General features: G+C 46.1%; 3 protein-coding genes, 1 long non-coding RNA gene and 1 pseudogene across 13 annotated transcripts; 2 read left to right on the forward strand and 3 right to left on the reverse strand.

Annotated features, from left to right (window-relative positions):
• Window positions 1-27485: 27485 nt before the first annotated feature.
• On the reverse strand, window positions 27486-30363 carry LOC109745400 (uncharacterized). Its single transcript, XM_020304521.3, has 2 exons — window positions 30177-30363; window positions 27486-29027 (listed from the first exon to the last, which is right to left on the reverse strand). The coding sequence occupies exons 1-2, from the start codon at window positions 30269-30271 to the stop codon at window positions 27809-27811; spliced, it is 1314 nt and encodes a 437-aa protein (XP_020160110.1). The 5' UTR covers window positions 30272-30363; the 3' UTR covers window positions 27486-27808.
• A 226-nt stretch (window positions 30364-30589) lies between these two features.
• Window positions 30590-30704, forward strand: LOC120965511 (U2 spliceosomal RNA; annotated as a pseudogene).
• A 2844-nt stretch (window positions 30705-33548) lies between these two features.
• On the reverse strand, window positions 33549-47869 carry LOC109745383 (uncharacterized). Of its 9 annotated transcripts, XR_012183435.1 has the most exons (19): window positions 47630-47858; window positions 47408-47522; window positions 46394-46554; window positions 46078-46290; window positions 44770-45223; window positions 43957-44126; window positions 43604-43849; window positions 42748-42802; window positions 41809-41931; window positions 41628-41699; window positions 38984-39101; window positions 37962-38125; window positions 37544-37865; window positions 36312-36460; window positions 36108-36172; window positions 35847-35960; window positions 35600-35683; window positions 35015-35143; window positions 33549-34182 (listed from the first exon to the last, which is right to left on the reverse strand). It is a non-coding gene; the product is annotated as an uncharacterized lncRNA (long non-coding RNA). The 9 variants fall into 9 exon arrangements; XR_012183433.1 differs by having other exon boundaries at window positions 39242-41931; window positions 47630-47869; XR_012183436.1 differs by having other exon boundaries at window positions 36312-36465; window positions 41628-41931; window positions 47630-47860.
• A 926-nt stretch (window positions 47870-48795) lies between these two features.
• Window positions 48796-52334, reverse strand: LOC109745390 (uncharacterized). 2 transcript variants are annotated; one of them, XM_020304506.4, is made up of 2 exons: window positions 51557-52334; window positions 48796-50447 (listed from the first exon to the last, which is right to left on the reverse strand). In XM_020304506.4, exons 1-2 carry the CDS (start codon window positions 51655-51657, stop codon window positions 49271-49273), a joined length of 1278 nt encoding a protein of 425 aa, XP_020160095.1. In that variant the 5' UTR covers window positions 51658-52334; the 3' UTR covers window positions 48796-49270. The 2 variants fall into 2 exon arrangements, with proteins under 2 accessions (XP_020160095.1, XP_040247156.1); XM_040391222.2 differs by having other exon boundaries at window positions 48796-50442; window positions 51557-51686.
• A 9671-nt stretch (window positions 52335-62005) lies between these two features.
• On the forward strand, window positions 62006-63607 carry LOC109745395 (uncharacterized). Its single transcript, XM_020304512.4, has one exon. It carries the CDS (start codon window positions 62110-62112, stop codon window positions 63403-63405), a length of 1296 nt encoding a protein of 431 aa, XP_020160101.1. The 5' UTR covers window positions 62006-62109; the 3' UTR covers window positions 63406-63607.
• The last annotated feature ends 8205 nt before the right edge of the window (window positions 63608-71812 follow it).

The raw sequence follows: 71812 nt of genomic DNA on the forward strand, positions 1-71812 counted from the left end.
CCAGCTAGCCCCCCCCCCCTGTCGTCTTCCTCGCGACAGAAGGACGCCGGGCGTGTGGCCACCGTGCGCCGGCACGCGCCCGTGCCACCTCCACCTTGCCTGTGTGCCCCCTCGGCGGCCTGGACGACCCTGGAGTCGCCACGCAGCCCCCGACCGCCCTCTCACTCTCCCCGTGCCCCTCCCCTCCTCTGTTCTCTCTCTCGCACGGTTCGAGTGCCACCGTCGCCGCCGACAAGCACCACCGCGGCCACTGCCTCCCCCTCACCCCCTGGACATGCCCAGGAGCTCCACTTCCATTCTCCGCGCCTCTCCGTCAACTCGCGCGACGCCGAACCCTCTGCATCACCCTCTGCTCCGCCATCTTCGCCGCCTCTGCCCCGAGATCGCCGATGACCTCCCGTCGTCGTCAGCCCCTCCCCGAGCTCCCCGAGGCCACCGTCGCAACCGCCGTGAGCTCCTCTCTCTTTAACCCCTAGACACGCTGTCCAAGTCGCTCTCTAACCCCGCCTGCCACCACGGCCGAGAGCTTGGCTCCGCTGGCCAAATCGCCGCCATGGCCACGTCCACCCGAGCTCAAAACGGAGCTCATCATCTCGCTCAGTGCATCACCAGCTGCCCGTAGCACCCATCCATGCCTCTTTCATGCAGCATAACGCCGACTCGAGCACACCCGCACGCCGGCCGCCGCCGCGAGCTTGATTCCGGCGAGCCCGGTCGACCGCAGCTCCTCCCGCTTGCTTAGCTGGATGCGGCTGAGCGCCAGCTACGCGTAGTTGATCGCCGCCGCTGTTTTGGTCGCCGGAGGGCGTTTCCCGAGCCCCTCCGCCGCGTCCGTCGCCGCCGGCGTCAAGCCGCCGGCGCGTTTGACCTTTTGACCAGGGGTTTGACTTCCCCTAGGTCACTGACAAGTGGGCCAGGCCCTATTTAACCTAGGTTAGTTTCTTTAATTAGTGACTAATTAAAAGTGTTAATTAGTTATGACACTGACGTGGGGGACCCACAGGCCAGGTTTGACCTGGAGGGGTCAGTTGACCTGCTGACGTCAGCATGATGTCATGCTGACGCAGTATTGGTTTTCTGGATTTATAATAATTCAGAAAATTCCAGAAAATAGTATAAACTTCTAAAAATCATATAAAATCAACCGTAGCTCAGAATGAAATAATTTATATATGAAAAATTATCAGAAAAATCCAATCTATCCATCTGTACCATTTTCATGCATGTTAGAACAACTTATGGCTGCTGTTTAGGACAAATCATATAAATGGCATTTAAACCCTCACATATGGAGTTTGAATTTGAACCTAGGGTTCAAACCAACTCCATGTAACATGTTGCTAGCTGCATTAGCTCAATTCACAGCATATTGCCATGTCACATTCATGCATCATATTGTTGCATTGCATTGATTGTGTTTCCTCTCTGTTGCCAGTAGTTGTCCCCTCTCGGTAGACGATGTTCCGGCGTTGTGATCGTTGACACTAATGAAGACTCAATGCTATCTTCAGAAGTGCCAGGCAAGCAAAACCCCCTTGCTCATTTCGATACAATCCCACTCTCTCGCTCCTGCTCTCTTTTACTGCATTAGGACAACAACGATTCATCTGTTACTTGCTGCGGTAGCTGAACCCCTTTATCCTCTGCATGACCTGTCATTGCCACAGTAAATAGATGAAACCCACTAGCATGAGTAGGAGTTGCTTGAGCCCTGATGTGCCTACTCATTCATGCTTGTTTGTCATGCCTGCTATTGCTTAGAGTTGTGTCAGGTCTGATTCATCGGGAATGAATTGGAAGTGGTGAACATGTCCTACTGTTGAGAGCTAAGTGTGTGAACACGATTTGGTAAAGGTAGCGGTGAGAGGCCATGTAGGAGTACATGGTGGGTTGTCTCATTGAAACCGTCATCAGGAACTGAGTTCTGTGTTTGTGATCCATGAACAGTTACTACCACACATTGGAATGCTTAAGTGCCCCTCTCGACTTATTAACCGCCTCGATCTCTGTCCAGGAGTTGCAACTAGTTTCTGGTGTTTGTAGGTAGTGTTAGTAGTCTACCAAGTGGCACCCGGTACAGGTGGGCTTGGGACAGACTAGGCACACGTGGCCTGGTGTACCGAGTGGCACCCGGATGGTGGGCTCGGGAACCCTGCACACATCGTTTGGGGCCGTGAGCGACACCCCGGCCGGATCTCCTTGCGGATGGAACCCGAATAGGCGATAAACCTGGACTAGAGACTTGTCTGGTTAGTCAGGTCGTGGCCGACTCCCTCGCCAGGCTTCCGCTTGAAGGTTGCCGAGGTACACGATGTGTACATGGTGGTAAGTGGCGAGAGCGTGTGTGACGAAGTACACCCCTGCAGGGTTAATATGATCTATTCGAATAGCCGTGTCCGCGGTAATGGACTTCTGGGTTGCCTATAACAGTTCATAGACAAGTGAAAGTGGATACTCTAAAATGCGCAAGATAAGCGTGAGTGCTATGGATGGCGTTCTCGTAGGGAGACGGGAGCGGATCCATAGTGGTGTATTGATATGGTGAATATGTGGACTCGTGTGCGCCACCTCAAAAGAGTTACTTGCAGTCATAGTTCAGGATAGCCACCGAGTCAAAGCTGGCTTGCTGCAGTTAAACTCCACCACCCCCTTTGTTGATACCGATGCATATATAGATAGTCCTGATGTAAGTCTTGTTGGGTACATTTGTACTCACGTTTGCTTATTTTATGTTTTGCAGAGAGACGTCAGTCTCGCTAGTAGTTCCGTGTGGACTTCGACGTTTAGCTTGTTACCTCAGCTACGATCTTGTGCCCTCGGCAGGATCTGGTAGATAGTCAGGCTTCTCAGCCTTTTTCATTTGTAGATGTCTGTACTCAGACATGTTAAGCTTCCGCATGTGTTTGACTTGTATGCTTTGATTGTTGGGTCATGAGACCCATGTTTGTAATATCTGGCTCTTCAGAGCCTAATGAATAAATACTCTGAGTCGTAGAGTCTTGTTGTGATGCCATGTTGTATTTGCACATATCGAGCATATTGTGTGTATGATTGAAATGCTTGGTATGTGCGGGATCCGACAATCTAGTTGTCTATCCTTAGCAGCCTCTCTTATGGGGAAATGTAGTCTAGTGCCTCCTTGAGCCATAGTAGTCCGCTACAGCCCGGATCACCGGAGTCCTGCTAGCCCAGCACTACTGCTCTGGACTCTTGACTGGCCGGCATGTGTTTCATATCGTTCCTGTGTCTGTCCCTTCGGGGAAATGTCACGCGGTGACATCCGGAGTCCTGCCTAGCCTGCTACAGCCCGGGTTCCCGGAGTCCTGTTAGCCCAGTGCTACAGCCCGGATTCGCACGCTACTGACCGACACGTTCGATGTTGATTCATGTATGTCTGTCCCCATACGTTAGTGCCGCTTTGGGTTCACGACTAGCCATGTCGGCCCGGGTTCTCTGTCATATGGATGCTAGCGACATTGTCATATACGCGAGCCAAAAGGCGCAAACGGTCCCGGGCCATGGTAAGGCGACACTCGTGGGAGTACCGTGCGTGAGGCCGCAAAGTGATATGAGGTGTTACAGGCTAGATCGGTGTGACTTGGAATCGGGGTCCCGACACAACGCAACCGTGGAATCAAGTCAGTGGGGGGAAGATATGCGGGACTTGAACTTAGGGGTCCACAAACTCGGTCCCGGCGGTTACAGAGTGGCGGAACCTATATGGGACAAGGAGGACGCGGAGCGTGCCGAGCAAGGCCTACCGCCCCTCTTCGATAAATATTGTGACAAGAAGACCAGGAACTATGTCAGGGCCCGGTACAAGATTGACCCGGTAACAAAGGAGCTTACCACGGATCCAAAGACCAAGGCGATTGAGCTTGTTCTGGTATGGAATACACCCCCGCGTAATTAGCTCCATATGGTTGCATTCTAATTAATGAAGCCAAATTTCTAAATGGTCCATGTTCCTTCCGCAGGACACTGAAAGCAGTAGCGCGGGGTCGTCTAAGAGCTCCCCTTGGGACACCACTTTAAATATGGCGTTGAACGTAATGAAAAACAAGGATAAGCTTAGTAAGCCGTCGTCAGCTGGTCGTGTGGCCGGCAAAGGCTTGTCCACGAAATGGTCGGAATACTATACTGCTGGGCGAAAGGAGAGAAAGACCAGCTCGGAAAGCCAGGAGTGCGAGGTTCAAGAACTCAAGGCACAAGTGGCGCGGATTCCGGAGATAGTCGAAGAGCAAGTGCGAGACCAACTGGGAGCGACGATCACCGCCATTGTGCCTACCTTGATTGAGGGGCTGCAGGCGTGGATTGCGGGCGGCCAACAGGGGCCGCCCCCGATTCCCAGCTTCACGGGCAGCAACTCCCACAACGCGCCGGCGGCGCCATTGGTGTCTCCGGCGGAGGCGGCATTGGTGTCTCCGACGTCGGCGCCGGCATTGGAGCTTAATGCACCCAGGTGTGGGAAGAATACACCGGCCGGCACCTCGGCAGCAAGCGGCCCCTCCGTCACTTGCACGCCCGCCGTTGGCGGTGCCACGACATTAGCCGAGCTCGACGCCATCACGGTAACTAAGCCTCTCGGCCGATGACTTCATCTCCTTGCCTTTGACTGGGCATCCCTGACGCCCTACATGTTTTCGTAGGGTGCCGCCGACGTTCCATGCACTCTCATCCACTTCGTGGATGGCAAGTTGATCGATGTCGCCAAGGCCAGAATCGTTCAACCGGGCAGCCGCGTGTTCCACGGTAATCCGATGCCACCCACCGTGTATAGGGTTCAACTGGTTCGGGTGCTGCGGGGCTTCGACGACTTGTTACCTCCGTATCGACCCCCTGGGGCCGACGAAGATGATGTGATGACCCTCAGCGCCTGCATAAGCTGGCCCATGCTTTGGCCGAAGAGCCAGATTCCTTTGGGGGCGGGGGACACCACCCCACAGACAACACCGCCAGTCGTGCCGGCGCCAAGCCATGGCAAGACCTCCGCAACACTATCGCCGTCAGCTGATCCGGACATGCATATGGCACAGGATCCAGACGACGACGACGGTACATTTACCAACGTCGATAAGTACTTCAACGAACATGGGTACAATGACGAATTCTTGGGGCCTCCTTCTCAAGAACCCAACCCTGCAAAAGACGATCGCGATCTAGCTGGTACAGCGGAGAAACCCAATTGCAACAGGCGTCGTCTGGCGTTCAGTTCTCAGGAGATGCCTCCAGCTGCCGCCTTCACCAAGCCTCAGATAGCCGAGGTGCGAAATATTATCAGCCCCAACACACTCAAGAAGGTGGTCTCTGAGCCGAACTCGATCCCATTACAGCAGAAGAAGCAGAAGGGACGGAAAATAAAGAATAACAAGGGTGCGAGCCAGCCGGCACCGAGTACGATCCGTGCTCAGGACCGGCCACCTTCACCTAAGGATATCTCGAGGAGGGTGCATGTGGCGGGTAGGCCGATGCTACCGACTAATCTGCTCAATGCTGCAACGGGTGCTATGCGGAGTCTGCATGACAGTGTTCTTTCTTTGGAGAAGCGGCGTGTCTCCGAGAATGATGTGGTATACCCGGTTTTCGTGGCCAAGGTGCCAGAGGGCAAGGGCTTTGTGGATAGCGCCATCGGGGGTATGATCGTCCTACGGTTTGATGACATCTTCGCTATGTTTAACCTTCATCCGCTGCACTACACCTTCGTTCGGCTATTTTCGCTGAGTATGGAGATGCGGATCATTAGAGACAAGACCCCGGACATCGTGATAGTCGACTCCTTCTACATGCGTGCCAAGATCTTGGGCAGCGCTGGGGTCCGGCAAGTCGCGAGTTCATACCTCGAAGGCGTCATTCTGGCGAACCCAGATAAGGATAACTTCCTCGTGCCTTACTTTCCCGAGTAAGTCATCCCCTCACCGCCCCGTAACATATGATTTCTTAGATTTCGATCATTCTTTTTTCTAACATTCCGTGTTTTGTGCAGTGACACACATTGCACACTCATCCTCTTAAGCCCGAACTATTCCATGGCCACGTATTTCGACTCAGACCGTCAGTCGAAGAAAGACTACACAAATATCAAGAAAGTTCTTGATGATGTTCTCCCTGGCTACGCCAAATCTAGAGGCACCTTCAGGAGGCCAATTTTTAGGTACGGCAAGCACGTGTTCACCCACGTAACGACGTTCCCCTGCGTCAAGCAGCTGCCTGGCGGTCAGAAGGATGCCTACTACGCCCTCCATCACATGCGGGCGATCGTACGGGACCATAATCACCTTCTGCTACCAAATAGTCTCAAAGATTGGGCTACACGCTTGTCGGCAATCTGGGACGCGGACCTCAGACAAGAATTCTTTCGCATCCAGTCCGAGTTTGCGGAAATCATCCATCAAGATGTCCTTCGTACCTCAGGGCAGTTCTACCTCAAATATCAACCGTCCAACAGTAAAATAGAAACAACGCTACAAATGCAGGCTGACAACGACCGCACATTCATGACCATCACGAAAGACGGCGGCTTCATCCACGCTCCGGTCCCTGAGTCGAGTCGAAAGTAGTGATGCTATGTAGTTCTGAAATATCGATTAGCTCATGTTGTAATTAAACTTTCTAATGAACTTGTATGTCTCTTTGGTTTGGACAGTCGTTCAACTTATATGTAATCGATGCTATTTATTAGTAGGACCATGAATCGTGCTATTAATGTGTTGCTTTTCTCTTCCGATCCTTTTGTTGCATACTTATATATTGCTTATGCATTGTCTGTGAATTGCTACTAACGTTTTGTTTGTCTAGTGCATAGAGATGCCGACGTATGTCGTGTACAAGGGTAAGGTTCCCGGAGTCTACGACGACTTGGAGGAGTGTCGGAGACAGGTTCACCATTTCAGCGGTAACAGTTACAAAGGGTACACCACTAGGGCGGAGGCGGAAGCTAGATACGCGCGCTATCTAGCGGGAGAGAGGAGGGAGCGGAGGAGGAACCGGATGAAGACCAGTTTCATCGCGATGATGCTCATCGTGACCGCAGCTCTCTTCTATGTGATGGTAGTTTAGATATCGACTTGTAATGTGAAGACAAACTCGCTACACGCGGTCTCGAGACTTGTAATGTTCTAACTTTGTTCGGTATTTTGAATTCGGAGACCAATATGATGAATTGTATTCGGAGACCAATATGATGAATTGTATTCGATAAATCTGCTATTTATATGTTGTGCTGTTTATATTCTGTGCTGTAATGTATTTGTAACCTATGCAAATATCGGAAAAGCAAAAAAAATCCTAATATTCATAGTAGTGGCGCACCTTGTTGAGCATTAGTGGCGCACTAGGGCTAAATACCAGTGGCGCATTATGGGGCATAGTAATGGCGCACTTGGGGGCATACGTGAACGTAAATATGGCCCCCTAGGAGGCATAGTAATGGCGCACCGTTTGACATAGTAATGGCGCACTGCCAGGTGCGCCACTATTGTCTGGTATACTAATGGCGCACCCCGGCATAGTAATGGCGCACCGTTTGACATAGTAATGGCGCACTGCCAGGTGCGCCACTATTGTCTGGTGTACTAATGGCGCACCAGGGGTGCGCCATTAGTACTTGTTACTAGTGGGGTGATGATAGTGGCGCACCTATAGTGCGCCATTAATGGCCAAAACAGGTGCGCCACTAACAGGCCTTTTCCTAGTAGTGAGCACACAGTGGGTAAACAAATTACTGTTGGGCAATTGATAGAAAAGCGAATAATCATGACGATATCCAAGACAATGATCATGTATATAGGCATCACGTCCAAGATTAGTAGACCGACTCCTGCCTGCATCTACTACTATTACTCCACACATCGACCGTTATCCAGCATGCATCTAGTGTATTAAGTTCATAGAGAAACGGACTAACGCAATAAGAACGATGACATGATGTAGACAAGATCTATTCATATAGGAAAAGACCCATCTTTTTATCCTTAATAGCAACAATACATGCATGCCTTGCTGCCCGTTCTGTCACTGGGAAAGGACACCGCAAGATCGAACCCATCACAAAGCACCTCTTGCTATTGCAAGATAAATAGATCAAGTTGGCCGAACAAAACTCAAATATCGGAGAAGAAATACGAGGCTATAATAATCAAGTATGGATATTGAAGCAAAAAAAATCTGATCATAAACTCACAATTCATCGGATCCTAACAAACACACCGCAAAAAGTCATTACATCAAATAGATCTCCAAGAGAACTTGGTATTGAAGAACAAAGAGAGAGGAAGCCATCTAGCTACTGCCTACGGACCCATAGGTCTGAGGTGAACTACTCACGCATCATCGAAGGAGTAGCGTGAGGATGATGACCCCTCTATGATCGTGTTCCCCTCTGGCAGGGTACTAAAAAAGGGCTCTAGATTGGATCTCGTGGCTCTGGAACTTGCAGCGGCTGAAACAATTTTTCGTTGACTCCTTTAGCGTTTCTGAAATATTTGGGTATTTATAGAGCTGAGAGGCGGTGCAGGAGACCTCGATGGGCCCCACAACCCATTAGGACGCGCCAGGGGTCTCTGACAACCTGGTGTCTTGTGGGCCCCATGGGCCTCCCCCTGGTTGCTTCCTTGACTCCCAAGCTTCCTTTTGGTCCAAAAAAATCTTCAAAAAGTTTCGTGGCATTTGGACTCTGTTTGATAAGGATTTTCCGCGAAGGGAAAAAACAAGCAAAAACAACAACCGGCATTGGGCACCATGTCAATAGGTTAGTCCCAAAAAATGATATAAAGTTGCTATAAAATGATTGTAAAACATCCAAGATTGATAATATAACAGCATGGAACAACCAAAAAATTTAGATACGTTGGCGACATATCACAGCGCGGCGCGGCGCGGCGAGGCGGTCGGCGGAGGAGGAGCGCGCGTGAATGTCCCTCTTGTTCTCATGACATGTGGGGAAACAACCTCCCTTATAAGGAGGTCCAACTCCTACCAAACTAGTAGTGTGGGACTAAACTTTAGTCCCACCTCTTGCCTTGCACGAATGGGCTGAGTGGGCCTCTAGGATTTATTAGGAATTTCTGAAACTGCTATTGGGCTGGCCCAAAATAGACTAAATTCAATAATCCCCCACTAGATCCCATAGGCACACAAAACTTGTCTTTGCTTCAAATACACTATTTTATATACCGGTACTATAAAGGAGACTGTAAAGTTGAAATTTCACCAAGAACTTTATGCCACACTAGTAAGCAACTTGAACAGTGAACTACGCGTTGAACTGCAAGTTTTCTGTGGATCTAGCTTGACACAAAGCCTTGATTGATACTAGGCTGCCGTGGGACTTCCCCGCGGGTGGAGCTTATGCATCATACTCTGAGGCCTTTCATGAGCAACCTGCTCTCATAGATTGCGACGTTTAATTAACAATCAGACTCATATAGGTGTGTTCTTCAAAAGATGTTCTGCAGGACAAAATCTCTGCTTAAATAAGCCACTTAGAACACATTAAGATATACGTCAACCTGCCATGAAGATTAGGAGAGTATTGCATCTTCATGGAGTGGTATTGTTAATAATAAGGATACGCTCCTCTCAGTTGACCACCAGCTTGTCTTCCACATCTAATTCACGGGATCTCCGATCACATAGACTATGTTACCACTGTGAACAACTCATATTGTGGGTCTCATACACATCTCCTTCGATGCATTATCTATCACATTACGTGATAGACCCTTAGTAAAAGGAACTGCCAGATTTTTAGACGTTTGGATATAATACAATGCAATAACTCCGGAGTTTCTCATTTTCCTGACAGACTTTAACCTTCTCTTAACATGTCTTCATGACTTCATATTAATCTTTGAGTTTCTCACTTTCTTGATCAAATTTTGATTGTCGTTGTTCATAAGGATATCAGGTACATGTTTCTCAAAAATCGACAAGTCATTCAAGAGACGATAAAGCCAATCTGCTTCGACCGTAGCTGTATCTAGTGTTGTGAGCTTTGCTTCCATTGTTGACCTTGTTAAGATGGTCTGCTTGCAAAACTTCCAAGAAACAGCGCCACCTCCACGAATGAACAGATACCCGCTCGTGGCCTATATCTCATCAGCATCTGAGATCCAGTTTGAGTCACTATACCCTTCAAGCACCTTTGGGTACTGTTGAGGATATAACCATTAGAGTCACCCGCCCAGGAGGGGCCGGGTTACTCGTAATGATCATCGCATGAAGCCCAGTACCAAGCTCGAAGACGGCGGGTCAGAGATGGGCCTAAGACCCGGAGAAGGTTTAAGGCCCGTAGTAGTAAACCGCCGTTGGGGCAAACTTGTAGTGTAAGGCAAGAATAATTAAGAGTCCGAGCCGGACATTGTTAGAAGCCGGCCGGGACTCTGAGAGCCGCTGGGCGTCAACCTCTCTATATAAAGGGACGACCCGGCAGCGGTTCAGGGACGGGTAAGATCAGATCGATAACCAGGCAGGGCGGTTTAGTTCCTGGTCGTCGAAACCCTAATCAATACCACCTCGAACTGGACGTAGGCTTTTACCTTCACCGTAAGGGGCCGAACCAGTATAATCCTCGTGTCCTTTGTCCCACTTAACCCCTTTAAGCTTCCTAGCTGCGATGGCTCCACGACTAAGTCCTTGCACGAGGACATCTGCCGTGACAATTCCACGACAGTTGGCACCCACCGTGGGGCCAGCGCACGGTGGATTTGAGTTCTTGAAGGGCAGCTTTGAAGGGCTCAAGGGATACGTTGTGGGCCGGATGACCAAGAGTCGTCGCGGCAAGCTCTACATCGACGATGCAAACTGGGGCCCCGACGCCGGCTCAATCGAGTACGGGTACCGGGTCCCCTTCGGCGGAATCCATGTCTTCATTGGCAAGATTGGTGAGCCGGGCCCTGAGCCGGATCTCCGCGCCGATCTCATCGAGACGGCTCAGCGTGCACGGCCCGCCCGGGCTCTACCTGCCTTGAAACGTGCTTTCGTGGGATGTGTCCATGAAGGACTCTCTGAAGGATCTGGATCTGATGATGAGACGGCCGCCCGCTCGGACGGCGAGTCGTCTACGGATGAGACAAACTCGTTATACCAACTTCAAGATGGCAGGCTCAGGGGTTGTTCCGATGGTGACAGTATTCCGGACCCCTTTGAGCCGCTGAGCCGGGTTGGAATCTTCATGGCCGGCGCACAACCAGTTCAAAACTCCACTACTGGGGCAGGAGGCCCTGTGCCCTCGCCGGCTCAGGTATTGATGGATCTCACAGACAAGATGACGGCCCTATTAACCGCTACGGTCACCCCAGCGGATCAAGCTCAGCATGACGCGGAGGTGGCACAGTTAAAGTTGGATCTAGCAAAAGCCAAGGAGGACCTGGCGGCGGAAGGGATCAGGATGGCCGCGGAGAGGGCGGCTCTCGACGCCCAGACTTAGCTGATTCAAGCGCAGTCTTTCCGGCTCATGATGGATCAGAATGCGTCCAACGAGGCCATGCGAAGGAGGCATCAAAAGGCCCAATCTCGACTCCCTCCGGTTTACGATCCTCGAAACCTCTTCAACACGCCTGGTGCAGGGACCAGTAACCCGCCAGAGATCACGGCGCCCGGGGCTGGGACACCAATTCAGCCCCAAGTGATGGGACCTCCCCGGGTGAACGATGCCCCGCCTTAGTACGTGCCAATACCACCGGGTCATTATGCTAACCCGTTGGAAAACATGGTTGCCGCGGCGGCGCGACTGGCGGCTCTCCCAATCGATGGCGACTCTCCAACGGCGGTTGAAACCCGCCGGGTCAGAGAGCTCCTACAGATGGCTCTAGCGCAGCAAGAGGCATATTCTTACAGCTGGGACAGGATTCATTCAACCCCTCATCCAGGCCGGAGCCCGAGTTATAGCAGACACATGGCCTCAGCGACCGGCTCAAGCAATGTCCGACGCCATGACTTGCCTCCTGGCCACGGCCCGGCTCATAATGGGGCTTGTTACGCAGTAGACCAAGATAGAGCACGGCAAGAGGCGGAGCAGGCGCCTCAATTGACAGCTTATCAGCCACCCCCGGCTTATCCGACGGCTTCTGTCGATGCGGGTATACCTACGAGGACTGGAGGTGTCCCTTGTCTGGTGCCGGCTCTCCGCAATGAACGTCTGCCCAAGGACTTCAAAGGGCCTAGGAAGGTGCCTAATTACACAGCTGATTTACAACCCGGAGCATGGATTGAGAGCTACGAGATGGCCATGGAGTTGTTGGAGGTCAGTGAAGCGGCAATGGCCAAGTACTTCACCATGATGTTAGATGGGACTGCCCGCACTTGGTTGAAAGGGCTGCCGCCTAATTCTATCGGATCTTGGGCTGAGCTAAAGGCCCGGTTCATCCAGAACTTCAAAGATACATGTAGGCAATCTATGTCCATTGTGGATTTGACTAACTGTAAACAGCAAGAGGGCGAGTCTACAACCCATTGGGTCCGCCGGGTCAAAGAGATAATACATTCATCTGATAAGATGGATGCCGGCTCTGCAGTTTTGATGTTGGAGCAGAATTGTCGTTTTATGCCCCTGAAGATGAAACTCGGGCGGCTCAAACGTGATTGCAATGATATGGGTACGCTGATGGCGGCTCTCATCAAGTACGCCGACTCTGATAGTACCAAGGATCCCGCGTCGGATGATGAAAGGACAGGGAAGGGAAAACGGAATGGCAATGGCAAGGGCCCCCAGCATAACCCGGCGAACCAAGGAGGTAACAAGCGCAAGGCTGATGGCAGCATAGAGTTTGTGGCCAACGCCGGTTCATAGGGTAACAACCAACGACGTAAGGGGAGACCACCTCCCCGAGCCGGCGGGTCAGGCCCGACGCTTGAGCAGTTGTTGAACGAGCCTTGTCCAAGGCATGGCTCTAGGGAGAAGCCGGCCACTCACCTATGGAAAGATTGCGCAATCATGAAGGCCTTTAAAAATTCCAATGCTTTCAATGGCAACAATGGCCCAGGCGGCGGCTTTCATGGCCCGGGCGGCGGCTCAAATTCTAATCCTCAGAATGGTCAAGGGGGCTTTAATCAGCAGTCCGGCCAGCAGCAGCAGGGGGGATACCAGACCAATCCAAAGCAGCTCAATGGTGGACAGTATCATGTGTTTACCACCAGTCTGTGCAAGCGAGATCAGAAGCTTCATAAGAGGGCTGTGAATGCTGTTGAGCCGGCGGTTCCACGCTATCTAAGATGGTCTGAGCAGCCTATTGTGTGGAGTAGGGAAGATCACCCTCTCCGGGTTGATAATCCGGGTCACCTGGCCTTGGTGGTGGCTCCTCGGGTGGGGGGATATAAATTCACTAAAGTGCTCATGGATGGAGGCAGCAGCATCAACATCCTCTATTATGAGACCTTCCGTCGTATGGGGTTGATCGATAAGAACCTCAGCCAGTCCAATATTGTTTTCCATGGGGTGGTGCCTGGCACGTCGGCATATCCAGTTGGTAAGATTGAGCTGGAAGTGGCTTTCGGAGATGAGTACAACTACAGGGCGGAAAAACTAACCTTTGAGGTGGTTAAGATAAGAAGTCCATATCATGCTATTTTTGGGCGGCCGGCTTACGCCAAGTTCATGGCACGGCCGTGTTACGTATATTTGCAGCTCAAGATGCCGGGTCACAATGGGACCATTACGGTTCATGGCAGCCGAAAGATAGCCTTGGAGTGTGAGGAAGGTGATGCGGCTTACGCTGAATCTGTTTGTGCAACAGAGGAGTTAAAGTTTTACAAGGACAATGTTGACCCGGTAGACATGACGTCTTTGAAAAAGCCAACCACGGAGCATGAGCCGGTAATGAAATTTAAGTCCGCTGATGAGACTAAACTTGTTGACTTTGTTCCAGGTGACTCATCTCAGCAGTTCAGCATCAGTGCCAATCTGGATCCGAAATAGGAAGGCGCGCTCATCGAGTTCATCCGTGAGAACAGGAACATCTTTGCATGGAAACCTTCAGACATGCCGGGTGTACCTAGAGAACTCGCTGAGCACACTCTCAATATTGATCCGAAGTTTAAGCTGGTCAGGCAATTCCTCCGGCGGTTTAATGAGGAGAGGCGGAAAGCCATTGGTGAGGAGGTAGCCCGGCTCTTGGCGACCGGGTTTATTGTTGAAGTCTTTCATCCAGAATGGTTGGCTAACCCGGTGCTCGTGCTCAAGAAGAACGGCACCTGGCGGATGTGTGTGGATTACACAGATTTAAACAAGGCTTGTCCGGCTGATCCTTTTGCTCTCCCCCGTATTGATCAAATCATTGATGCTACGACGGGTTGTGAGCGCTTAAGTTTTTTGGATGCTTATTCTGGATACCATCAGATTAAAATGGCAGTTAAGGACCAGGAGAAGACGGCGTTCATCACTCCCTTTGGAGCTTTCTGTTATGTGTCTATGCCTTTTGGACTCAAGAGTGCACAGGCGACTTATCAGCGTTGTGTGCAGAATTGTCTTCGTAACCAGATTGGGCGCAATGTTCATACCTATGTGGATGATATCATGGTTAAGTCCAGGGAGAAGGGGACCCTGGTAGATGATCTTAGAGAAACCTTTGATAATCTCCGGGTTTACAAGATGATGCTTAACCCGGCCAAGTGTGTTTTTGGTGTTCCCGCAGGCAAGCTCTTGGGTTTCCTGGTTTCTAACAGAGGCATTGAAGCTAACCCAGAAAAGATCAAGGCAATCACCTCTCTGGCTAAGCCGGCGTGCATCAACGACGTCCAGCGTCTGGCAGGCCGCATCGCTGCTTTGAGCCGGTTTATAAGCCATTTGGGTGAAAAGGCCATGCCACTGTACCAGTTGATGAAGAAAACAGATGACTTTGTCTGGAATGATGCTGCTAATGCTGCTTTTGAGGATTTGAAGAGATAGCTGGCTGAGCCCCCAGTTCTTGCTGCTCCTGTTGACAAAGAGCCCTTATTGCTGTATGTAGCCGCTAACACACGAGCCGTCAGTGTGGCTGTGGTGGTGGAGCGCAAGGAAGGGGGTAGGGAATATCTGGTTCAGCGGCCGGTTTACTACGTCAGTGAAGTGCTCATTGAGTCCAAGCAACGGTATCCACATTGGCAGAAGCTTGTTTATGGGGTGTTCATGGCAAGCCGGAAGCTTAAGCATTATTTCCAGGGTCACCCTATCATTGTGGTTAGTTCTGCTCCCCTAGGAGATATCATCCAAAACAGGGAAGCCACAGGAAGAGTTGCTAAGTGCGCCATAGAGCTTGGGCCTCATGGTCTGAAGTACGTGCCACACACTGCTATTAAATCTGAAGCATTGGTGGACTTCATCAACGATTGGACAGAGCTGCAGGTGCCTGAAGAGAAACCGGACAATACATACTGGACTATTCATTTCGACGGGTCTAGGCAATTGGAGGGCTCGGGGGCTGGAGTTGTATTGACTTCCCCTCGAGGTGACAAGTTTTGCTATGTGCTACGGTTGATGTTTCCTTGCACCAACAATGCAGCTGAGTACGAGGCCTTGCTCCACGGCCTTCGGATGGCTAAGGAGATGAGTTTGAGCCGGGTAAGGTGCTTTGGCGACTCAGATTTAGTGGCACAGCAAGTGTCAGGCAAGTGGGATTCCAAGGACCCTCTCATGGCGGCTTATCGCCGCGAAGTTGATGCCATTGCTGGACACTTTCAGGGATACCAAGTAGAGCACATCGATCGCAGGAAGAACGAGGCGGCTGATGCCTTAAGCCGGCTGGGCTCTCAGCGAAAGCCAGTGTCGCCTAATACTTTCCTGGACATTTTGCATAACCCTTCCGTTAAGTTGCCTACAGAGGAAGACTTGGCTGTTCCTGACCCGGAGGCACAGTTGGTGGCGGCTCTTCACATTACCCCAGACTGGACAGTACCATACTTGGCTTACATGACCCGGGGAGAATTGCCTGAGGACGAAACTTTGGCCAGACAAATAACCCGGCGGTCTAAGTCAATGATTGTTATTAACGGCGAGCTGCATCGTCGCAGTGTTACTGGAACTTTCCAGCGTTGTGTTTCCCCTGAGGAAGGTCAAGAAATTTTACGTGAAATTCATGAAGGGGATTGTGGCCATCATGCCGGCTCAAAATCCCTTGTGGCCAAGGCTTTTCGTCATGGTTTTTACTAGCTGACGGCTCATGCTGATGCGGAGGACTTGGTCAGTAAATGTGACGGTTGTCAGAGGTTCTCGCGACGGGCTCATGTGCCGGCTCAAGAATTGAGGATGATTCCAATTACTTGGCCATTTGCGGTCTGGGGGCTTGATATGGTTGGGCCTTTTAAAAGGTCCAAGGATAAGAAGACCCACCTCTTGGTGGCAGTTGACAAATTCACAAAGTGGGTTGAGGCAGAGCCAGTTAGCAAGTGTGACGCGGCCACAGCGGTTCAGTTCATGAAAAGGGTGATATTTCGCTTTGGTTTTCCACACAGCATTATAACTGACAATGGTACCAATCTGTCTAAGGGCGCCATGGAGGATTTTTGTCAACAAGAGCATATTCGACTTGATGTTTCATCAGTGGCTCACCCTCAATCCAATGGTCAAGCTGAGAGAGCTAATCAGGAGATCTTGAAGGGCATCAAGCCCTGGCTTTTGGTCCCTTTGCAACGGACGCCGGGTTGTTGGGTGGAGGAGTTACCCTCCGTGTTATGGAGTATCAATACTACTCCTAACAGGTCTACGGATTACACGCCTTTTTTCATGGTTTATGGAGCGGAGGCGGTCCTCCCTAGCGATATCCGTCATGACTCGCCTCGAGTGGCGGCTTATGTTGAGGCGGATAATGAGCAGGCGCGGCAAAATGCTCTTGACTTGTTGGATGAACAGCGTGATGTGGCAGCAGCCCGCTCGGCGATTTACCAACAAGACCTGCGCCGCTATCACAGCCGCCGGGTTAAGTCCAGGGTCTTCCAGGAAGGTGATCTGGTGCTCCGGCTCATCCAAGATCAAACAGATGCACACAAGTTATCCCCGCCTTGGGAAGGGCCCTTTGTGGTCAGCAAGAACTTGCACAATGGGTCATACTACCTTATCGATGTTCGGGAGCACAAAGATTCACGTAAGTCGGAGGAAGAGACCCGTCGGCCGTGGAACGTAGCTCAGCTTCGGCCTTATTACACCTGAGCCGCCGGCTCTCATAATCTACATATTTCTATAGCTATGTATATATTATGATAAATAATAAAGCAGGACCTCTGTCCTTTTCTCCTCCAAAGGTAAATGTGTTAGTTCCATTACAACATTACATGGTCACTTGGAGGTGGATCCGGCTTATGATCATATCCGAATCTAGCCGTTAACAATATGATCACTTGGGGGCTTCCTGTTCAAACATAGGTCGTATTCGAACCAAAGAGAACATAGCTGTCGATACCCACTTGATTGGCAAAATTTCCGAGCTCATTGGGGAGTTTTTCTTGATCATATTTGAATCATAGCTTAACCCCCTTTGAGAACCGACGTGGATCGTATTCGAATCAGCGTCGTTAAACAACTCTTAAGGTCATTTGGGGGTTTCCTGTTCAAACATGGGTCGTATTCGAACCCAAGAGAACATAGTTGTCGGTACCCTCTTGATCGGCAACGCCAAACCCACTGGGGGCTATATGATTGCATTCTAATCTTAGCTTAACCCCTTTGGGACGGTTCTCTGGTCGTATTCGAACCAGAAGCCCCTAAGTTTTGACCTTTCGGGTTGCAACAAGTTCTTTTGATCATACCAACAGTGCGCAAGGAGAGGGCGGTTCTTACTCCGCCGGCTTAAATTTGATTAACAATGTTGATAGCACGCAATAAGCATTATTGATGTTGGTAAGCCGGAGCTGAGTTCTCAACCTCATTATTCGGGTTACATAAACCGGACATATACTTGCAAGGTTTACAGGTCGGCTATTGTGGTTACCCGGAAGATACGGTTGAGAGCCGGTCTTTTACGACCTTGGTTATGCTCCGGGTTAAGTATATGACTCTCCATGCGGTAAGCCGCCTAGAGACTTGTGATTTATTTTTCTATGCAGAACAATTAAAGACAGTTCTTCAAGCTTAAGGAAAATAACTGATCAATTATAACCCGGAGGAATATATAGAAGCAGCTTCAATGGAGTTAAGCATTCAGCACGTGCACGATGGCACGACAAAATTAAGTATTTGTCCTACTCTATTACAAGACTCCCCGAGTCCAAAAGGTGAGGCATTGTTTTTAAGGTGTAACCATAAGCCGCCTAAAAATTAAGGTGCCTGCTGGGTCGAAGTTTCCGGCTCATCCCTCTCCGCTCCTCCGGCTGATTCCATGACCTGGAAGGTGGATGATTTCCAGTCAATGCCGCTCAAAGCTTCAAATTGAGCCTCGTCATCAATTAACCCGGCCGGGTCAACTTCTGGGGCGAAGGTATGCTTACGAGTCGGAGGGATCAAGCTGATTGCTTCATAGCGTGGAGTGGGGATCCTCTGATTCTCCGCATCATAGCCCGGCTGATACTTGGTAAGGTCGGTGTCATTCCCAATCAGGGTGGCCACCGGGCACACGATCTTCACACAGGCAGAGAAATCTTTCTGGTCAAAGGGGGTGCCGTCTTCTTTCAGGTTGGGGTATCCAAGAGTGATGTCGGCCGGGTCTAGCTCCGGGAGAAAAGCCTTGGCCCGGCTCAAAGCAGCTATAGCTCCGGCTCTTGCATAGGCCCGTCTTAGCTCTTGGAAGCGCTGAGGAAGAACGGCAAGCCGCCTGAGTACGTCCGCCAGGTGAGTCGGAACCTCATTGGATAAAGCCACAACGGCTAAAGCACACTGTGACCCGGTGTAGAGTTTCTCCACCAAGGTGTAAACGGCTTTCAGCTTGGTCAGAACATTTTGGTTAAGGTTGGAGCTTCTGGGACCTGCATAACAAAGTTAGGTGAGCTGATGACAATTGTGGGACTTCTCAGACATAAAGAATGTAAGCTTGTTAAAGGCATGCAGAATGACTTACTGAAAATTGCGGCGACCATCTGTGACACATGGCGCTTTAAGCCGAAGAGTTCGGCGGTTCTCTCAGTCAGAGCAGCCTCCGCTTGTTCGGCCCGGCTGAGCAAAGCAGTTTTCTCCTCGGCCCAAGTCTTTCTTTCTGTTTCAAATTTCTTTTTCAGCTTTTCTTGTGCAGCAACACTGAACTCAAATTTGGTGTTGGCCTTCCGGGTCTCAGTTTCCTGAGTCTTTAGGCGGTTCTTCAGCTCAGCGATTTCCGATTCAAAATTCTTGCAGGCGGCCTGTACAAATTCTGGGTTATAGTTGGAATGATTATCATGCAACATTAAAGTCCCAAGCACTTTGCAAGCAAAGACACTTGGCACTTGGGGGCTAATGTACGCTGAAAGATTCTAGTTACAGTGCCGATTCATGAAAGTAAGTCCCAAGCACTTTGCAAGCAAAGATACTTGGCACTTGGGGGCTAATGTATAGATTTGATCAGTTACTTGATTGACATAAGGTAAAGATGCTGTCTAACCCGACCCTTGAGTGTTACCAGGTAAGCCGGAAGTTAAGTCTACAACATATTCTATCATAAGTAGTAGACTTGGGGGCTAGCATGGCAAGAGTAGCTATGGAGTAAACAGGAAGAGTTGTACCTCAGATTTTTGCTGTATCTGCTTCACCATGTCAATCTCCAGGTCCCGGCTGTTGTGCACTTGACCAATGTAACCCAAAACAATGTCTCCAATGCTCAAATCCGCATCGTCAGTGATCTCCAGTCTGGCCCTGCGGCGCTCCAGCAGTTCTTCTTTGGCAGAGCATTTGGCCAGCACAGTGGGTCTCCCCGGCTCGACAAATTCTGTCCGGGTAATTACAACATCCGGGTCATCGGCCGGCTGAGCTGGGCTGGGGATCTCCGGGTTAGTAGAAGCCTCTATGACTGGCTCGTCAGTTGGAGCGGTGGCTTCAGGAGCTGAGGCAGATGGCGGCTCTTGAGCAGAAGCCTCCGGTTCAGTCAGGACCGGTTCTTCGACCGGTTTACTCTTCTTCGCCCTCTTGCTGAGCTTGGCTTGGGCACTGAAAGTCAAAAGGTTAGTACAGAAAATATAAGTAAGATAAGCACAAAATGAGATGATCATCATTACCCGGGTGCGGTCTTGAAAGCCGGCAAGTTAGATTGCATGGAGTCACCAGAGGAAGGTGAAGTTTCCTGATAGTTTGAATCAGAAAAATTGAGTGGTTGGCGAGTAATGCCCGCCAAAGGATGAAAAGGATATGAGTTGGAGATAACCTCGGTCCGGCGCTTTCTTGATGCTTCGGGTAAGCCGGAGGAGAGGTCTGCATCCTTGCTGGCCTGGGTTTGCCTCCGGCTCTCATGAATCTGTTGCTTCAAAAGAAATTGAGGATCTTGATAAGCTAAAGGATGCGAAAATCTTACTTTCCGGGTTACTCTTCGGACTTTTGGCCTTGGCAAGGGCTCCGAGTCGGAGGAAAGTATAGTTACCTCTTCAGTCACCGGGTTACTCGCTCCGGTGTCATCCTGCTGATAATCAGTGTCGATAAGGCGGTTAAAAACAGACAAGAAACAAAGGAAGAGCCTAAAGAATCAAGGGTTACCTCTGACTCGGAGCTGTCATCTAGCTGAAGCAGCTCTGAGGCGCTAGGCTTACTCACCTTCTTGCGGGGAGCGGCCTTCCTGGCCTTTTTAGCCGCCTCATGGTCATACTTGACCTTCCAGAACTTATCATTAGCCTGAAAAATACGACAAGGATTTCTTGAAGTTCAGATGAAAACTATTAAAAGGGAAAGCAAGGTGCTCAGATAAGTGGCTTACCGCCGGAGCCGGGTTAGCTTGGCAGAAGGGGCTTAAGCCGGTCTTCCCGCAGTCTGCTAAGATCTCGTTCAAGAGGGACTTGGTCATGTCGTCGACAACGTCCTCAGGTAGGTCGTTGGGGCTGTGCCGCAGAGGATCATCCTTCCGGCCCGTGTAATCACACATTAAGCCGGGGCGGCGACTTAAGGGAATCACCCGCCAAGAAATCCAGACCCGGACCAGATCAATGCCATTGAGGCCATTTCCCAGGAGAGCCTTAATCTTGTTGATGGTGGGGATCAGAGGTTGACGCTCAGCTTGAGATAGTTTGTCTGGCAGGGGGTGATTTGGTTCCAGACGCAGGGCACGAAAGCCGGGCAGAGGGTTCTCATCAGCCGGAGAAGTATCCTGGCAGTAGAACCATGTCTGGTTCCAGTCCTTTGGGTGGCTTGGCGGCTCAGCATAAGGAAAGAGGCAGTCTCTCCGTCGTTGAATGGAGATTCCACCAAGTTCCAAGCTAGGCCCATTGGCACACTCGTTCTGGCGGTTCAGATAAAACAGCTCCCTAAAGAGCAGTAGGCTGGGCTCTTCTCCAAGATATACTTCGCAGAATACTTGAAAGTTACAAATATTTGACACGGAATTGGGTCCTATGTCTTGTGGCCGTAGATCGAAGAAGTTCAGAACGTCTCTGAAGAATTTTGAGCCGGGAGGAGCAAAGCCCCGGCTCATGTGATCAGCAAATATCACAACCTCTCCGTCTCTTGGTTGAGGTCTTTCTTCGGACGGGTCAGGGGCACGATAGGACATGACCTCCTTTTTTGGTAGATAACCCGTCTTCACGAAATCAGCTAAGGTTTCATCAGTAACATTGGATCTCATCCAGTTGCACGTGATGGGTGCCTTGGGAGCCTTGGGCCGCATTGTGAAAGATGAAGCCTATGACAAAAGGAAATGACCGGTTCAACTATAAGCCGGAAGAAGTTTACAGTTCAGCACTCAAGATGGCGGCTTATGAAGGGGCCTAATGACATATGGCTAATTGTGTCGGGTCATCTAAGCCGTTGTGGGCATCGTCAGTAATTCAAGTTGTTTAAAGCTCTATCATAAATGAGCCGGAAATGTCACAGCGCATGGCCTCTTTTAAACCGGAGATGTGAGCCGCCATATCTAACAGATGCAATTTTTGACTAAGTGTGGCACAAACAGGTTTCGCAGATCGCAGCAATTATTTTGGATCAAACGGTCGTCTAGAAAGGAAATTTTTCTAGACCTAAAAACTGGCACAGATGAAGTTCATAGGCTCGAACGGGGCCTCTGTGCAATGGAAAGGGATCTATGTGCGTTCGGAAACGGGTGCGAAACGATTACCGCATCAGTTTTACACTGTCTAAGGGTCAGGAAAAGGTGTTAAAGGTGGATTCTATCAAGTGTTCGTGACGAACGGCGACGAACACCGACGAACTCGAAGATCACTAATGCGGAACTAAGGAACAGGGAGGGAAAAACTTACAGATGCAGAGTTACTGCAGAGATCCGTCGCGTTTTTCTGGTCAAGTTAGGTTGATGCAGCGGCCTGAGTTGGTGAAGACGAGGAGATCCGCGGCGGCGGCGGAGCTCGAGCGGCAGTACAGTAGCGAGAAGAGGAAGATGACGAAGACATAAGGGTCGGGCCTATTTATAAGGCACGGCCGATGAGTGGGCGCGAGAAACGAGGAGGCCACGACGTGATTATCGTGCCATGAAAACGCCTCGATTTTCGGGATAGCCATTAAAGACAAGATCCGTGGGAATATGACAGAATAAAAATGAACTTAATGGAAGATGACGTCATGGCCGGTTAACAGGAATCCAGAAGATGACGTCACGGCGGGTTATAATTTTCGCGCAAGCAGAAGCCGGAAGATTTTCTCTCAAAGGGATAGAAGATTGACATGAACCGGTTCAAATCAATCTGGGGCCTAATGTTGAGGATATAACCATTAGAGTCACCCGCCCAGGAGGGGCTGGGTTACTCGTAATGATCATCGCGTGAAGCCCAGTACCAAGCTCGAAGACGGCGGGTGAGAGATGGGCCTAAGACCCGGAGAAGGTTTAAGGCCCGTAGTAGTAAACCGCCGTTGGGGCAAACTTGTAGTGTAAGGCAAGAATAATTAAGAGTCCGAGCCGGACATTGTTATAAGCCGGCCGGGACTCTGAGAGCCGCTGGGCGTCAACCTCTCTATATAAAGGGATGACCCGGCGGCGGTTCAGGGACGGGTAAGATCAGATCGATAACCAGGCAGGGCGGTTTAGTTCCTGGTCGTCGAAACCCTAATCAATACCACCTCAAACTGGACGTAGGCTTTTACCTTCACCGTAAGGGGCCGAACCAGTATAATCCTCGTGTCCTTTGTCCCGCTTAACCCCTTTAAGCTTCCTAGCTGCGATGGCTCCACGACTAAGTCCTTGCACGAGGACATCTGCCGTGACAATTCCACGACAGGTACCCAGTGTAGTGAATTCCATAATTCACAATGCCTTTCAAATAACGCATTACTCTCTCTAGAGCTTTCCAATGATCATCTCCCGGTTTTGAAACAAATCGGCTCAGTTTGCTAATAGCAAAAGAGATGTCAGATCTTGTAGCACTGGCTAAATATATAAGTGAGCCAATAATCTGATAATATTTCAATTGATCTCTAGCAATTTTTTGATTCTTCCGAAGCAGCACTCTAGCTAGCATCATATGGTGTTGGAGAGGATTTGCAGTCACTATAACCAAAGCGACTTAAGATTTTTTTTTCACATAGTGAGATTGAAGCAATGTAATCCCACCATCATCATCTCTCAATAGCTTGATGTTCAGAATAACATCTGCTACTCCTAAATCCTTCATCTCAAAGCAACGAGATATGAAATCCTCGAACTCCTTAATAACATTCAGATTTGTTCCGAAAATCAATATGTCATCAACATACAAGCAAAGAATAACTCCCTCGCCCCCACCATGGCGATAGTACACACACTTGTCAGCTTCGTTTACCAGAAAGCTTGCAACTGTTAAGGTTCTTTCAAACTTCTCATGCCACTACTTGGGTGCTTGCTTAAGTCCATACAAAGACTTCAACAACTTGCACACTTTTATTTCCTGACCATCTACTACAAACCCATCTGATTGTTCCATATAAATTTCCTCGTCAAACTCTCCATTTAAGAAAGCAATCTTGACATCCATTTGATGAACGAGAAGACCATGTGAGACAGCTAGTGAAAGCACTCAAATAGTGGTCAGCCGAGCCACAGGTGAGTAAGTATCATAGAAATCTTCACCTTCCTTTTGGGTATAACCCTTGGCCACGAGCCGTGCCTTATACTTATCAATAGTACCATCAGGTCTAAACTTCTTCTTGAAAACCCATTTGCATCCTATAGATTTGCACCCATAAGGACGATCGGTGATCTCCCAAGTTTCATTGTCCAAGATGGAATCCATCTCACTACGGACTACTTCCTTCCAGTAGTCAGCACCTTCAGATGCATAAGCCTCTAAAATCGACCTAGGAGTATCATCCATGAGATACAAAAGGAAATCATCACCAAAGGACTTTCCAGTCTTTTGTCTCTTGCTCCTTGTAGGAATTTCATTATTGTCCTCCACGAGATTTTCAAAGTGTTCCATCGAAATGCTAGGTTCAATTGTAACTAATTCCTGACTCGATAGACTAGGCATCTCCTGATTTGATGAGCTAGCCATATCCTTCATGGGAAAGATATCTTCAAAGAAATTCGCATCATTCGACTCCATGATTGTACCGACATGCATGGCAGATACCTCAGATTTTACAATCAAGAATCTATATCCAATGTTATGAAAAGCATATCCCAATAAAACACAATCCACAGTTTTTGGTCCAAGCTTGCGCTTCTTTGGAATTGGCACATTGACTTCCGCCAAACAACCCTAGGTTCGTAGGTAAGAGAGTTTTAACCCTTTTCTTCTCCCATTCCTCGAATGGACTTATTTTTTTGTTCTTCGTAGGAACTCGGTTTAGGACATGACATGCAGTCAATATCGCCTCCCCCCACCATGCCTTGGAGAGACCCAATATGTCTAACATGGCGTTAACCAAATCAGTTAGAGCACGGTTCTTTCTTTCGGCTACCCCATTTGACTGAGGTGAATAGGGAGGCGTCCTCTCATGGATTATACCATGTTCCGCATAAAAATAATCAAATTCATTTGATAAATACTCACCACAATGATGGGACCTAAGCCTTTTATCTTTCGATCAAGTTGGTTTTCCACTTCAGCTTTATAGATCTTGAAAAAGTTCAAAGCCTCATCCTTATATTTCAGAAGATACACATGGCAGTATCTAGTGGAGTCATCAATTAACGTCATGGAATATTTCTTTCCATGTTTTGTCAAAACACCATTCATTTCACAAAAATCTGAATGTATGAGCTCTAGTGGTGCAAGATTTCTTATTTCTGCAATGGTATGAGACTTGCGAGGTTGCTTAGCTTGCACACAAACTTGACACTTAGATCCCTTGACAGTGTTGAAACTAGGGACTAAGTTCAACTTGGCTAGTCACGACATGCAACCAAAGTTAACATGACAGAGACGTGAATGCCAGACATTTGATTCACTATTGTTGCAAACATGATTAACAACTTTATTGGAAACATCTGACAAGGATAAACGAAACAAGCCTCCTGATTCATAGCCTTTACTAACAAAAGTTCCATACTTGGATATTACAAATTTATTCGACTCAAAGACAAGCTTGTAGCCATCTCTACACAGAAGAGATCCGCTAACAAGATTTTTATTGAGGGAGGGGACATAATGCACGTTCTTCAGCCGCACGATCTTCCCCGGATCGACCGTGCCAACACCACGAACAACAGCACTTGAATTGTTGCCCATTAGCGCGGTGGAAGTCCCTGAGGTCTGATAGGAAGAAAACATGAAAATATCACCACATACATGCACATTAACACCCGTGTCAATCAACCAATCAAGAGAATGACATACTGAAAGAATAGTGGAAAATATATCATACCCAGCATCCTTCATGTCAATGTCACCAATGACAACATTGGCGGCCTTGTCGCTTTTCCTGTGTTGACGCTTATCATAACGGTTAGGGCAACTAGGAGCCCAGTGATCAGGATCTCCGCACACATGACAAACACATTTCTTCTCAGTCTTCTTCTTGAAGTTGGTGTGCTGTGAAACTTTGTACTTCCCATCAAACTTTGCTTTACCATTGATACGCCTCCGACATATCTATAATTTATGAAGTTTATACGTGCTGTGAAATAACATTTTTTAGAATTGTGATTGGCATATTCAATCATTTTTAAGTTTGCACTACTTAGCATATGTCTGTCTGTTTGTCTAGATGATGTAAACTATGATGTCATGTTTGATCATGCCGGGTACTCGAATGAACTTGGAGGGAGATGGCCTCCAATCTCGGCGCCATCTACATGCTTAACTTGTTGTGCTTAACTATGTCATTCTCTATCACACAGAAACAAATCGACGGTATGCTGGGATAGCCATGGAAATCTGGTGAACAGAAAAAATGAACTAGTTGTCGCTTACATTTAAACCTATTAAATCCAATATTGTTTGTTTAATTTAAATACATACATGCTGATTAAGTTGGGAACCATTTGCAAGGTGTAGTAAATCCCCAGGAAGATAAGAGTGCCATGCTGACACTTGCATAGATGAGCTCATTGTTCCAAGACAGGAAAGCACTAGCCATGGGATGATCTTCACGCTTGTCTGGTTTCTTCCTCCTAATGCCGAGTTTTGTTTACCATGTTGCTTCAGTGCTGATTGAGCTTATGTTACAGAAAAGTACTTGAATGGTACCCTGAATTCATTGTGTGTTTATCAAGGATACCGTGACCATGCATCGGTACAAAAGGTGTCTCACACTTATCAGGTTTCTTTTTACTGCTTAGTTTTTTTTACCATGTTGATTCAATGCTGATAGAGCTTACGTTACTGAAAAGTTCTTGAATGGTACCCTGAATTCATCGTGTGTTTACGAGTTGGAATGTAATTGCTTGAGATTCATCAGGATTTGTGAGACCTGATCAAGGATGCTATGACCACACAACGGCACAAAAAGGTGCAAGATAAGTAGATGATGCATACAAGTATACATGCATAGGTTGTTCTTTGGATTCTACACATCTTGTCAAGATCATAATGGGTGATACACATTTTTGCTTCCATTTTTTAGTGGAAGAACAAAACTGTTTTGCGGCCTCTTAGTCTAATTTAAAGTTCAGTCAAAAGATAACTCTAGCTGCTGAAATGGACATATGCCAAAAAAAATTAAAAAATGCACCCATCTTAAATAGATAATAAACTGGATCACAGTATGTATTTTTATGATATTTTTATGATTTCATACCACCGCATAGTAAGTACCCCTCCGTCCCATAATATATGATCGTCGTTTTGCAAGCTTGCAACGATGTTATATTATGGGACGGAGGGAGTACATTGCTACAAGTTGTACATAGACAATAAATGAGGCAAACGGTTAATACAGAAACCCCAATAATAGGGAACAAGACGTCATTTTGCAGAGTTCCACAGTAAACAGGCCAGCTTTCGCCTGCTCCATCAGCAGTTCAGCACATTATCAACTAAAAAGGGCAAGAAACCCACCAAAAGAGATCAATAAACGATCCAACCCCGCAAACAAAAACACATATCAATGATCCAAGGTGATGTTTCAAAAGCACCAGAATGTATACATAATAAGGGAGGTAAAGCTGAATACACAACGAGTTTGTCCACAATAGTACCCCAAGTTACACTTATGAATTGTCTTGTTTATCAACAGATCGTTGAAACCCATGTGCCGCAAGCAGATGACAAATGCAATCCCGATGTTCACCACAATATAACTACGCATAACAGCAGCGACAGCACACCAATTAATACGAGTCAGTTAACACAAAACATTGGTCCCAATGTCAGGAAGCCATTACAGTTATCGAACCAGTTGCACAAGACTAGACACAACTCTGTGACTGGATTACTTGCCAGAACCATAAATTAAACTGGGGAACACCCAAAGGTTACTTAGTAGACCGCAGTCGGGAGGGGCCGCACGACCATAGAACATGGGGTGAACTGTTCTTTTTTGTACTGGCTGACCAAGCTCGACCGCAGTCCAAGTCTCATCAGGATCATCAGATAGCCTCGCAAAATAAATGCAGTTACTCTTTCCTCCCCATCTTTCCGGGCTCATGCAGCAGAATGTAGGGTTCCTCCTATCAAGACTAACAAACAGCGCATGATTTTCCAACTTCTCTAACTTCACCCACTTTGCCGGTTCAATAGAAAAATTGAGGCGATAGACCTTAAAGGTTGAGTTGAATAAGACATCTGATTCGCCGGAGCTTAAGCTTTGAACAACCATGAGAAGCATGTCACCACAGACCACCAACCACGAGTTAATAGGCAGGAACTCCCATTGAATTGCTACTTCTCGCATGCTGAACTGGGGTGACAAGTGTATAGTGTGGAGCCTCAGAAAAGCATCTATGACAAAGATATCATCTTTAAAGGACACAATCTGATAGACGCGTTCACGACCAATATCAAGAGGGTGCTCGGACCAGGAGTTTGTTCCAACCTGCCACTCAAACATGGAAGCCCTCGAGAAAAGGAGGACGCGAGAGTTGGGTGAAATTAATGGAGCCGTAAGGATGCCTATGCCACAAAAGTATCCAAGTTGGTTGCTGGGTGGGAGTTTAGGGGGATTCACCTTGGTGCCAGTGTACACATCGACAAGGAGGCAGTGCTCCTTGTAGGAGAAGATAAGATACCCATATGAGCAGCCCAAATAGTGCATCGTATTTGGACTATTTTCAGGTACTGAACACGCAAGGGATAAGTTTTTCTTGGTAGGATCACTGAGCTGCCATTTGCAATTAGATAAAAGGATGGGCTTGATATCGCCATCATGTGGATGAACATAAGAACCATCTGGTTTGAAGTGAAGCGGCGGGAAGCTGAATGTATGCACAGATGGAAAGGTAGAGACTGCAGTGCGCCAAGAGTGGCATGTGCCAATGAAAGCAAGGAAGTCATGGAATGAGTTAAAGAGAGCGATAATTTCATGAAGCAGAATTTCATGAAGCAGGCTGTCCACGAGATCTGCACAAACATGAGGTCCAGACAATGGCGAGGAGGTAGAGGCTGAGGCGGGGCAGGTGTTCTTAGACGGCATCTCTACAGTGGTAACTTCTCTGCAACATAGAAATTCAAGAATAACGGATCAAAATAAAGAACTGAAACATAATAGATAATATATCTAATAAATATTTCAGGAGTTAATACACTACAAGAAATGCAGGACGCTTTAACTGAACAATAGGGCAAACAGGAGTGTCAACTGGCACATGCCAAACGTCAACCAGAAGAAGCTACTCTAGAACTGCCTACAACTTGTTTTTTTTCTGCATCAATGTAACCATAATATCTCCAGTGAGCCAGCCAATGCTATGTACAATTGTATATTTTCAAATCATGACAGAGGGGGTGTGTTGTAGAGTATTCTCAATTAAATACTAGCGGCAAGGGAGGATTTTGCTCGGCGTAAAAACACAACAGTATGCTCCCCTCTTCTAGAAAACTTCTATGTGATGATTTCTTATCTGCAATTCACTTGGTCGTTTAACAGAAGTGAGCATTGTTCATGGCAGCACCATGACCATGACTCCATGAGAAAGACAAAATGAGCAAGAGACCATTCATACACTAAATCTACTTTGGATCCAACCCAACCGCGCAATAAACTGAATCACAACAGGTGACCAATTTCTGTAACAAAAAAAAAAAGGATAATGACACTCCGATGTTTACGTGGACAACTTTGATAAGAAATTTTAGTTTATTCCTTCTCAGTAATCAGTCACAATAAAAGTATCCATCAAATCACATTGGACGTGGAGTTTCAGAAAATCACTGAACCAAGTGAACACAGTTAAAAGGCAGCAGCATGACCACCACCAAACAAATACGGAGTAGTTACCAAAACTGTAATACTCATCTACATTGGAGTTAAGGAAAATCGTCGCCCATCAGAGACAATGAGGTTATCAAGAATTGAACTTGTTCCATGTGAAATTGTTAATACCGAGCTGACACACCTTGTAGGCAGTGGTGGAGATCCAAATTAAGGGGAGGCCAGTGCACTAACTACCACTACCAATTCACAAGAATACCCTAAATATGACTGTCAAATGTTCCTACCAATTCGCCAAAATACTCAAAATTTCACCATGGATTCACTAGGGCAAGATTACTTACTCTCCCGATTCTAGTTTAAACCCTAACTTAGATGTGAAAGATAAAAGAGGGGAAAAAGAGAGACGAGCGAGGGTAGGGTTGGGCACCTGGAGCTGAGAGCGGTGTCTGCCGGCGGCGAGAGTTCGGCACCCTGCTGCGGCAGCCGCGCTCTTCCGCGGCGGCGGCGGCGGCTTCCGGCCATGGGGGGGCACACAGGACACAGCTTCCGCCGCGTCCCTTCTCACTGGTTTGGTCGGTCAATGCGACTGTGAAATCCGTCATCTTTGCGACAGGAAAATTGGCCCATGGAGCTTATGGGTCATCGCGTTCTTGTTTGGGTTCCCGACCCGGCCCATATCACTGGTTGGACGAGCGCAGGCATAGATTTTGGCCTTTTGTTTTTCTAGCCAAACATATGTAGCTTAATATCGCTGGTTGGAATAGTCCCATATTGCTTTTGCACCTGAGCTCAGGCGGTTCAGGAAGCAATAAAACCAGACGTTGGGTCATCAATGAAAGCATACCTTTCTTGGCCTCTTGGCTAAGATCAAGTATAGTATCTGTTCTTATCAGTTTAATATCTGATAAGTGGGTCTTTGGATGATATTAATTTATTTTTTATGGGGAGAATCTATTTAGGCCACTAATAGGCGTCGACGCGCCGCCCGAAAATTTCGGCCGGTCCCATGTGGGCCACACGATCTAGCTTTTCTAAACCGTACGATTCCTTCGTCAAGCTTCCAGCAGAGGAGAAAAAAGAAGGGGAAAAAGACCAGCGCCCCGCTCGTCCTTGGCCGCCGACGACCCGTGCTCGCAGAACCTTGCCCGTTTGCCTCGCCGCAGACTCCCACCGCCGATGCTCGCCGCCGTCGCTCGCAACAAAAAGGCCGTTGACCGTAGCAGCTTTTTCTCTTGCCTCTGTGTTGCATCCATGGTAGCTTCGCGGCGCCGACCGCGACACCGTCCCTCGCCGGTGCTGCCCACCGCCGTTGCAGCATCAATGGCGACGGCGGTGTCGCTTCCAGACAAAGCTGATGGTAGCAAAAGAACGGATTGCTGGTTCCAGCAAAAGTCGATGGCGGTTGAAGCAAAATTGGGGCTGGTTCCAGCAAAAACAAAAGATAGTGGTAGCAAAAAATATTACTGGTTCCAGCAAAAATCGAAGGCGATGGAAGCAAGATTGGGTCTAGTTCCAGCAAAAACAAAAGATAGTGGTAACAAAAAGATTGCTGGTTCCAGCAAAAAATGAAGGCGGTGGTAGCAAAATTCAGTTGGCCAGCAAAACCAAGATAGTAGTAGCAAAAAAAGATGCTAGTTCTAGCTTTCATATGCACCGTTTCCAGCACCGATAGACACCGGTTCCAGCACCGCTAGCTGCCCGTCGCAGCACAACTCTCTAGCACATAGCAATGCTCGATGCTGGAGTTAGAACCGGCTTGTGGAGGAGCTGCAACCGGCAGGGGGCCAAGCTGCATCCGGCAAGGGCTAAGCTCGAACCCGCGAGCGTCGGAGCTGCGGTGCGGTCGGTTGCAGCTCCCCGCGGTGCTGGTTCCAGCAAAAATGATGCGTGGTTCCAGCACGCGCTGCAGTGGCTGGGGTCGTCTGAGACACGGCGTACGCGGTGGCTGCTGGTAGCCCTCGCCCGCGACGCCGACGAGCCCCTCACATCAACTCCTCTCGCCAAGGCGCCTGAAAACAGTGCTTGGTCTTTGGGCGGTCCGATGCCAGGCGGTACGCGCCTTGGGATGAACTACGCCATGGATCTTAGGCCAGAGGGAGGAAGGTGCGCGAGTGGCCATGAATCGGCGGCGGTGGCCGGAACAGCTCACGGGATAGTTTAGTTGAGAGATGAGATGAGAAGGAGTAGATAAGAGGAGACACGAATGGTTGTGAGAGACGGAAGAAATAAGGCAAAAAGATAAGGAAGCGGTGTGTGCGTAGAAGCTACTAGTAGAGCCGAGCGAAGCCTGTGACCGGCCGAACGCTCGGCCGGTGCGCCGTTCCCAAACGTTTCCCATCTATTTATGTAGGTTGCTACATGGATGGTTCTAATGTGTCGTCCAAGCGTTGCACTGTTGCTTTGGAACAGGCACACTCCAACCAAAATAAAATAAAATGGTTAGCCTTAAAAACCACATTATGTTCATCCACATGTCGTTCCTCTGTGTAGCTAGCAAAAGGGCTGACGCTACACGACTTATTACCATGCAACATGGATGATGTTGAAGAGGCGCCGCTATTGCACGTCGTCGTTGTCATTGCGATTGTGGGGTGTGGGCGATGTGTGGGCCCATGGGACATGTATCGCCAGCGTGAGCCAGCAGACGGGCCCACATTATTAGCCGGTCGATTAGCACATACACTCTACTCTGCTCTTTGCTAAAAACAACTCTACTCTGCTCTGGCACAGATGACATGGCTTCTGGAGGCGACTCTCAACTTGCCAAGATCATGCTTTTTTTTACCCTGTTCAGGAGGTCGCCAGATGAAGCAGCGGCGCATGGGTATGTGGAGTGGAGGAGGACGCCTTGGGCGCTGGAGCAGAATCGATCGAGGAAGAAGAACGAACCGTGGTACTCCCTGACATGCGGGCCCAGTTTAATGATCCTTTTTATTTTCCACAGGGAGTGAATATTCAACCACATTTCTCGCTCTCCTATAAAAATATGCAAAGCGTTACTTGCCCCTCTGGTCTCGGTTTTCTTTTCGGGTGTAAATATGAAAAGCTTTGTGCTTGTAGTTTCAATGTTCCATGCTCCTACATGTTTATGCTCCTACATTGTTTCAAAAGAATTAGACGATCTTCTAGACTTCATATCAAATAGCTTAGGTACTTTTGAACTGCATAACCTACCGTTTAGTATTACTTGGGGGAAATGTGACGACCATACATTATATTTTGAAGGAAACGAGAGAGCTTGATTGACCACAATGAAATTGTTACAATCAAGATTCAAGAAGACCAAATTGATTGAGTGTAGTGTGGCCAAGGGTGTTTGGGCTCTGGTATCTTCGCAGCATTAAGAGCCGAACACATGAGGATGGCTGTCGACGGTGATGTGTCAGGCCCCCATCCCTGACCAAGTCGGTGGTGGTGACGGACAACGACAAGCACTAGTATAGAACCACCTAATTAGTGGCACATGATGTGCTTACTAGCGGCGTTCGGCTGGCACGCACAGTAGTGTCGCGCCACCGGTAAGTGGCCACTACCAGTATGGCGTGCCTAGAATTGCGTCTTATGGGCGAGGAGGGAGGCGATCGTTGGATGAAATGGAGGTGCGTAGGTGTGCCGGTGGAGGAGGACGCCCATGTTTAAGGACCCTAATATCTAGGGCACGTCAACTGGGGCCTGACTTCCAACGAAAAATTAGTTCGCTTGTGCAAACATTTCAAATGGTTCGCTCTAGGGTGATAGTTTTTCTTTTGAAAAAAATGCCATCAACAAAAGAAGACCCTCAACTAAATTGTCGGTCTAATTTATGAAAAACCACCATGCTACTTTATAAAAACTGTCATCTCTCTAATTTTATAAAATTACAATGAGTATGATATAAAAAAAAGGTCGTGTGATCTACCTACAAAATAAAAATTGTCATGCTAAGCTTTTGTGGTTGTTTAATTATCTTTATTTTATCTCGTAGTAAATATGAAAAGCTTTGTACTTGTAGCTCCAATGTTCCATACAGAAGCAAACTAAGCAATGCCTCAAGAGAACTCACAGCACCAATGAAATGCGTGGCACAAAAAGAACAAGCCAAGATGAACATGAAACGGCCAGCATAATCACCACATAACCGCCCAGACATGTGTCTTTGTTGTTTTCGGGTCGGGAATGCTAGAAACTAAGTGTCTGTTCCTCTCAAAAGTACTCTTCTTCCATGGAGACAGTCGACGGTAACCGTAACATGTATGACAGGAAACGGTCTCATTTCTTGTTATTGCAGATCTTGAGCGACTGGAGCCCAAGCAGGCAGGTCGCCCGAGTCGAGGAACACCTTGTAGTTGGAGGCTGAGATGGTGTGGGCGATCTCCTGGCGGCTTCAATCTGTCCGGCGCGACGAAAGCTGGCGATGGCCTTACCAATGAGCTCTGCGCACTCTTTGCCTCTCCCTGCTCAGATATAGAAAGACGCATCAGAGTTCCGATCAGGTGCTCTAAAACTCAACAAGTGAAACGTACAAAACTAGTGTTGCCTCTACTAACTACAACTGGAAGTGACACTATGAACATAGCAAATGGAGTCTGAAACTACGTTCAGTGGTATGAAACCACTGAAAGTCTGAAACTATGTTCAGTCATACGAACATACCACTGGGAGTCTGAAACTAAACTATGGACACAGCAGTCATCTATCATATGAAACTAGGGGTTGGGTGCGCCGCTTGAGGCGTGCTTGTGCGGTGCCATATAGGCAAACGTCCATTCCACGGCATTTTTTGGCGATCGTTGTGACACTTTTGAAGAAGACATGCACCAGGAAGAACAAGCATGTTGATAGGGTCTGACTTTTTTTTTTAGAAATTTCAAATGGGCTAAATCTGAGTAGATGATATCCCCCCCTTCTCTTGGACAATAAACATATGTTAAGAAGAGAAGTATTAGCCATTAGAAGGAAAAAATTAAAGGCTCTCATTGGTAGTTCCCCAGTCACTCATGGGATGATCATGTGATCATGTGTACAAAAAGCCACACCCAAATAGCACCCAAAAAGAACTCAAGCTCCAGAGGACCCAAATCTATGAATGCATGTACTCAAACTAAATAGCTACAGATCAGATCAACCTCAAAGGCTCAAACTTTGTCTCACAACGAACACCACATAAAACACATAAAACATGGATGCGTCAGCCAGCCAAGCTATCTCATGGAACATGGGGGTACCTCCAAACCAAACAGAGCAGCAAATAATAGTAAGGGTGTCAACAAGCTCAATGGGGATAACCTGGTTCACAATGTCACCTGAAGTATTGGATCGTCATGGCCACAGACCTGAACCACTTTGTCGTTCCGGAGTTATACTAGCTCAGATAACCCAACGATCCCTGATTCATGGTTTCATATATGAGATATCCTGTCAACCGAGGTACAAATCACAGATAGATCAGCTCACCAACCAATTAATATAATCTTCTTCAAGAAAAGGCATTATAAGAGTGTAGCAGCAAAACATCATTTAGTTCTTTACCAAGAATGAAAACTTACAGAGTACAGACTAAACAGAGAATAAAAGGTTCCCAATAGAGCATATACATTTTCCATCAATAACAAAACAAGGAAATCTTGACATCCTTGACTCGAACGTCAGAAATCGCAAAAATTGAAATAATAAAACAGTGTTGAAAATTTCTCTGAACCCAAAGCTTTTCTTGTCTTGATTCTGAAGGAACTCCAAGCGCGCACTAACTCAGTGAAGACCAAATACAAGTACAGTCATCTTTATGATAGTACCATCCAGTGAAAAACAAGGGCGAAACTTAATAAGCAAATGGCAAAAACACACCCTGTAGTACTTTATAGAACAACTTACATTTCCTCCTAGCTGCTCTTTCCATGCTTCATAGTCTGGCAATAAATAAAACGACTTGACAGCTATGCTCTGGTTATTGGTTGCCTGGACAAATAAGGAAAAGTTTATAGGAGTTATAAAACCCTATTTGATCTGGCAGGTAGAAATAAACAACAGAATGACAAAACTTAATACTGAAATATGTATAACCATATATCTTAAGAAGAAAAAATTATATATGTGATGAATGACCCAGAGAGTTGCAGACCTTGATAATTGGAGTAATGAAATCAACCAAGAAAGAAGGAACTTTGAAAAGAAATGGCCACTCTGAGTGGATGAAATTGATCAGCAACCCCTTGATGTGGGAGGCATTATGGTCCTGAAATTTCATCAGTTCGGTCAAGGTTACCATCGCCGATGGCCGCACAACCAATGTAGAGAGTGCGATAAGAGAGGCATGTACCAAAGAACCAAGTAAAATGCTTGTGATAATTTTATAATCAAATTGGGAATACCTACACCATACCTTATCATGATTAGCATCATGCAAATTGTGCTTCTTGATAACTCACATAGTTCAGGCTTCAGGAGCTGAACAAAATGAGGTTTTAGCAATACAAACATGTGCTGGCAACAAAACTACAACAACTGCTCTTTCATAACCCAAATGAATGGAGCTCTTAACAACAATCTAGGATTTACTTACTGGAGTCAGCTATGATGTACTTACAATGGTGTAAACTGGAAGGTGATCTTGTAGAAGCGATAGTGCGAACTGACAATTAAATTTCAATATCACATTGTAGTTACTTGAAAGCCAAGTCTGGAGTTCTTGCTTGAAGAATTCAAGTTCTTTCTGATTGACAGCTCATGCATTTCCTGTACTAACCAAGAGCAGAACAATATAATCAACGTTCATTCTTACATCACTGGGCTTATAATAGAACAAATTGGAAGAAGTTTATACACAAATTTAATCCACAATCGTGTTCACTGGGCACCCTATCACCGTATCAACAGGTATAATTCAGTATAAATCGTAAAAAGCTTGATCTAACCAACTATTATATACACAAGCTCTTGTTTATTACCCGGCAAGTTTACTCTCTACACTGTTCTTAGCTATTACTTCAGGTAAGCAGTACCCAAGCAAACTAAAAAACAGGTGGGGTGATCAATCCAAATTCAAAACTGGTATATTATAGTGGTAGAGATATTGGCATACACAAAACAGGAGACTGCAATGATCAAGTAGTACTTCTGTACGTTTTGTAGCACAAAAAGAATTGAATAATCCGATGATCCAAGTCTGAAGCCAGAGGTTCAATACAGAACTAAGGAAATTTAACATAATAAGATATAGTAGATTATTAGGTTCAGTCACACAGGCAGATTACCAACTCTGAAATAGGAATTTCACTCAACTGCATGGATTGAACTTTTAATTTTAGATAAGAAAATATAAATACAAACATCGGCTTAATAAGTGATACTCCGATGCAGAATTCAGAAATGTCATATTACTACCAGAGAAGATCGAACCATAGACCATAGATCTAGGGAAGGGACTGAAAGCAGCCAAGTGAGTTTATGTTCATAATTAAGACGTTAACCATTTGACTCCGGGACAAATTTGCCAAGTCAACCATGCCTGAAGAAGAACAAGCTGCTACAGATTCAGGACCTTGCACCATTAAGACCTAAATATAACCGAAATATCAATCCTCATCTATCAACTCGGGAACGCAGTTCGATAATCATCATCACAGATGCAACATGCGCCCTAAACATGGGTGCGACAATCCCCTAGCAGGTTACAGTATGCTCACACTAGAATTCACATACATAACCTAGGGCTAAGGGCGTAAGTCGGAATGCACCTGCGGGCAGGGGATCGGTGAGAGCGAGACGAAAGAAGAATGCAACAAGGCAAAGGAAGAAGAGGAAGGAAGAAGAACAAACCTCAACCACACAAACGGAGCAGAGGAAGCAATCCCATCGCCGTAGACAGAACAAAACCATCAGTGACCGAGGAGCAAAAAACTGGCGCACGTGCTGGTGTCACCGCTCTGGACGCAGAGCTGAAGCTCGTCGCCGGCCACACCGCCACCCTCGAGGCTGGCCAGGAACGCGCCCTCCACGACCGAGAGGAACACGACGCATGTTGCATGTGGACGAACCAAATGGGCAAGACAAAATCCATGTACCCAATCACCTGGCACCGCTCGATCCGACATGGCATACGCGAGCAATCAAGCAGCATGTCCCTCTTACTGGGTTTAATCTGGACATTTACTAGTGTCAGGCTCAAGTGCTCCTATTAACTACTATAGCATGGAAAACACCTACAGTACACACAACAAACATGGTGAAGCTGTACCTCTCTGTGTGATTAGCTGACTGGCATTGTATTGGGCAACCACAGCTTTGAGCGTTTCATGAATGATTGAAGGCAACACTCTGCCATTATAATTCTCCCCTAAGGTCCTGTACATAGTTGGTAGTCTCTGGCATAGGTCATGTAACACGAAGACCAATTCCCACCTGTCCAAATTATCAACCGGTATCAAATATACGCAAGGAGCTGCAGTGTAAATGCTCCTTTTGAAAAGTGCAAAATAAGAAACCTACACCGACAGACACACATGACCTCTAACAAATTCACATGGCCATATTCACAAGTTCAGCATCAACAAATAACAATCAAGCAAAATATTATTACTTTTTCGAGAGCTTAAAAGCAAAAATATTACTTTTCTGATAGATTAAAAGCAAAAATATTACTTGTGACTGCTGTTAACAGATTAAAAGCTAATGAGTTGAAATGTTTATTCACAGGCAACATATAATGGTGACAACTGTTAATAGATTAAAAGTAACTAAGCTGAAGTGCCTATTCACAGAGCACTGGACACTAGACAAGTAGACAGTCCATAGGCTACAATGCTGTAGAATTTCTTAAATAACCTGACATGGCTTGCATTAAAATCAAAATGAGTCAACAAAATTAACTTCATTTGATAGCAGGTAAGCCATAACAGGTGTTGTCACAGTAACTCGGCACTTAGAAATGATAGTGGCAAACACCTTACAAGTACCAGATCCAATCCACCAAATCGGTAAACATTTCAGATGTGTCCAATTCCCTTGCAGGCTACAGTAACAGAATATGCTCAGAAATGACAATGCCAAAACCCTTTACATGTACCAGGCTCCATCCACCGGTCCAAATTGCTAGCTAATCACTTCAAATGAGCCAGATCCTCTAACATACTACACTTGCAGAACATCAACAAAGGCAGGTAATATCAGACCCTTTGGTCGGTCCCAAACCAGCATTTGGCACGCAGGTAACCACTAACCAGTAAATCACACATAAGGATCGAAACGGGAGAATGTTACCATCTGGAGATTCCGGCTCCCGGAGGTGCTCTCTACCAGGTTGTGTTCTGGCGTGGATGTCGTAGATGATGGGCCTCTCGAGCCATGGGATGACGATGTGAGTCCCCTCCGGGTAGACCTGCACGGCGCAACAACCAAGGGCAACCAGAAATCAAACGCAGAGCCCGACCAATTGTGCAAATAGACTGAAGAGGGAAAGTAGGTGAAATCATATCTTTCCTACTTCTAAAGATTTGAGTTGGTTGTGAGTTCACTCACCATCCTCTACCCTTACATGTGGGACCTATTGGAACCTGCAGCCGTGATTAAAAAACAGAAAGCTGAGGATAAAGAAAAACTATGAGTTTGCACTGCAGGCATCCGGTTACTCTGTATACAGAGCAAACAGGCCAGCTAGCTCTTGGAAACCCCAACGATTTCCTCGACGTCTCCCATCCGCCGCCTTTCTTCCCCAATCTCTCTTTCTTCCTCATCGTTCCCCAATGCCAATCGCAGTCTCCAGAAGCCTCTCCTCACCAATCGCCGTCCTCCGCCAATTCAATACGTTGAACAATCTTCCATTGCCTCTCCCATGGTGCCATGCACTTGTCGCATGACACCAACACTCCTCCGACGACTCTCAGGCTTGTTGCCCCAACTCCTCACCTTATCCACCTTCTCAGTCAGTGACGCACCTTGTGCCTTACGTGCTAACTAATGCATACATCGATAATTCAAGATACTCTATTTGTTGTATTTAAACACAGATTCTATTCCACACAATGCAAAATGCCATGTTAAAATCTTGTACCAAACATGAAAATCGGTTGATCTATTCAACCATTCCTAATTACTCGAGCAACATCACCACATATTTTTCTAGCAAGAGTTTATATGTTGGTGTTGCTGTGGTATCCTGAGATCCTGAGAGAGCCAAGCGAAGTTCATTGCTAATGTGTATTATATCAGATCCTTCAACTGAATTTGTATCTCCCCAAATAAAGCGGAGGAAACAGCAGTGAAATTTCTGAATAAATGAATATATTCTCTGAACTTCTTGGGGTTGGTGTCTTTCCAAACAAAATTAAATCCTTTAAGTTGGGTTCAGTATAAGAAAAACACTCACACTAATAGTCAGATTTCAAGTTTGGGTTGACTATCATAAACCAATAAAAATAGGACTCCGCTACCAATCTGACGGCAGATTTTTGACCATGGCGAATTGAATGTTTTTCATGGCAAATTATGTTCCCCGAGGATGGAAAGTTTAGTTAGCGAGCATGGCAAATCTGCCCCAGTTCATTTTGTTGTGAGAAAGTTGCCGTCCTTGCAAACTAAATTTGACATCATCGTGTTAATATAAATTGCCATGAAAACATCAGATTTGCCATGCCTAAAAATCTGACGTCGGATTTTAGCATTTCAGTAAAAATAAAGCAGAGGCAACAATGGCGAAATTTCTGAATAAGTGAATATATTCTCTGAACTGCTGGGTGTTGGTGTCTTTCCAAACAAAATTATGTCCTTTAAGTTGGGTTCACTGTAAGGAAAAAAAACACTCACACCAATAGTTAGGTTTCAAATTTGTTTTGACATTTTGCGCAACCCCACAAGCTTTAACTCAAGGGTCAAAGATACAGTAGAGGGAAGGGTTCCAATAAATAGATCCTCTATTTTTGCAAAGATTTATTATTATTTAAAAAAATGGTTGTTGTATAAGGATACGTTAAGAACTACTTATTCACTTTAACTATATCATGCGTAAAAGTAATGGACCTGCCTTTAACTATATCATGTGTAAAAGTAATGGACACAACATAAGGTCCCTGATGTCAAGAGGTTAGAACAGATAGCTGCAGAATTGAGTTTAGTTTGTGCTAGATATAACAGAAGCAATTATAACTAGCTTTGAACAAGCTATTTGCACAAAGGATCGAGGGCAGCTTTGTTCACTTTACAAGATGATTAGATTCCTTGAACACCACCAGAAATGAAAACAAATTTTATTTATACAAAAGAAATATGAGGACATTCAAATAAGCATGAGGCACGACACATAACACATTGGCAGTTTCTTGTTGTGCTGCTTGTCGAGGTTAATAAAACGACATATGTGACAAACCTTACTGAATTTCTGCTTCAACTTCGAGAAGATTTTGTTATCTACTGTTTTACGATCTATTTAAATTTGGCCCGCCGTGGAAAAGAGTGGGTTCATCTCATGTCCGCAGGCTGTACGCTGATAAATCAGTGCGTAACAACAAACTACTTTTACAATTGTTGCACGACAATTACCAGTTTACCACCACCATCTATAGATCTTCACGAGTCCATTCTTGCTGAACTTGTGTTAGCATGGGAAAACATTCTAGGAGCATTTCAAGATTTTGGAAAATATGAGCAATAAGTTCCGAATTAAGCGCAACAAGTCTTTCTTTTTGTTATTTTGTCTCTCGTCTTGTATTGGATTGTTATGAACTATATATTGTTATTTGGGTAGTATGAAATATAATGTCGTTATCTTGTTGCAGCTAACTGATGGACAATCCAAAATAAATGCACTCATTGAGACAATTATGTTATCGGCCGTTTCCTTTTGATTGCGTGGCAATGCATGGGCACTATGCTAGTGAAAGAAATACTATCAAGTTACTGTTTCGCTCACCAGTGCCCTGATAATTGATTTTTTCTTGTCTTGCTCAGCCTTCTCAAGAATGAACTCGACACCTTCTACTCTCTACACAGCAACCATAGCATGAATGACAGGGAATGGTCTCATTTTTTGTATTTGGCCAAGATGTCAGTGACCTGAGCCCAGGCAGCAGGTCGCTCGAGTCGAGGAACACCTTGTTGTTGTAGCTTGTGATGGTATAAGCGATCTCCCTGGCAGCTTCAATCTGTCAGAGCGGGACAAAAGCAGGGTCGTTGGCGATGGCCTGACTAATGAGCTCTGCACTCTTAGCCTCACCCTGCTCAAGTATTAAAAAAAACCTTGTTAACACATATAGAGATGGTATTCAACAAGCGAAAGCCATATCTGGCAAAGCTCCAACAACAAGTATCACCCATACAGAGATGGTATTCAGAGCACCATAGGACGTAACCCCTAGGATCGGAAAGCCATAGGAAGAATTACTACATGTTTTATTTTCCGCATTTCTCCCCTGTTTATTTCTGACTTCTCTCCGATTTCAACCTTCTAGATGGCCGCCGCGTTCAATTCAGTCCTGCTGCCGGAGTTTTGCCAGCCGGATGAGACGATGCCTTTCGGCAAGCAGCTGATTCAGATCATCAAGAAGTTGAAGATTGCTCTGCCCTCTATCACCGGGAGTCCTATCAACGCACTTCCGGCGAACACTCGCTATAGGATTGTGGAGGACATTCCAGGGAGGACTTCCGGAAGCTTCAGAAAGTCCTCCTTGAGATGTGCACCACAATCCTATAACGAGTGTCCGCCGGATGTGCGTTGGTATGAGTCCCGGTGATAGAGGGCAGAGCAATCTTCAACTACTTGATGATCTGAACCAGCTGCTTGCCGAAAGGCATCGTCTCATCCGGCTGGCAAAACTCCACCAGCAGGACTGGGTTGAACTCAGCGGCCATCTAGAAGGTTGAAATTGGAGAGAAGTCAGAAATGAACAGGGGAGAAATACGGAAAATAAAACATGTAGTAATTTTTCCTATGGCTTTCCGATCCTAGGGGTTACGTCCTACGGTCAGCGTGTGCTCTGAATACCATCTATGTATGGGTGATACTCTGTAAGGTTGCTCGAGTACAGAAACACCTTGTTGTTGGAGCTTGCGATGGTATGGGTGATCTCCCTGGAAGCTTCAATCTGTCTGAGTGTGATGAAAGCAGCGTTGTTCAGATATAGAAAGACGCATCAGTGTTTGGATCAGGTGCTCTAAATTCAACAAGCGAAATGTACAAGAAAACCAATGTTGCTCATGTGCTACCAAACTCAGCAAATGCAATGAAATTTATTAAGATATAAACAATACTAGCAATATGCCTCTACTAATTACCACTGGAAGTGATACTATCAACATAGCAAATGGTTAAGTCTGAAACTATGTTCACTAGTATGAATATACAAAGATACCATTGAAAGTCTAAACTTATGTTCAGTCGTATGAACAAAACCCAGGAAGTCTAAAAATATATTCAGTCGAACGAACGTACTACTGGAAGCTGAAACTATGTTCAGTGGTACGAACGTACAGCTGGAAGTCTGAAACTAAACTATGGAGATAGCAATCATCTATCATATGAAATATACAAAATTACTAGTGTCAGGCAAAAGTGTTCCCAAACTCAGCAAATGCAGTGAAATATATGAAGCTATGAAGACATAAACAAGACTAGAATATGTCATGGACGCAGGAAAGGTTGAAACCATCGACGCAGGAAATAGGAGGTCGTATGAACACCGTGTATCATAAACTCAACAAATGGAATGTGCAAAACAACCAGTGTTAGGCTCGGATGCTCCACAACTCCACAAGTGTAATGAAATATATGATGAAGCTATATAGACATAAAGAACATTGGCAATATGAATCTAGTAACTATGACTGAAACTGTCGACAGGACAAGTAAGTCATGTGAAAGAAAATGTATCTAGTTCCTATTTTGCTTACCGGTGGTAGTAACTATGACTGAAACTGTCAACAGGGCATAAAGAACAATTGCACTTTTCTTGTCTTGCTCAGCCTTCTCAACAATGAACTTGGCATGCTCAGCTTGGTGTGCAGCAACCTGTTCGGCTTCAATAGCATGAGTGAACTCTTTACCAAAACTGAGACTAGTAACGGACACACCATCCAGAGCAATATTGAAATTCTTAGCCTCACTGTCAAAATCTTCCTGATCTCCCTGCTCACAGCCTGCCATTACATAAAGGATAAGTTAGCAAGCTATTCCAAGTAAGACCAGCTATTATCTACTACAGCATGGAAAACATGTACACACGGCAAACATGGTGAAGCTGTACCTCTCTCTGTGTGATTAGCTGACTTGCATTGTATTGGGAAACCACAGCTTTGAGTGTTTCATGAATGATTGAAGGCAACACTCTCATTATAGTTCTCCGAGAGGGTCCTGTTACATAGCTGGTAGTCTCTCTGGCATGGGCCGTGTAAGAACATGAATATCAATTCTCACCTGCCCAAATAATCAAGCGGTATCAAATATATGCAATGAGCTGCAGTGTAAATGCTACTTTTGAAAAGAAAAGAAGTGCATGACCACTAATAAATTCACACTGCCGGAATGATATAACTTGTTCAGCATCAGCTAACTGTCTTAAATCGTCATGGAAAGACATAATGATGAAGCAAAAGAAGTACTTGTCACTGATGTTAACAGATTTAAAGTGAATGAGTCGAAATGCTTATTCACAGGCAATATATAATGGTGACCACTGCTAATAGATTAAAAGCAAATGAGCTAAAATGCTTATTCACAGAGCAGTAGACGCTAGACAGTCCATAGGCTACAATGCTGTAGGATTTCATAGATCAACTGACATGAGTTGCATTAAAATCCAAGTGAGTCGACAAAAATATACTTCATTGATGGCAGGTAAGCTATGACAACATTGTCACGGTAACTCGACAATCAGAAAAGATAAAAAAAATACGCAGAAGTACAGAAGTTTATGGTCCTGGGCATCAAGCTGTCCTGTGTTGAATTGTGTAAAATAATAGACAACAGATGCAATGCCTCATAGAACTCGCAGCAGAAATAAAATTCGCAGCATGAAAGAAACAAGCCAAGATGAACATGAAAAGGTCAACATACTCACCACATAACCGCCCAGACGTTATAAGCTACACATAGAAATAGTAGCTGACAGGTTCACTTGAAAAGCGCACAAACGGTTCACAGTAGCAAAGGCGTCTTTGTTGTTTTCAGGTGGCGAGTCCTAGAGACTAAGAGTTTGTTCCTCTCAAAAGTACTCTTCTTCCATGGAGACGGCCGACGGTAACCATAACATGCATGACAAGAAGCGGTCTCATTTCTTCTTGTTGCCCAAGATCTTGAGCGACTGGAGCCTAAGCAGCAGGTCGCCCAACTCCAGGAACACCTTTTTGTTGGAGGCTGAGATGGTGTGGGCACTGTCCCTGGCGGCTGCAATCTGCCTGAGCGCGAGGAACGCAGGGTTATTGGCGATGGCATTACCAATGAGCAAGACGCATCAGTGTTCAGATACAGAAAGACGCGTCAGTGTTAGGATGTCCCTGGTGGCTGCAATCTGCCTGAGCGTGAGGAACGCAGGGTTATTGGCGATGGCATTACCAATGAGCAAGATGCATCAGTGTTTAGATACAGAAAGACGCGTCAGTGTTAGGATCAGGTGCTCTGAAACTCAACAAGCAAAATGTAGAAGACAACCAGTGTTGGGCTCAAGTGCTACCAAACTAAGCAAATGCAAGGAAATATACAAAGGTATGAAGATATAAACAACACTAGCAATATGCCTCTACTAACTACCACTGGAAGTGACACTATCAACATAGAATAAGTCTGAAACTACGGTCAGTTGTATGAACATACCACTGGAAGTCTGAAACTATATTCAGTCGTGTGAACATACAACTGGAAGGCTGAAACTATGTTCGGTCATACCAACATACCACTGGAAGTCTGAAACTATGTTCAATCGTACAAACATACCACTGAAAGTCTAAAACTAAAGTATGGACGTAGCAATCCAATCATCATATGAAATGTACAAATTTACTAGAGCCAAGCTCAAGTGCTCCCAAACTCAGCAAATGCAGGACATATACGAAGATATGAAGACTTAAACAACACTGGCAATATGCCTTTACTAACTACCACTGGAAGTCTGAAAAAAGGTGAAACCGTATGGAAACTATGTACCATAAACTCAACAGATGGAATGTACATTTCTACCGGCGTTTGGCTCAGATGCGCTACCAGTGTTAGGCTCAAATGCGCCAAAACTCAACAAGTGTAATATATGATGAAGCTATGAAGACATAAAGAACACTGGCAATATGCCTCTAGTAACTATGATTGAAACCATAAACAGGATAAGTAGGTTTAGTAGTGTGAAAGAGAAATATCTAATTCCTGTTTTGCTTACCTGTGCCCTGATAATTGCACTTTTCTTATCTTGCTCGGCCTTCTCAACAATGAACTTGGCACGCTCAGCTTTCTGAGCAGCAACCTGTTTGGCTTCAATGGCATGAGTGAACTCTTTACAAAAGCTGAGACTGGTAATGGACACATCATCCAGAGCAATGTTGAAATTCTTTGCCCTCTCTGTCAGAACCTTCCTGATCTCCCTGCTCACGGCCTGCCATTACATGAAGGATAAGTTAGTAACATATTTCAAGTAAGACCAGCATCTACTATAGCATGGAAAGCATGTACACACAGCAAACATGGTGAAGCTGTACCTCTCTGTGTGATTAGCATTGTATTGGGCAACCACAGCTTTGGGTGTTTCATGAATGATTGAAGGCAACACTCTCTCATTATAGTTCTCTCCCAGTGGGCCCTATCCATAGTTGGTAGTCTCTGGTATTGGTTGTGTAAGAACACGGGGACTAATTCTCGCCTGTCCAAATTATCAAGCGGTATCAAATATATGCAAGGAACTGCTGTGTAAACGCTACTTTTAAAAAGAAAAGAAGCGCATGGCCACTAGCAAATCCACATAGTCAGAATGATATAACTTGTTCAGCATCAGCCAACCATCTTAAATCGTCATGGCGGCGTATAATGATGAAGCAAAAAAAAAAGTACTTGTGACAGATTCAAAGCGAATGAGTTGAAATGCTTATTCACAGGCAATATATTATGGTGACCACTGTTAATAAATTAAAAGCAAATTAGCCAAAATGCATATTCACAGAGCGTAGACACTAGACAGTGCATATGGTACAATGCAGTAGGATTTCATAGATCAGCTGAAATGGGATGCATTGAAATCCAAATGAGTCAACAAAAATTGACTCCATCAACGGCAGGTGTGCGGTAGCAGCTGTTGTCACGGCAACCGGAAACTCAGAAATGATAATGGCAAACACATTACGTGTACCCGACGCCACCCACCTATCAAAATTGATAAACACTTCAGATGTGTCCAATCCTATTACAGGGCTCAGAAATGACAATGCCACGACCCTTTACATGTACCAGACCCCATCAACCTGTCCAAATTGCTATATGCACGACCCTGTTACAGTCTACAATTACAGAATATGCTCAAAAATGAACCCCAACCACATGTCCAAATCGCTAGCAAATTAATCACTTCACATGTGTCTGAACCTCTCAGAGGCTACAATTGAAGAACATCAACAGGCCAACTAAAATAGGACCCTCCCAATCATGGATTTGGCACCCAGGTAAGCAATAAATCACGCATCTGTTCTAGGCGACGAGGGATCGAGACAGGAGAACGTTACCAATCCCGGCTCCCGAAGGTGTTCTCCACCAGCTTGGGTTGGGTCGTGCGCAGACGTCGTAGATGATCGGCTTCTGGAGCCACTAGATGACGATTTGGGTCCCCTCGGCGTACACCTGCACGGAGCAAACGCCCAAGGGCGACCAGAAATCAACCACGGACCAATCGCGCAGAAAACAACAGCGAGCAAGCAAAGCCATCCAAGGATCGGCCCGAGGGTTACCTTTTCCTTGATCCCCTCGCCTCGAGGCGGTTGAAGACGACTTGTGGCGGGTCTTGTTGCCCCGCGCCGCCCAGCAGCCTGAGCCTTACCAGCGCGCTCGGCGTCCGTGCCCCCATTGAAGTTCGTCACGATCGCCGGCTCGCCGGAGTGGGGAGGGGCGGCGGAGGCCGGGGTTTAGCTAGGGTTTACTCGGGCGATTTGGGGGAGAATGGGATGCTGAGGAGGAGGAGGCGGGCGGAGGAAGAGGGAGAGGGGTCCGGGCCGGGAGATCGGGGACGCCCGATTTCAAACGGACGGCACGGATGGGAGAGTCGGGCAGCGCTGGGCCGCCGGCTTCCGGTTCCGGGCTTCCGGCGCAAGATGGTCTCTGTGCTCCTGACTCGTGGGTCCCACACGTCAGGAAACGGTTTTGGGCTTTTTTTTTCTGGCGTGTGACCGGCCGACTCGCACAGGTGTAATTGTGACACGCAGGGCTGGATCAGATCGGACGGCCTCCGTGAATTCCCATCCACCACGAAAGAACCCTGGTCGTCCGATTAAGCTCACCTGCTCCCTCGGTATTAATACCACCGCCGCATCGGAATGGCTCCCATCACTTTCTCTTCTCGGAGCCACCTCCTCCTCCATGCTCTCCTCGCCGCGCGCCTCCCGCCACCACCTTCGCCGGAGAGACCTCCGACGGCGTCGCGTCGATGGGCGGAGGAAAGCAAGCCCTCTTCTCCCTCACGCATCATGCATATCTACTCTCAGCTGCTCCGTCTCGTGCATGACGGGTTCGATTTGTTTGCTTTGGGGCGGTGCAGGCGACACAGGAAGGGGCACCGGAGGAAGGCCGAGTGCAAGGACGGCAAGGGGCACCGCCCGGCAAAAAGAAATTGGTACCATGAAAAGGATACCACGTTCAAATATAAAAAATGAAAACATTAAAAGAAAATGTTTATTTACTTTGTTTTTGTTTACATGAAAACATGTCAACTCTTGGCTCTCTGTCTCAAACATACATATTTGATTCAGTTCAATCATTTTGAATGTTTTTCTAAATCAAAATGATGAGCTAGTCTATAAGTGATGTACTTGTATACGTGAAAAAGAAAACTGGTTCCTTATGTGAGATGGAGCCATTGCTTGCCCTTACCGCCAGGTCCAAGTTGTACATACAGAATACACGAGGTACAAGACGTGATTTCCAGAGTGGTTCGTTCCACAGTACACATACAAGCTTTCTCCTGCTCCATCAACAGATTACCAACTAAAAAGGGGAAGAAAACCACCATCCGGTACATTACATTCAGTTCAACAATGAACGACTCAATCCGATCCAGCAAAAAAGAAAAATTATCCAAGGTGATGGTTTAGAGCACCCCAGCATGTACACACATAATAAGGTAGGTAAAGTAAAGTTGAATACACGATGAGTTTGTCCAGAATAGTACCCACGTTATACTTGACGATATGTCCAGAATAGCACATGGCTGAAACCCAGCACAAGCAGATGACAAGTGCACAATACAACCAGGCATAACAGCAGAATGCCAATGGAGATCAATTGTACTTGAACACAAAACGTTGCTCCCAAAGTCAGAAACCATCACGGCTACAAAACCAGTTGCTAACTAAGATTGAAACTCCGTGACGGGCTCGCTAGCCAGAACCATAAATTAAACTGGGGAACACCCATTGGTTACTCAGTAAACCGCAGTCGGGAGGGAATGACATACCATAGAACATGGGGTGAATTGCGTTTTCTGGCACTAGCTGACCAAGCTCAGCGGAAGTCCAAGTTTCATCAGGATCTTCAGATAGCCTTGCAAAATAAATGCACTTACTCTTTCCTCCCCATCTTTCTGGGCTCATGCAAGAAAATGTAGGATCCCTCCTGTCAAGGCTAACAAACAGGGCAATATTTTCCAACTTCTCCACCTTCACCCACTTGGCTGGTTCAACAGTGAAGTCGAGTCGAAAGACCTTAAAAGATGAGCCCAATCCGCCAGAGTTTGACCTCTGGGCAATCATGAGGAGCATGTCACCACAGACCACCAACCATGAGTTAATAGGCAGGAATTCCCATTGAATTGGTACTTCTCGCATGCTGAATCGAGGTGTCAAGTGTATAGTGTGGAGCCTCATAAGAGCATCGATGGCAAAGATATCACCTTTGAAGAACACAATCTGATAGATGCGTTCGCGGCCAAGATCAAGAGCGTGCTCTGACCAGGAGTTTGCTCCAACCTGCCACTCGAACATGGAAACCCTCGAGAAAAGGAGGAGGCGAGAGTTGGCTGAAATTAATGGAGCCGTAAGGATGCCTATGCCACAAAAGTATCCAAGATTGTTGTTGGGTGGGAGTTTGGGGGGCTTCACCTTGGTACCAGTGTACACATCCACAAGGAGGCAGTGCTCCTCGTAGGAGAAGATAAGATACCCATATGAGCAGCCCAAATAGTGCATTGCATTTGGACTATTTTCAGGCACTGAACACACAAGGGATAAGTTTTTCTTGGTAGGATCACTGAGCTGCCATTTGCAATTAGATAAAAGGATGGGCTTGATATCGCCACTATGTGGATGAATATATGGACCATCTGGTTTGAAATGGAGTGGCGGGAAGCTGAATGTATACACAGAGGGAAAGGTAGAGACTGCAGTGCGCCATGAGTGGCAGGTGCCAATGAAAGCAAGGAAGTCTTGGAATGAGTTAAAGAGAGCAATAATTTCATGAAGCAGGCTGTCCAGGAGATCTGCACAAACATGAGGTCCAGGCATAGGCAAAAAGGTAGAGGCTGAGGCATGGCAGGGACTCTCCACAGTAGTAACTTCTCTGCCACATAGAAATTCAAGAATAATGGATCAAATAAAGAACTGAAACATAAATATTTTAATGAATATTTCAGGACTTAATATCCTACAAGAAATGCAGTACGCTTTAAATAAAAAATAATGTAAACAGGAGTGTCAACTGTGACAAGCCAAACTTCAATTAGAAGCTAGTCCAGAACCACCTAGGACTTACCATTTTTTTCTACATTAGCTTAATTATAATATCTTCAGTGCGCCAGCCAACGCTATGTACAGTTTTATATCTTCAAATCATGACAGAGGGGGTGCGTACAGAGTATCCTCAAAATAAATAACAATAAGTGATGATTTTGCTCCACGTAAAAACGCAATAGTATGCTCCCCTTCTAGAAAACCTTTATGTGATGATTTTCTTATCTGCGATTCATTTGGTCATTAAGAAAAAGTGAGCATTGTTCATGGGAGCCCCATGACCATGACTCCATGAGAAAGACCGAATGAACAAGAGACCATATGCTGGCGAAATGAGAAGCGCTCTTTGCTGATTCTACTTTGGATCCAACACAAGCACGCACTAAACTGAATCACATCAAGTGATGAATATACATTTCCATAATAACACAAAAAAGGACGATAATCCGTCCCCTGTTTATGTGGACAACTTCGATAATTTTTAAAATTTATTCCTTCTCAATAATCAGTCTCCAAAACTATCCACCAAATCACATTTGACAGTGAGTTTCAGTTCATGACCGAACCAAGGCAGCAGCATGACCACAGCCAAAAGAAAAGTTATCAAAACTGTAATACTCATCTACAACATTGTAATTAAGGAACGAAACTATTTCACTGGTGAGAGACAATGAAGTTATCAACAACTGATCCGAGTGAACTTGTCCCAAGTACAAACGCACCTTGTAGACACTAGACAGTGCTGGAGATCCAAATTCAGGGGAGGCCAGTGCACTAACCGCCACTACTAAATTTCACTACGAAATCACTAGAGCGGGATTACTGATTACAGTTGCGATGGACCAACCGCATCCGCTTAACTAATAAACAAACCCTAAATAAAAATTTGGAAGAAAAAGAAGAGACGAGCGAGGTTACGGTTGGGGTCAGGGTGCAGACCTGGAGCTCAGAGCGGCGTCTTCCGGTGGCGAGGGTTCGGTGCCCTGCTGCGGCAGCAGCGCTCTAGCGCGGCGGCGGCGGCGACGACGGCTTCCGGCCATGGGGGCGGCGCACCACTACAAGTTTCCCCTCCGCTTCGTCCCTCGTATGGGCCTCAGCCAGCAGATTAACAAGCCGGCCCGCTTCATCTTTTTATTTTTTATTTTATTTTCTTCTTCTTCTTCTTCTTCTTCTCAAAAAGCAAAGACAAATTATGAGAGACATATAAATATTTGAAATAGAATATATTTTTAATACATAAAATCCTGCTTTATAAAGGACAATAGACAATAAACATATAAACCACAATTACAAGAAGGACCTCAAAAGAAGCAAAATTAGATGTATCCTCCGCCTCACTATGGACTCTCGGCGGCCCCTTTGGTGTCCTAACCACCGCCTTAGCCTATGTGCCGTCGGCACTCCCAACCTTTGCTATACATTTTAAAAAGTTCCATGATTTCATTCCTCGGGACGACGCGATAATTTGAAAACAAAAGCCACTAATGACTAGATTTGAAGCCAACCATTCCTGCAAGTGCACACATGATTATTGCAGAACCTTCTACATGATGCGGCCCCTTTGGTGTATCTATGTAGAATAAATCAATCTGGCATGGACAAACGACTAAGCAGGCGACGGACAAACCCTAGCCGCCACCCCGTTCATCTAACCCTCTCACCACAGCCATGGCGCACCAGTGACGCCTGCCGGGAGCTCCGGATACGGGGGGCGACTTTGGAGACGTTGGGGGTTGTTGTGGGACAGTGAAGGACATTGGTGCTCGACATTGGTGCTCGACATTGGCGGAGGTCTTCATTGCTGGTCCGGCCGGATGATCAGAGAAGAAGGCGTCGGTGCACAATTTTGACCGACAATGAGCTCGACATCAGACCCATACAATGGCATGGGTATTTTTTCCCCAGGTTTTCTTTAGTGAGTCTTTGTGTTTGGTTTGGGCCAGACGGCAAAGCGGCGGCTTTGCCCAGATAAGGAATAATGTTCTGTCCGCCCTATCCCCATTCCATTGGTGTGTTTTTCACCGGTGGAGGGCGTGTGGAGCTGTGTCTAAGGTGGGTCTTCTCGGATCCGTCCCGTTTAGGTTTCTGGTGGATCCATCTAGATCCGGCTGGCTTTCTTGGTCTCTGTTGTTTTTGGAGTTTCTAAATGCCCTTATCGATATTTTTTCTCTAGGGCGGCGGTTTTCTTTGCAGATCATGGTCGCCGGCGTCTCCTGGTCTGCATTAACGACTTCCCAACCACAACTTCTACAAGTTCCGGGGTTTCAAAAAGTGCGCAAAGGCCCAAAGGCGGCATCAAGCTATGCACACGGTGCACCGCCGGTGGATACAGCAGGAAGAGGACTTCGGCACCCCGAAGATTGTGAATGTATTTCAATTTTTCTGGAAGAGTGTATTTGTAAGGGCCTATGATACTTACTATATGGCCTTAGGCCTTTCCACAAAACAAAGTAGAACAAACCGATGAGTTTAGTTTATTTTCACTATGATGGACATCCTCTAGATTGTATGGCTAGATTTCTAAGTTCATGCACAACCTTTTATTCCACAAAACGTTTCGAAGTTCTTGCACACTACATGAAACGAAGCGTATTGTAGATGGACATATCAAATTATATGCATGCAGAAATACCGAAGACATTTTTACATTCTCTTATGATTACCATAATATTACAAAGCATGCACATGTTGTCAACCAAACCCAACATTCCTTGCTGATACTATTCAACATGATTGTAATCCTATTCAGTGATTAATAAATCTCAGTGATTCCTGAAAATAAACCTGCAAGGCAATGCCAACGATGCAATTTACATTCTACAATTTTCTATAAATACACTTACATAATAGTACATTAGAAACCACCATCAAGACATTTGTTAGACTATAGGCTATAGAGATCTCAAGCATCGCTACGGGAAAATGTTGTATGCTCCAGCCGCTTTAGTTTAATATCAAACTGCTTTGCATTTGAACTGGTCTGTTTATGTATGGCACAGTATTTATAACTGATTACTACTATGTTCTGTTGTGTGTGTTCTTCCTGACGTCGATGTGTGCAGGTAACCTCTCTGTTGTGTGTTCTTCCTGACGCCGCTGTGTACTGGTAACCTCACCACTGCGCCGAAGAGGTTATCAAACAACAAACGTTGCATGCAACCAAACAGTAGGCTTGTGTTTGCGCATATACAAGCAGGCAACAAAACACCGTGCGCTAAGCTATCCCCTAATGTGGGCAATCAAACAGGTTGCAAATGTTAGTTTAAAGGCTGCATTTGCTCAACCAGCCTCATGTGAGCCAGGCTTGAGCTAGCCAGGCCCGGCTTCTACGGCTGCCAAACACGCCCCATGTGTTTCCTCTATCCTCATCCTTACCCCTTCTCCTCCATCTCTGCTCGCCCCTTATGATTTCACACGAAATTTTGTATTGCAGTGTAATCACACGGTGCTGTCTTCTCAACTGTGATAAATCCAATTGAATACTTGGAAACTCATTGCTTTTGTCTCCAGAGGCTAATACAATGTATGAAACCCATCACCTCCACGTGAAGTAGACAACTAAGACGGCAGCCACCACATGCCATCATCGTCTCTGATAAATTCCGTTGTCGGCTTTGTCGAAGTCTCCGCCTCTAAGTTTTAAATAGCGGGCTATTGCCAAATAGCGGCGGACCTCAAAATCAGCTATAGCGGAGTTATAGCGGGCTATAGCGGGCTATTTGTACATAGGATCATTTAGCGGCACCCTGCTGAAAAGGCTATATAGCGGGCTATAGCGGCCGGCTATTTAAAACATTGCCTCTGACTCACTCAATATTGCAACTGCTGTCAATTTGTTTCGAGCGTATGCATCCTACACTTGTATGCCAAATACTCCCTGCATTACATATTATTTTCACTCAAACCGATATGTTTAGCACTGAAATACACCTACATACATATGTTTCAGCGATAACTAATAGTATGAAACAGAGGGACTATATATTAAACAATTGGTACTCCTTTTCTGGTGTTCATTTGTCTACGCAGTCTGTGGACACACCACAGCGACGTCGGGGCCGCGCAGCAGCCGCGAATGTCGTGCGAAAGATCGCCGAGGAAGAAACAATCGGTGTGCTGCAGGTCTGATCCGTAACGGATCGGATACTTGACAAGGACCCGACTGACGGTGACTGCGGGTCTGGCCTGACTCCGCACCTCTGGACGCCGACGAGGAGGACGCCCTGAAGTGGACGGCAGCCCTCCGCTCGTCGCCTCTCTACACTGGCTGACGTGTTCTTGGGCACCCCGCACGGACAATCTGCTGATCAAAGTCTGATGCATGGACGTGTCCAAAATTGTACCGTTCACTTGAATTCTAATGAATATTTGCTGTAATTACCTCAGAACAAGTGAATAGACGGATGAATTCAATTTATAGTTCAACTATAATGGGTTATTCTTTTTGTCAACCTGCAACTGGTAGTCACGGGACCATGTGCTAAGAATTTACCATGGCGATGAAAATACGTTTAACTGACAGTAAAATATTCTTTTCTAACCTTCACCGTATATGGGGATATCGGATCCGTTCATAGGGGAGACTTTGGCGCTGCGAGATGGAGTTATCTTTGCTAATCTACGTGGCTTCTCCCATGTGATCATGAAAACAGACTGCCTGGAGATTGTTAATCTCTGGAACACTCGTCACAATAGCCTTTCTATTGTGGCACCATTACTTTTAGAAATTGGAGAGCTAGCTTCCTCTTTTTCTTCTTTTGTTATTCAACATGTAATAAGATCAGCCAATGTACCGGCCCACCTTTATGCAAAACATGCATGCACATTGTTGGTCACCGAAAGTTGGACTGGATCTAGACCCTCTTTCCTACTCACTAGCCTTATGGCTGATGATGCTAGGAGCTCTTTCGTTGAATAAAGCTCTCAAATTGGTTCAAAAAAAAACCTTCACCGTATATCTATGCGTGCCTAAAGCTGTCTGCTCTATGTGCAACGAATTCCAATTTCCAAGTATACTACTCCCTCCGTTGTACATCATTTCCCTAGGTTTCCGATAGAACTAAAATAATTGACTATAGTCCAACCCGGTTCAATCGACAGACAACAATAAACACCAAGTTTCAATTTCTTTCTAGTTTTGTAACCATTACAGATTTGATTGAGAGTACAACATGATGTATTGTTTTTCGAAGTGCATTATCTTGAATTATATTATAGGGCAACCTAGACTTTGTAGCCAACTTGGTGCTTGCTAATTACATTACAATTATGTTGCAATGAAGATCCCTTGCTCAGAAATATATGGGTACAAAGAATACGACCACGAAAAACCAATCTAGGAGAGTTCTGATGCCTTGGTTCACCTAGTAGTTTTGGTTAGTTTTTTTTTAGTCCCCACAGGGTGGCGGCATAGCCGATGGCGACGCTTCATCTTTGAGTTGGTCTTTCAGGCTTTGATCCTCCATGAGTTTATTCGTCGGGATGGAATCAACGAAGTTGTGGTGTAGATTCCCTTCATGTGTGCTAGACGGCAAAATTTAGTGTCAGACACATCAGATCAATTCAAGGTCTCAATGCCGAAAACTGCAGCTTTGGCACGGCGGTCCTTAGGGTACACATGAGATCAGTTCAAGGTCTCAATGTCGAAAACAGCAGCTTTGGCACACCGGTCCTTAGGGCACGCGCACGAACATTTTTCGCCTGCTATGGACAAGGGTAAGTCAATTTCTGTAAGAGCATCTACAATCGGATGCCTCAAACCATCTCTCATAAGACCGCGGACTCGCCCGGTCAATGGCCGGACAGGAGAGAGAAGAGAAAAACTGACCCAACCGGATCCCTTATATCATCCCTCGCTTGAGGCCAGTGAACCATTGAGTCCTCTGCAGTTCATCAAGGAGCTTTTCAATCGCGGGCACGGGATACTTGCCCACTACAGTCATAGCGTTGAGCTGTTGATAATCTATGCATAACCGCCATGTGACATCCTTCTTTTTGACTAGGATCACTGGTGAAGAGAAGGGACTGTGGCTGCGCTGAATAACACCTGCCTTCAACAAATCCTGCACCTGCTTCTCGATTTCATCTTTATGTTCTAGTTTGTGCCTGTATGCAGGGGCGGATCTGGGCCCCAGACCCCCAGGGCCCAAGCCCGGGGCGTGGCGTTTTTTTAGTTGTAACCTAGGTATAATTTTGAATGGGCCCGGGGCTTAGCCCAACACACAGCCAGGGCCCAAGGCAGCCTCCACCTTCGCACTCCCAGACCTAGCGAGCCAGCGAGCACATGCACGCGCGCAGGAACTGCTCGCGCAGCCGCCAGGACTGGCACTGGCACTAGCCAGGCCGCCGCCCGCCGACGACTTCCCTCCGCCAGGGCGCTCCCCGGCCGTCGCAGCCTCCCAGGTCCCTCCGCCGCTCGCTCGGCCACTCCGCTCGGCGCCCGCTCGCCCGCTCCGCCGCTCACTTGCTCCGCCCGGCGCCCGCTCGCCGGCGCTGCTCGCTCTGCACGCCAGCTCTGCTCCGGCCTCCCCAGAAACTGCTGAACTTGTTTGCCGGCTGCACTGCAGAATTGGTAATGGAGAGATTCAGAGATACATGACTGTGCTAGCTAGCAATTGTATTTGAATATGAATGTTGACAATAGAGATGAACATATATTTTTGCTGTTGTTAATCACCTTCCTATATTCAATTGTATTTGTATTGTTGTTGTTAATATTAATTGTTTCACTTGATATTTAATTGTTTCAACTTTGTACAATGTTAATTGTTTCACTTGATGTTTATGTCATCTCTGATGAAATTTTGCTTTTGATTTCTCTAAGGCGTTGGCTCTTCTTCCACCATTGATCAAGTTATGAAAGACACTAATGAAGCAAGCCATTGATTTGGTACTCTTTTTTCATCACGTATTGTTCGTAGTTTTTGTCATCTTTTATGTATTTTGTTGTATCTTTAAGCATTGAGTTTAAATTCTAAATTCCGGTGCAACTGAGCCACATTTGAGGTATTCTTTTCAGGTAGCTATAGCGTGATGAACGTTAAGTTTTCTCTCGTGCCGAAATTTTTTTTGGGGCCCGGGGCTTCTTCCAATCCTGGATCCGCCACTGCCTGTATGGCGTCAGGTTCACCGGTTGTGCTCCAGCCATCAGAGGAATTCTGTAATCGCAGTCACGGCATGGAGGTAGACCTGTTGGTTCACCAAACACGTCCTCAAACTGATCAATGACTTGTTGAATGTTGTTCTCCCTCATGGGGGCATCGTTTTGGAGCAAGTGCTGGTTGGAGGGGACAAGAGGAGGAGCGGTGTTTCCTCTGCTCCATTGATGACGGCGGATCTCGATGGCGTGGCGCGGTGGAGACTCGGCGCCTGATGAGCGGAGAAGGACTCGCGCAGGAGGGTGACGCTGCCTGGCGTCGTGGTGGCGTCGGCGGCAGTTAGACCGGGCAAGGTTGATGCAGCAGTACAGCTCTGAAGATGGATTGGTGGTAGGTGGCTGCGGCGGCCTCATACCCGGCAGGCGTCCTGGTTGAGAAGCACGCCAGACTGATGGGTGCCCATACCCGGCAGGCGTCCTGGTTGGGACGTCAAGTCTTAGATGTTAGGTTTGGCTGCGAGGTATGTTTGGTATTAGGCCAAGACTTTCAGCGCCCCTACATCAACTGGATAGGGATAGCAACAGATGTTGCTTAGTTTGGTGGCTTTAGGCTTATTGTTGTATGACTCTGTAAGGTCTTGTGTCAATAATTAATAAAATGGTCGTATGCATTGTCCAGATGCAGAGGCCGGGGGTCGTCCTCCTTTTCTAAAAAAGTTGAGGAGGAGGCTTCGCCAGCTTCGGCCAAAATCATGTTTTTTTTCCTTTGCGGGTAAGCCAAAATCACTGTTTAATCATTTTGACGAAAGTTTAGCGTGATCTCACTCCATTTTAAAAGTGTAGCCGGATCTGATTTTTTTTTTTGGCTAAGCGGTAGGTTACATGGGCAACGATCATTCACCATTTTTGTGCGATGATCGTTGTTTCAATACTTGACGATTTTTATTACATACAATTTGATTTTCAAATATATGATGAACATTTTTCAAATAATGTTGTTTTAGTACTCAATGAACTCTTTTTAAAATACACAATGAACATTAAATTTATGAGCTTTTTTAGTCCCATGGGCATTTTTTAGTTTCATGGATATTTTTAAAATTTGTGTACAATTTTAATTTTACAAAAATATTTAATTTTGCAAAAAACAATTATTGTGATTTTGTTTGTATTAACATTCTTAGTCATAGGTGTATCACTAGATAGAACAAGAACCTGGTGTCTCATTTAAAATAAAACCCACGGTTTCACTTGCCTATAAAGAAGAAACAACATTGTGCAGCCATTCTTTTTTGTCAGTTCGGACTGTGCATGGGACATTTTTCCAACTTTTCTAGCCTAGATATAGCCTGTGTGACTTACTCTTTGTATGGATATTTTTCTCGTTAAATATGTAGTGTGTACAATTTTCTTAGATTCTTTTTACCCAGCGCGTGAAAATCTTTTTGTCTTGTGAAACCACAACAAGGCCCAGCTAGTGAGAAAAACAAAGATGTCGGGGTGGAGGCATGTGGTGGTGTGCTGGAGGGGCCGGCAAGACAAGCGCTGTCAAAAATTTAAAAACAAAAACAAGTATTAAGAAAACAAGTAGAGAAAACTAATTTACCAATGACTTTAGTGACAGACTCATGTTATTTGATAGTCTGGCTTGATTGCTACTCCCTCCGTTTCTAAATATAAGTCTTTTTAGACATTTCAAATAGAATGTAACATACGGATGTATGTAGACATATTTTAGAGTGTAGATTCACTCATTTTGCTCCGTATGTAGTCACTTGGTGGAATCTCTAGAAAGACTTATATTTAGGAACGGAGGGAGTAGAAAATAGTAAGTTTCTAACTCTTTATGAAAAACTATCCAACGGCAGCCGACCGGCCAAGCGCCAGGCTGATTACGTGCATACCGTTCGATTAAACTTGATCTAAAAAAGTAGGCGAATGTTCCCACAGGACACAAGCCCTCGCTGGAGCCACACACCACCCATCCCGAACATCCAAACTTATTTCTTTCCCGCGAAGGGATGCAAACCTCTCCTCACCAGACGCAAATCCAGGTCGTCATCCTTCTTTCCCCTTGCAAAATCCAACACCACGTGTGACCGTTGGGAGTGGGGAAAACAACCACCGCCGCGGCTGCCTCCGCCGTAGGCCCCTTGTTGGACCCCAACCCTTGCACACCCCGAGGCCAACTGGTTTTGCCCTCCTCCACACACGTGATCCTGCCCGAGTGGCTACAAGGGGTTGGTGTTGCAAGGCCAAAGCAAGGCCCAACCCTATTGCCGTCACACACTGCTAGGACGACGGAAAACTAAATGGTGCGACAATCGCTATGGATGTGCCCACCCATCTTTGCTCATTCACCAGCTATGGTCGGAGTTGTGTCTGGCATGGCAAGCCATGATGCTTTCAACTGGTATAAAAACGCTACGAACGATTAGCCAATGGAGAAATAGCAAACCCGTTGACGGAGTTGCGACCAATCAAATGGAAAAGTTGCCACCCCCATGGGTGAAGCTACGACTAGCCAACGGAGAAACTGCAACGACGATGCTCGCGAGTTGTGACAAAGACGACTGTGGTATGCAACAGTGCTGGAACCAGCAATGGGGCACGTTGCGACCATCCAGCGAAGAAGCTGCAAAGGCGGTGCACATGAGCTGCAACAATGATGACTGTGGTATGCGACGGTGCTGGTACTAGCAGTAGGGATGTTGGAACCAGCAGCGTGGCGCCCTTTGACCGCATGATTCTACAGTGGCGTGAGGATGTTCGAAAAAGATCAAGACGTGCTATGGTCGGCAGGAGCCGGAGCTGCGACCAGTTACACCGGATTCTATGATGAGTATCGACGACGGCTACCCGGGGTGCTGTCATCCGATGATATTTTGAATGTAATTCATTAATATTATAGTTGTTGATATTTTCTTCTATATATGTGGTCAAACTTAGAAATGCTACACCTACGAATGGTTTAAAGTAATCCATATGTGATTAGACAGCTGGCAGGTTATGATTGAGGTTAGAGAGAAGGCGGGCCCCACAACACTTAAAATCAGGGGGAGAGAAGTATTAATGGAAAGTTGCATAAAGGTTCGCGTTAGTCTTCGGGGGTGTTTGTTTCCAGGGACTTTTTTGTGTAGGGACTAGAAAAAGTCCCTCTTAGAGACTTTTTTACCAAACGGGAGGGACTTTTTAGGGACTAAACTAGGCATTTGGGACTAAATGAAGAAGACTCTCAAGGAGAGTCTTTTTGGGACTTTTCCAATAATGCCCCTCCATGCACCCATTGGCCCGCCACCCCATGATGTTGTTTGATTGTTATTTTTCTATATACTAGGGGCAACATGGTCATTTAATAACCTTTAGGAAGGGACTAGGGACTTTTTAGTCTCTGAAAACAAACAGGGAGGGGCTTTTTAGGGACTATGGACTTTTTAGTTGGGACTAGAAAAAGTCCTAGGACTAGAGAACCAAACACCACCTTCGTAGGTGTAGGATTATCCTTATTTATAGCGCTGCAGTATTTTCCTACAAATTTCTTATATATAATCGGATAATCAGTCGGCGTAAGAAAAGTCAATGTAGCCCTTGCCTGCCCTAGGCCGGTCAGAATCCCCCCGTCTCTTTCAAGATCACGCAGATCATCTCGGTTTGTGCACATGAGATGAAACCAGCGCCACAGTGCATCCTAACAATTGACGACTGCAACTGTGGCCGCACAGGATCTGTGAACGAAATTGCTGTGCATACGATGAACAGTGCGTACGATTTTCGTATGACATGATCTCGCTCGTCCATCCAACTAATCGAACGGCTGCTGACCACTGTCATACGTACATCGTACGAAATTAGTCGTACGTGTAGCAGTTCTCATCAGTGAACTAGGCATATGCTTGCATAAGGAAATATCCTCTCTCTTGCTCAATTTACCTCTCCAGCATCCTGTCCACGACAAGCATTGATGGACTAGGGCGGAGTCCCGCTGTCCTCGTCTAGTTGCTGTACTACACGAGCTTCAGCCCATGCCACCCACGAGTAAACAGTAGCATTGCCCTAGGTTCCAGGGGGAAACATCCACGAACATTGATGGACTAGCGCCGAACTGTCCACGACAATTAGAGTTGAGAAGGAAGACTAGCCAGCATGAGTCGATGCCGCCCACGGGTTTCAGTCGGCAGACAACTACAAAAACCAAGGTTGAATTGTGGCCACGGACTAATAATAGTACTGATGCACTTGCAGCAGGCATGCTTACGGGGCGCGCGCACCCCCTATAAGATAGATGCACCGCCCAAGCAGTTTTGCCAACAACACTTGGGAATCACTTTGCATTCCAGAAAAGGTTTCCCGCCTAGTCGTTGCGTTTGCGGAAACGTAGCATACCACAGCCGAGTCCATGGCGAGATGCTGGCTGCTGCTCCTCTTCTGGGCGTTCCTCTGGCCGGCGGCCAGCGCGGTGCCGTGTCACCCCGACGACCTCCGCGCGCTTCGGGGCTTCGCCGGGGACCTCAGCGGCGGGGGCGTCCTGCTCCGCACCGCATGGTCTGGCGCCTCGTGCTGCAGCTGGGAAGGTGTGGGCTGCGATAGCGCCAGCGGACGCGTCACGGTGCTGCGGCTCCCCAGGCGTGGCCTCACAGGTCTCATCCCAGGAGCCTCTCTAGCGGGCCTCGTGTGGCTCGAGGAACTCTTCCTCGGCTCGAACTCTTTCGTGGGCGTCTTCCCAGACGCGCTCTTCGGCCTCACTAGGCTAAGGAAGCTTTCACTCGCATCCAACGAGCTCACCGGCCAGGTGAGCTCACGCCTCGGCGAGCTCACACGCCTCACCTTGTTGGATTTGTCCGCCAACCGCTTCTTCGGCCGCCTCCCGGACGTGTTCGGCGATCTCACGTCGCTAGAACATTTGGCCGCACACTCCAATGGCTTCTCCGGCTTCTTGCCGCCGTCTCTGTCGTCACTATCATCTCTCCGTGAGCTCAACCTCCGGAACAACACCTTGTCCGGCCCGATTGCTCGTGTTAGCTTCTCCGGCATGCCACTTCTTGCTTCCGTTGACTTTTCCACAAACTACCTGACTGGGTGGCTCCCGACCAGCCTTGCGGGCTGTGGTGAACTCAAGTCGCTCAACCTTGCCAACAACACATTGGTTGGCACCATCCCGTCGTGGATTGGTGAGTTTGACCACCTTTGGTACTTGAATCTCTCAAATAATTCATTCGTTGGCGAGGTACCCAAAAGTTTGTTACGGCTCAAGGAGGGCCTCGCCACCGCGGGTCGTTCATCGGGTATGGTTTTCACTAACATGCTATTGTATGTAAATGACAAAAGAAGAGCACTCAATGAACAACCAAATACCATAACTGGGAGCAACAACACTGTCAGATCTGGGCGCAACAACAGCATGTCTGGGAATGATAACACTGTCATATCCGGAGACAACAACGCTGTGTCTGGGAGCTTCAACACCCTTGTATGTGGGGACAACAATGTTCTAACTGGTGATCACCATGTCGTATCTGGGAGCAACCATATTGTAACTAACAGCTACAACAAAGTATCTGGGTGCACCAATAATGTATCCGGGAGCCACCATACCGTATCCGGTAGCAACAATGCCGTATCTGGAAGCAACAATACGGTATCTGGGAGCAACCATGTCGTATCCGGGAGCAACAAAATTGTAACCGACGGTTAATAATCTATAAGTGGATCGATTCCATCTACAAGTACGAGATCCCAGAGCACATCAAAGAGAGTCATGAACAGAAGACGTTCTCCACTCAGAACTGAAAACCTAGGTACATGGACCCCATTCCCATATATTGTTCCAAGTTTGGGAGGGCACCAAAAAGATCTTTTGTATCTTTACTGTTTTTAGCATATTTAAATTTCCGCAATTATATACATCCGTATGTAGTTCGCACTGAATTTTCTAAAAGGCTTATATTTAGAAACAGATGGAGTAGTATGTATTTCCGTACTTGCAATATTAATGTTAACTTCCGGCCTATCATGAGAATTATATCCAACGATGCACTCGTCGTCTATCGATGAATGTCTTTGTTACAGCTTGTGGTTATTCTTATTAGATGTGTGAATCCTGTTGAATGATCCCTTACTTGATAGTTTCGAATTTACCATGGCTATTCGACACCATTAGTGCTAATTGTCAACAACAGCTTATTCTTTGCTGATAGATACAAATTGTGAGGTGCAATCTATGGATGATGAGGTGTAATCTATGGATGGTGGTGCAATCTATGGATGATGAGGTGTAATCTATGGATGGTGACTTGACGCAGAGGGTATGGTTATGGAGCAGCTGCGATGGGATTTCTAGCCCAGCGCATGTAGCTAATCGGATTGTGAAAAGTGGTAGAGATAGCACAAGATTGACTTCAATTTGGTGGTGCTTCTCGAGTATCCTGTCTTGAGCTCCGGGATGAAATACCTACGTAACCTGTTTGGTTGTACCTGGCAATGATGATGTTTTTGCGTCATAACCTTGTTGAAGGCATTGCTCGGATATGCTCGGACTTGTTCTTCAGGGTGAAACCTAGATTCTGGCTTTTGGCGGTTCGATCCGGTGACGGCGACGCTTGAGCATCGCTCCCTTCTTGAATGCGTTGCTGCTGAAGAACATCGTTGTCCTTGTGATGTCAAAAGATGGTTGGCGCGGATAAGGTCATTGCTGTAGACTTGTAGTTTGTAAACCACTTTTTTGATCTCCTTAGGGATTTTTTTCCCTCTCGCTTTGGCATAGCTTTGGTCTTATATGACTTTGCTCTTTGCCGACGTGTTGTTGGTGTGTGTGTTGATGTTGGTTGTGTGCATCCTAGCTATGCAGAGACCGCGTGTGTACTCATGATGTTTGTATTCACTTGATGCTTTATTTTAAGTAAATGAAATTCACCCTTTATCAAAAAAAAAAACAAATTGTGAGGTGGAGAAGTGGGTACGGACTGAAGTTGGGTAGGATAAGCTGTCCTTTCTCCTCCCCCTCCTCCTCCTCGTGCACTCTCTCTCTGTCTCTGACATGCATCCATGTATGGATTTTTTTTTTCTCCGGTAAAATTTCTCCAATGATGGCAATTCTCTTTGTCTATATTCCTTTCCTTCACTTGCATGAACCCCCTGCCGGACATAAATGCATGCAGCACTTGCATCAGCAGCCCTACGCGTCTGAGACGTGCTCTGTAAAAAAGATTACGCTGTTTTTGTGCTAGCTACAGTCATTTCACGCTGTTTTTGTCGGTAAGTACTTTACCAGCTTGGAAAAGGTATTGCAAACAAAGGGACACTCGTATCCCCAGCCTACCGGGGTTCAAATTCGGATGCTCGCATTATTCCGGGATTTTCGCCGATGCGCTTTCACTGTGAGGAGACGTTTCATCGACGATGAGACGCCTACGGTGACTTTGTAAATCTCAAGATGATATGCCGGCTCAGTCTCTCGAAGTTGCTCATAGGGTGTGCGTGTGTGCGTTCATAGAGGTGAGTGTATGCGTGTATGTACGAGCGTTTGCGTCTGTACTGTATTTAAGAAAAAGCTTTGAAAAGGTATTTGGCCTGAAAAACCTGGAAATTTGCATGGAAAAAAGTTACAAATTTGCTCGAAAACTATAGATTGTACAAAAATAGGCTGGAATGGTACCGGCACCTTTTCGAAAACATAAGTTTTGGAGCCTCCTCTAGTTTATCTAATTCTACTTTTGGTTGATCCTATTTGATCCAATCAGAGCTAGACCTAGTTCCTCTAATCCTTATAATTAGAAGCCCAGTATGGTTCTAATCTTCTCCCTCTAATTCTCCGGTGACGATTTGTTCTGGGCGGCAAAGCGCTGGCAGATCGGGAGGACCGTACGTTTGCAACCAAGTAGAGAGGCTGTGTTTTATGTCTTTCGCTCGAGGGCGGTTCGAGGGATCGTCATCAACGGTTCATGAGACTTCAAGTACGATCTACACTGACTCGTTCACTTCCACGGCACTCTTGATACTGTAAAGATTGTGATCCAAACCGTTTATGCACCTTCATATTGTTCCTGGGTGTTTGTAGGGCAAATATTTTTTGTTTTCTACTACGTTTTCCAATAATTTCACCTTTGTAGGGAGAGTGTGGCCCATGAGGGCTCGTACTCCGCCACAGGGTAGTCAAAGGCGAATAAATTAGGACTGCGGGGCAGGCCCCAAGAGATCCCTGAGGAGATCGCCCCACTTATTACCGATAAGGGTTGTGTACCTGTTGCCATTTTAAGTCCGGGCCTGCTTTGTATCCTAGCCATGACGGGACCTCTAGCTGATTTCGATGTAGCTACGCCTTCGAGTGGAGCCGGCGGTACGCCGCTCCAGAGCTCGCACCTCCCCATGAGAGGTCTATGACGCTGGCGACTGGGGCCGCCACCACCTGCCCTTCTGACCCTGCAGCACCCGTGTAGTGGTGGGCGTGAAGGGTGTTCTTGGGAAGCTAAGCATCACGCTAGAGGGGCTCAGAGGTCTTGCTGAGGCCAGCTTCCAGGTGAGGTCTTCTGCCGCTTTTTGTTGTGATATTGGTACTTTTTACTATGATATTGGTACTTGGTAGTAGGCCCCGAAGCTGGGTATGATGTCCATATTGGGAGTGTTTGACAAAAAACTACCACATTTGGAGTTGCTGTCCTACTGAACTACTACATTCAAAAAAGTGACCGAAAACTATTAAAAATTTGAAATTTTGTTACTAAAAGCTACCACTTCTGAAAAATGGCCAGTTTAGAGGATTTAAATGTGTTTATGACAGGCTGGGCCCACTCATCAGGGCTGACGTGGCGGCAAAGTCAACTCCGTTTATTTTGACCGTCAAGTTGACCAATGGGGCCCACGCGTCAGCATCACCTTCTTTTCCTCCTCCTGTCTCTCTCTATGTGGCATTTCAACAAACACTTCATGAGCACACATGGGGACGAGCAGCAGCTGTGCCCACGCACAGCCACCGGCTGCAGCTGCGGCCACAGGCGACGAGTAGAGGGAGAGGAAGGCGAGTGTGGCGGCCAGGGTGAGGGACACCCACTAGTAGAAAATAGGGCTTTGGTCACAGGGCAATATTAACATTAGTCCCGGTTCAGTCACGAACCGGGACTAATGTGAGCATTGGTCCCAGTTCGTGCGGCTAAGGCATTAGTCCCGGTTCACCTGAGCCCTTTAGTCCCGGTTTGAGACACGAACCAGGACTAAAGGGTGCGATGCCCTTTAGTCCCGGTTCGTGTCTCAAACCGGGACTAAAGATTAGACCTTTAGTCCCGGTTTGAGATCTTTAGTCCCGGTTTGAGACACGAACCGGGACTAAAGGGTGCCATGAACCGGGACTAAAGGGTGTCATGCCCTTTAGTCCCGGTTCGTGTCTCAAACCGGGACTAAAGGGCTCATTTTCAAACTCTACCCCCCCTGCGATCGCCTTTTCGGTTTTGTAAAAAGCAAAAGAAAATGATAAAAACTTTAAAAATTAAAATCCTTCCAGATGTAGTTATGTTACTACATGTACTAGTTAGGAAAATTTAAAAACTTAAATTTGGACATGTTTTGCAAAAAGTGTAGGGAAAATGTATAAAACGGCTATAACTTTTGCATACGATGTGTTCAACACGAAAATCCGCATCCGATTTTGACAGCCTACGGCCTGTTTACAAATGTTTAGAATCCTCAAATTCTAAAAGGAAAAAAAGTTATGCTCAAATTTCCTTTTTTTTTGAATTTTTGTTAAATCTGGTCAAACTATGGTCTAACTACTTATTCAAGAAGTATTAGTGTTACTAAATAATTATTCAAAAATATTAGTGTTACTAAATAATTATTTCAGTTTTTTTGAATTTTGGTCAAATCTGGTCAAACTATGGTCAAACTGTGGTCAAACAATGGTCAAACTAATTATTCAAGAAATATTAGTGTTACTAAATAATTATTTCAGTTTTTTAATTTTGGTCAAATCTGGTCAAACTGTGGTCAAACTATGGTCAAACTATGGTCAAACTACTTATTCAAGAAATATTAGTGTACTAAATAATTATTGTTTTTTAAAACAATAGTTTCAAACTTAAACAGTGAAATGTGTGACTTCATGCTCAAGCTAAATTCCTGAGGGTTAATAGGATTGACATCTTATTATTGTCAGGAAAACAACAAGTGCAGACTTGGAAACGAGGGAGAATAGAACCCGGAAGTTAAGCGTGCTCAGGCTGGAGTAGTGAGAGGATGGGTGACCGTCCGGGAAGTTAGATGATTTGGAATGATGAGGGGTGATTAGAGATTAGAGGTTAAATTGAGCAGTGATGAGGGGTGGTGATTAGAGATTAGAGGTTAAAATAATTTAGAAATTTGAAAATAAAAAAATTTCAAAAACAAATTCAAAAATTTTTTGAAAAAAAATTCATAAAATTTCCTTTAGTCCAGGCTGCGGCCACGTGGACGGCCTTTAGTCCCGGTTCGCATTAGTAACGAACGACCATTTAGTCCAGGCCCTTATAAACCGGGACAAAAAGCCCTTTTTCTACTACTGACCTACACCTGCCCGTCCAGGGGCCACGGCGACGCGGAGGCCGGGAGGGCGAGGGTGACCGCCAAGGGCACGGCGACGGCGAGGAGGAAGAAGACCGCCCAGGAGCCTGCGGAGCGCAGCCCGTCGATGTGGTCGATGCACATCCAGCGCAGGCAGGCCCGGAAGCTGCGGAGCTCGTCCCCGCTTGCGACGCGCTCCGGGTGTACCGCGCTGCCGACTTCTTCCGCGGCTGTGGGAGTTCCCAGTGCGGGGCAGCTCGGAGTCGGCCGCGGCCAGCAGGCCCAACTCCTTTGTATTCTCGGCAGTGCAGAGAGCGCATCACCGGCGGCGGCCTGGTGGTGTTCACAAGGTGTTTGTTAAAATGCCAATTAGAGAGAGGGGAGGAGGAAGAAGGAGGTTGATGCTAACGTGTGGGCCCAACCTGTCATAACGGTCAACTTGACGGTCAAAGTAAACGTAGTTGACTTTGTCTCCACGTCAGCCCTAACGAGTGGGCCCAGCCTATCATAAACACGTTTAAGTCGTCTAAACTGACCGTTTTTCAGAAGTGGTAGTTTTTAGTAACAAAGTTATAAATTTTTGGTAGCTTTCGGTAACCTTTTTGAATGTGGTAGTTCAGTGGGACGACAACCCTAAATGTGGTAGTTTTTTGTCAAACACTCCATTTAGGACTCACGCTCAGACATTTTGTTGTTGCTGAAACTTTGTCTTTCCGCAGAGCGACGAGAGCCTGGAGAGCCAGGTCGTTGACCTGCACAAGCAGTCGGACACGCAGCACCAGGAGAACGCCCGTTTGTCATTCGAAGTTGCAGCAACATTGATGCTCCAACAAGACCACCGTAGTAGTGTCACTGATGCAATTGATGGTGAGAAGCATGACATCAGGGTTGCAACAGTGTCGTTAAAGATGTAACAACTGATGGTGGCGATGTCAGCCACAAGAACATCACCCAGTGAAGCGCGTCGGCCTAAAGAATCGGCGAGGGCTCACTGCTTTCGGTGAAGCGCGACAGCATGAAGCACCAGCAAAGCTTACTGTTTACAGCGGTGGTGGTGGAGGCGAAGCCTTGTATTCTAGTGGTCTCAGTGGGTTGCGTAGCGGTGGTGGTAGCAGCAAGCACCCTACAAAACGGTAGTGAGAGCGAGAGAAAAAAGAGAGTTTGCACGAAGACGAGAATGAGTGGATGAAAGCTTTGTCCAGGGGATAAGATTTGTGTGTGTGTGTGTGTGGGGGGGGGGGGGGGGGGGGGCCCATGGGACATGTGTCCTCAACGCGAGCCAGCGAACGGGGCCACATTATTGGCCCACTGACGGTCGGTTAACATATAATCTACTCTGCTCTAGCAGAACACATGGCTTCTGTGGGCGACTCCCAGCTTGCCAAGATCATGCATATTTTTAAATTGTTCTGTTCAAGCATTCGAGCCAAGCATCACTAATTGAAGCCCTATTGTGTGTTGCAGTAACGTGTTCCACCGACGGTGAAAAATTGGCTCACGGGTTGGCACCAATACATCGTTTTGAATCTTCTTTCCTCATTTTTTATTAAACTAGCAAAAGGACCCGTGCATTGCAAAGGAAAAAAAGTCATAATCTCCAATGGCCATGGCCATATTTTGTTGCATCATGGAGATACACTATCACTCTTAATTTTGTGAAATCATGTACAATTTTTGAAATCATGAAAACTTTTTAAAACTCATAAACATATTTGAAACCGTGAACATTTTTCAAATTCATGCACACTTTAAAAAAATGTTGAACATTTTCTAAAATCAAGAATATTTTTTGAATGCATGGACATTTTATTAATGGATAAACTATTTTGTAAGTCACGAACGGTTTTTGAATTTTCAAGATATTTTTAATTCGTGAATCTTGTTTTAGTTGGCAAATTTTTGTTCAATTTTATTAACCATTTTAATACTCAAACAAATTTAAAAATCATGAACATTTTTTGTTTCCCAAACATTTATTTTCAAAATTTGGAACATTTTTTAACAAGAAAACATTGTTTTATAAAATTGCGAACATTTTTTGAATCTAGAAACATTATATGAAAAAAAAACAATTATTGATAAATTATTATTTAAAAAATTTTGGAACTTTTTTGAAGTCCCTAATTATTTAAATTAGAAAAAAACTAAATTTTAAAAAAGCAAAAACAAAAAACCAAATTTGAAAAACAAGCCGCCAGACATTTGCGGGTCCAAATGGGCGCATTGCATCTTCTAATGCGTGCACAGCCTAGTATAGGATGTCCCTACTGCATGGGCCGGCCCAGGAGGGGGAGTTTCCTGTGTGAAACTATTTTTTATCACTTATTGTTGTTCGCGAAAGCGCCCGTGCGTTATAACGGGAGAACGAAAATCATAATCTCCAATGGTCATGATCACATTTTACTGCATCACCATGATATATACTATCACTCTGCATTTCATGAAATCATGATCATTGCTTTAAACTCGTGACCTTGTTTGAAATTGTCATTTTTCTAACAATTTTCTTGAATCAGTGACCATTTCTAGAATGGATGAACATTGCTTTGGAAATCGGTGGAACAATTTTTGAAATTCATGAACTTATTTTTGATTTAACAAACATTTTCTGAAATGAATGATTATTTATTGAATCAATGAATATTTTATGAATGAATAAACTATCTTGTAAGTCACGAAAAGTATTTGAATTTTTGGAATTTTTTCCATTATGAATATTTTCTGAATTGGCAAAATTTTGATCAATTTCATTAATAAAAAAACTTTAAAAAAAATGTTGAACATGTTTTGTTTCCTGACCATTGGTTTTCCAAATTTCCAACGTTTTTTTAATAACAAGCATTTGATTATAAAATCGCGGATTATGTTTTAAAATTCTAATTTTCTTAAAATTTCAAAAAAATTGAAGTCCCAAATTATTTAAAGCAGGAAAAAAGAAACAGAAAAGAAAAATATGGAAAGCAAAACTTAAAAAACCAGGCTGCCCGGACATGGGCCGGCCCAAATTTGCGCCCTTGGTCTTTAACAGCGTGGAAAGCGTAGTACAGGAGGTCCCTAGTCCCTACTGCATGGGCCTGCCGGCGAGGGATTCCCCTGTGTTAAACATTTTTTTATCACTTATAGGTGGCATTGATGTTTCTCAGAAAAAAAAGTGGCGTTGATGGGCAATATTTTGCAACTTTGGGCGCAATTTCTGTGACGTATCGCAAAAAAAATTCCTTTATTATTAGGTATAGACTAATAATTGCATGTACACAGAGGCGGAGATAGGATTAGGGAAAAAAACTAATGTTAAGGACCAAAAATTATTATTCAGAAAGCAAAATTGAGATGTAGGCGTTGCGTCTCTTATAAAAGGGGACGAGCATTGGGTTGTACTTTCGGTATGGAATCAGTCGCATGCAACCATAATTGTCAACAAAGATTCAAAGATGCCAACACTCGTTGGATTCTTCAAGGAGGCGAACAATGATACTAGTTATAATTGCCATAGCCAAGTATGTTTCTTGGATCGCCCGCTGTGCCTATTTGTTAATATTTTTCAGTTGTGTTACAGTTCCCCTGCACAAAGAGTT

The sequence above is a fragment of the Aegilops tauschii genome, chromosome 5, assembly GCF_002575655.3.
Source record: "Aegilops tauschii subsp. strangulata cultivar AL8/78 chromosome 5, Aet v6.0, whole genome shotgun sequence".
NCBI classification, from domain to species: domain Eukaryota; kingdom Viridiplantae; phylum Streptophyta; class Magnoliopsida; order Poales; family Poaceae; genus Aegilops; species Aegilops tauschii.

Excerpts from the sequence above, each read along its gene's own strand:
- LOC109745390 (XM_020304506.4), bottom strand. The coding sequence starts at position 51,657 with ATGGCCGGAAGCCGTCGTCGCCGCCGCCGCCGCGCTAGAGCGCTGCTG. Across the intron at positions 50,448-51,556 it reads GACGCCGCTCTGAGCTCCAG|AGAAGTTACTACTGTGGAGA; the intron begins GTCTGCACCCTG and ends TCTATGTGGCAG.
- LOC109745400 (XM_020304521.3), bottom strand. The coding sequence starts at position 30,271 with ATGGCCGGAAGCCGCCGCCGCCGCCGCGGAAGAGCGCGGCTGCCGCAG. Across the intron at positions 29,028-30,176 it reads GACACCGCTCTCAGCTCCAG|AGAAGTTACCACTGTAGAGA; the intron begins GTGCCCAACCCT and ends TCTATGTTGCAG.
- LOC109745395 (XM_020304512.4), top strand. The coding sequence starts at position 62,110 with ATGGCGAGATGCTGGCTGCTGCTCCTCTTCTGGGCGTTCCTCTGGCCG.